The sequence below is a fragment of the Drosophila virilis genome, chromosome X (genome assembly GCF_030788295.1).
Source record: "Drosophila virilis strain 15010-1051.87 chromosome X, Dvir_AGI_RSII-ME, whole genome shotgun sequence".
Taxonomy (NCBI): Eukaryota; Metazoa; Arthropoda; class Insecta; order Diptera; family Drosophilidae; genus Drosophila; species Drosophila virilis.
This window is the reverse complement of record NC_091543.1, coordinates 1609698-1678407: the sequence shown is the minus strand read 5'-3', so window position 1 is coordinate 1678407 and position 68710 is coordinate 1609698. Positions and strand designations below refer to the sequence as shown.

The window sequence follows — 68710 nt, the reverse complement described above, 5'->3', positions numbered from 1 at the left end:
AGCAAGGCATTCACTTCATCTTGACAAATCAAAGTTCTTGCTTCATATATAAAATTTCCAAGTCGGCCGGCTCAAATCCCTATAGCTAATTCTATAGAAACTATTAAATAACCTATTTCTTTTCAAATGTCAGAGAAGATTAACATATATTATAGATTATATTATGTGATTATCATGACTACCAGGACTTAGGTCTCGTAGGAGTTCAGGAGATGGTCCCCCTGTAGGCTAAGGCTTCTTTTTGTTGTTGAAATCCTTGGCTGCACAGTGCATTCACATGGAACATATTCCAACTTCTGCAACCTGTCTTCACAGAATCTGCTCGAATCGACAACAGATAGATTACAATTTATGGAGCTGCCCGAGGAGATACCCTATTAAGTTGCGTATGCTATTCTTTTCGAGATTGAGAAGGTGCCTGGAGCGTCTGTTATCGGGGCTGAGGAACCTAATGGCTTGGCTTTGCAGTGTCGATCCTGCGCCTGTTCCTATTTTCGCCAGCTCCGATCTGTGTCCTTTCGAGAGGCAGCAAACAAGATCCTCAACATCACCCCTTTCAGCTTCATCTGAGTTACAATTAAATCAATAGAACATGATTACAATTAAATGATGTTTATATTTATATAATAATGCATCGTTATTTATTTGACATGCGCTTGCGATTTCCGCACAACATTGAAACATTTTATAAAACAGAACGAACATATTCCACGAATCTCTCTTCTATTTCGTGTGGAATTCGCACTCGCACACGCACACACACACACGTACAGAACACACGCAGGTGTGCATGTGTGTGTAACTACACAAATTTATTACAATTTTAGAAACATTTCAAATACATCTGTGAATCTATATATATGCAGTAGGTATATCTATATAAATTGTTGAATAAACAATCAGAATGTATAAGGAGCAGGGGGCAGTTGGCGTTGAGTCGAGCTTTTCGCACAGCCTCTCGAGCAGTTGGCTGGCTGCGCCTTAATACAATCCATATCCGCCATGTTCATATTTTGACGGAACAGGAATAGTATCTGTCGTCTTCGGCGGGGGCGAGCGCGGGCGCAGGCGCCGGCTCGGGCTCGGGCGGTGGCGGTGCCTCGCCCGTTGTTGCCGGCGGCTCATAGCGCGCCAGTTTGGCCTCCTGATCTGCCAGCAGCTCAAGCAAATCCTCCTGATCCTTTTGGGTGGCCAGCAGCTTCTCGTTGGCCGCATCGGCGCGCTGTTTCTCTGCTGCCAATTGCTGACGCAGCGTCTCCAGCTCCTTGGTGAGCCGTATGTTCACCGTAAAGTACATGTTCGCCTCATAGCGTGCCGCATTCAGCTTCACATCATTGTCCAGCTGGGCGAGCTCTGAAGGTGGTGACTGTGCCGCCAGCTGTGCCTTGAGCAGTGTATTCTGATCCGCCAGCTGTGATTTCAGCGACTGCTCCTGGCTGAGCTGCTCCTTCAATTCGCTATTCTGCTGCTCCAGATCCTTGCTAGACTGCTGCAGCGTCTGTATCTGCGCATCCATGCCGCGTATAATGCCCTTATATTGAGCGACCAGGGCCGCCGCCTCCGAACTGAGCGTCAGCTCGGTCAGCTCAATGCCATCCACATCGAAACCGCTCACTTGCTTCGCTAGCAACGCCTCCAGACCCTTGTACAGTTTGCAGTACTCGTAGTCCAGCAACAGTTCGCTGGCGCCCTTGGCGCGTATCTGGACCTGCTTGCAGGCGCGACTGTAGGCCTCGTGGCGCGACACTTCGCTCAGCTTGTTGCAGAATGTCTCCTGGCCGATGCGCTTGATGATCAGCTGACTGATGTCCTCGCGCCGCTGATTGGGCAGGGAATTGTCATTGAACTGTATGCAGAGGCCCATGAGAAAGGCGCACATGCCCTGCACCAGATACTCGCGCTCATCATGCTCATTGGCGCACAGCTGGGCCGTCAGATAGGCCATGGTGCCCTGCGTCTCCAGCAGAGCCTTAACAGCGCTGGGACAATGGGCCAGCCAAACGCTGAGCAGCATTAGCAGGCCCACCTTGCTCTGCAAACGACAGCGCTCCTGCTGAATGAGATTGGTGCATTGCTCTAGAAGTGTGATGGGACGCTGTCCGCCTGGCGTGCCTAGCAGGACACGCAATAGCTCCTCCTTTTGGGCAACATTGTCGACGAGCGCGTGCATCATGGCCACAGCCGAGAACCAATTGGCCAGCGTATCCGTCGATAAGAGACCCGTGAGGAGCAGCAGGCCCATGGTCAGCACACTAAAATCCGTGGGACTGAAAGGCAGCAGCGTCTGCACCAACGCACGCTGACCGTCCACGTTGCGATAGAGGAAACACTGGAAACAGTAGAGCACCGCACAGCGCAGCGACTGTATTCGCTTTTCATTGATCATGGACATCAGGAGCACCACAATTGCGGGACGTGGCGGCTGGCTGGGCGCCGTCAAACGGCCCAGCTCGTCCTGATTGTCGCGATCGCCACGCACCACCTCAGCAACAGCATTGATGGTCTCCGTTAAAATGTCCGCGGGCACACCGCTGCCCATTAGGATGTCGCAGAGCGCCTTCAGCAGCTGCGACTTTTGCATGACACGCTGACAGGCGCTGACCACCTGCTGCTGATTGCTGGGCGTGACCAGAGCACGCACCACCTGCAGCATGCAATGAAAATTGGACACCTTTTGTGGTGTCCAGCCGCATTCCTCTAGGTCGCTGCTATTGGTGCTGCTCAAGATGAACATGGGGGCCAGACGTTGTATGTAGGAGCCCTCCTTGAAGAACTGCTGATTGCTTGAGTTATTCTTAAGGAGATTCAGCAGCAGAATAAGACAATCCTCGACAACAATGCCGCCATCCGAGCAGCCCTCCTCGCGCACAATATCGAACAGACGATCGAAGGCGTTCTCGAATGCGACAATCTTTTGTATATTGGAATTGCCCTTGGTCAGCTCAATGAGTAGCAGCAGTACATCGTTTCTGATCACCTCGCGAGTGTCTGTGAGCAGATCCATTAGCTTGGACACGCCCATCGGACTAACTAGCACCAGATCCTGCAGTTCGCGCGTCTTGTTCGCAATCAGAGATGTTATTAGTTGTATGGCCGCGCGTCGAACACGAAAATCATACTCATCCAGATAGCCCATGACCAGGGTGACATGCTCGGGACTCTTGATGAACATCTCGGTGAACTGTTCGCCCACGTTGACGGACACCGCCGGATTGTCGGCTTCCTCGTCGAACTCCTCGCTGGTCACAATGTTGCACAGCGTGTCGAGGGCGTAGCCAATTATCTCAGCGTCTTGGCCATCGTTTTGCAGCACCTGTATTAGAGGTGGCATGCCCTGGGCGCCCACTTCTATCCGATATTTGCGTGAGAGCGCTTTTAATGCCCGGCACGCATCCCGGCGATCCTCGAGCAGTGTTGAGGAATAAACTCGATCGACGAGCTTCTCAACGGTCTCGGCTGCGCTGGGCTGCTGGCCCGGCTCTGTGCCGCCCAGCACGGTCTTGATGCCACTCTTCAAGTACTCCATCCACTTTCTGCTTATCTAAACGACGTGTTCAATATGTTATAATATATTTAAGCTAACATATATCTGACACGTCAATTTCTATAAAAACAATTTACCACACCAGTGTGAGCACACTCAAAGTTGAGAAAATAGTGCCCGATAATTCGAGCCACCAATTAAATAACTATTGAAAGCCGCTGATTTAATAAACTGTTTAGTCTAGTTGCATTTGTGTTTTGGCTCACTTTCAGCTGGGAAAAGACTACAAATATATATAAAAATAAATTGGTACTTAGGAAACGCCATAAAGGATTTGGCATTTTTTGGTGCATTATACCGCATTGTTTATTTTATAAGTCCCATTACAACCAGTGTATACACATCAATTGACAGATAATGTTGAAAACGCCAATAATTTGAATATCAATGAAACAGACACCGAAATAGGCTCATTTTATTATTACTTCCAGATGGGATTTTATAAATCTAGTCTTGCCAGCATTTTTGTATATATTTTTATATATTGTATATTGTGACTATCGATAGTTGGTCGTTATTATTATTTTTTTTTTTTTGGTAATTTTTAGTGCTAGAGCGCAGCATTATAGAAAATTCTGTGCATAGAGCAATACTGGTTGAATTTTTTTGTTGTAACTTTTGCTGTTTTTGTTTATTATGCATTTGTTTGCAGATGAGTTGTTAATTAAATGGATGCCACAAATGTCAATGCATAAATGAGCTTCAAAATGAACGCTGCACAATTGCAGTGGCTATGCCTGTGGCCGCTGCTCGCCCTCGTAACGCAGACGACCTTTGTTGTGCAGGCAATGTGCCCCAAAAAATGCAGCTGCAAGAACATCTCAGAAAATATACAATCTTTGCGCGTCCGCTGCGATGAGCAGCAAATTGTTAATTGGAAGGAACTGAACTTTGGCGACGATGTCCACAACATAGACAGCATGTAAGTGTGCACATTAAATTCATTGCAATAACAACACATCTGTATAATAACAAAAATCGGGGCACTTGCAGCACGGCCAGCAAAAATGCAATTGCACAAATTACCGAAGATGATTTCAAGAGCTTTACGAAACTTAAACGTTTGGATTTAAACTCAAATCTGCTCAGCGAACTGGACAAGGACACCTTTGGCAACAGTTTGCCAAACGTAGAGCGCTTGCGGCTGGCAAATAACTCAATAAGTCACATATACGAAGGCGCCTTCGAACAGATGCCCAAGCTGAAGCAGCTGTAAGTTTTTGCACCCCGATGGCTTAATAGGCAGAAGGAAGCAGCCATAGAGTATATTAATTCTTGATCAGAACGACGAGCTGTCGATCTATCCGACTGTCCGACTGTCTGCTTGTCTGAAACCTGAGAAGCTAGAGACAATTGTATATACATATATATTCATTAACATTATCGATTCATTTCAAACAGCCAGAAATTATAAAAACTAGATTACACCATGGTAATGAGCACATCTAGAGCCTTGCGCCTTGATATACAAGCACTTTTCTATGCCATAGCTATGTCCTGCAATTGTCGCTAAGATCAGACATTAAGCAAGGAAGGTTTACCCTGTACCCTTAAATGCCCTGTTAAAGCGAGATTATTAGTAAAGGGCAGCTTTGGGGGCATTAGCTAGCCAAGCACTTACTTGCAACTTGATTTTGTTTACTAAATTTGCATTAATTTTCACAGTGATTTGTCCAACAATCCCTTGGCCTGTGACTGTGGACTCATTTGGCTGATTGCCTGGTCGAATGCGCGCGATATACGCTTACAGCCGCCGCCCAAATGTGATTCACCCATCAATTTTCGTGGCATGCCGCTCAAGAAACTCAAAGTCGGCATTGACTTTCGCTGCGAATCACTGTTGCAGCCGCTGCTGGAGCTGGTGCCCAAACAGAATCAGGTGCGCAACTTGAACCTTGATGACTTTAGCATATGCATCTATACATTAAACATTTGCAGATTGCCTTTGAGGGCGACGAGCTGCAGCTGAAGTGCTATGCGCCGCGTGTGGCCATTGGGGCACCGCGCGAATCTGAGGATTTGCCGACGCGCGCCTATGTCTTCTGGGGCTGGTCGGATAAGATACGGCAGCACAACTCGACGGATGATATCATCTATCGTGATCCGACCAAAATATTTAACGATGTGCATCTGGATTCGCGTCACTCAACCGATTCGGGCATACTCAATTCGATTTTGCGCATCGGTAGCCTAACACAGAATCATACGGGCATGTGGGACTGCACGCTGCGCAGCCAACAGGCGAATCTCTCCCAGTCCATAGTGCTGCACGTTGTGGCCAAGGGCACGCTCTACTGCGATGCCGTTGTGACGCACACAAACAAAGGCAGCTACCACTGGCCGCGCACCATGCGCGGCGAGACCGTGCTGCAGGCTTGCGTCGAGGAGCCGAGCGATGTTAGCCAGCAGCGTCGCGCCTCCCACGAATGCGGCCACAACGGCCAGTGGCAGCAGCTGAACACGGCGAGCTGTGTCTATGTCAGCGAAACGACGCGCATATTCGAGCAGTTCGCCAAGGTGAATCTGACGCTGACCAAGGGCCAGAATGCGCTGGAGATAGCGCGACGCTTGCACAATTTTACGCACATACAGACGCAGCTGCACAAGATACGCGATCCGATGGATTTGGAGTATATAGCGCGCACGCTGCTCAAGTATCTGGAGCAGCTGGAGGCGCATCAACAGGAGATTAGCTATCTGCTAATGGACATTGTCTCGCAGCTGTTAACGCTGCCCGTCAAGCTGTTCGAGGCCGCACAGCTGCAGCAATCAACTGGCCACAAGCTGTTGCACATTGTCGAAACTGCCGCCTTGCGTCTGGCCAGCTCCAGCGGCAGCGGCAGCGAGAGCGAGCTGAGCGAGGGGCGACATCAATCGTTGTCGCAGCGTAACATCTTTGTGGAGTTCTTCGACATCAGCCCGGAACAGTTTGTGAGCATGTCGTGCGTCTGGCTGGCTGGCAGCCAGCGTGGCCTGCAATGCAACAGCGCCAACGATACAATACCAATGTACGAGCATGGCGATATCGATGCGGCCATACAGCTGCCACAGCAGGTGCTCAACGAGCAGCTAACGGCCGGCGGCAGCAACCAGAGCACGAGCAGCGTTCGGCTGATGATCACGCTGCATCGCTATGCCAAGCTATTGCCGCAGCTGCAGAGCGAGCACAATGAGACGCTCTCCTCGGTCATTATAGGCGCACGTCTCTACAGCAGCAGCAGCAGCAGCAGCAGCACGGACGAGCCGCTGGCCAGTCAAGCGCTGGCGTCCGGCGATGAACTCAATATGATGGAGCAGGAGGATGTCTATCAGCAACGCATCACGATCATGCTGCGCGCACATCCGTATCACGATGAGCGCAGCGCACCGCTGCCCGCCTGGTGGGACGAACAGCAGCAGGCCTGGAATCCACATGTCTGCCAGCAGCATTATCAGCATCGCAATCTGATCATGTTTAGCTGCAGTCGCAGTGCTGGCTACTTTGGGCTATTGCAGCGCGCCGCCTATTTGAATGATTATCGCAGCGAGTGGGCGGGTGCACGTTTCCGCCACGCCCCGCTGCCAATATATGTGGGCTGTGCGGTGCTATTTGCCTGCGCCTGGTTCAACATTGTCACCTTTGTCGTATTCGGCTGTGCCATACGCATCAATCGTGTGCAGCGGCATGCGCTGGTCAATACCTGGCTGGCGCTCGCCACGCTCTGCTTGACCTTTGTGCTGGGCATCTATCAGACGACAAATTTGCTGCACTGCCGCCTCATTGGACTGCTGTTGCACTATCTCAGCCTCTGTGTGCTGCTCTGGCTGTGCGTTAGCCTGAGCAGCATGTACAAGCGTCTCAGCAAATCGACAATGGCCACATCTTTGCCGATGCCGACCTCGGCGGCGGCAGCGGCAGCCGGATCGATGCCACAGGAGCCGCATCAGCGTAAACCGATTTTGGGCATCTATCTGGTCGGCTGGGGCATTGCGCTGCTCATCTGTGGCATTAGCAGCGCCGTCAACATGTCCGAATATGCCGCCTATAGCTACTGTTTTCTGCACAATTCGACTACGCTGAATGCGCTGCTTGTGCCCGCCGGCATTCTGCTTATCTTTAGCGGCATCCTGGCGTTGTGCATCTACTATCAACTCAGCCAGCAGACGGTGAATGTGCTCCAACAGCAGCAGCAGCAGCAGCAGCAACAGCAACAGCATCAACAGCATCTCGGCCAGCGTCAATATTCGGATAACAATACACAGGCGACGGAGCACATCGATTTGGACTGGCTGGACGCGAATGGCTGTGCCACCACCATCAAGCAGGAGGCGCACACAAATGCCAGCAGCTCGGCGCTGCAGCTGCAGCTACAGGAACAGTACAGCACGCTGAGCAATCCGTTGAGCAGCATTGTTGATGATTTCGAGCGCTCCAATATGTCCCATTTGCGCGGACATTTCATCTTCCTTGTGCTCTATGTGGGCGCCTGGCTATCGGCTGCCCTCTATGTGCACAGCGAGCAGCAGCTGTATGTGCTCGGTTTTGTGGCCAGCTGTGTGGCCTTGGGCCTGTTCCTGCTGCTCTTCTACAATTTGACCAGAAACGATGCACGTCAGGCGTGGACACAGCATCATCGCCTGGCACGTTCCAGCCGTCTGGTGGCCTATAATAATGCGCGCATGGGCTCGGCCTCGCGCTCGGCAACCGCTGCGGGCGGCACTGGCAATGCCAAGGCCGGTGGCAGCGGCGCTGCTTTGATTAGCAACTCAATTGTAGCTTATAAAGCCGGACCCGGCAGCCTCTATGAGCCAAACAATTCGGCTGGATCACGCTCCAATAGCCAGTGCTCCAATAAACAGCGCAGCAGCAGCGCCCGTAGCATGCGCAGCCAGACCCGAAGCAATGGACAACTGGACTGCACGACACAGCAGCTGCTGTTGGGCGCTGGCGCTGCCTCCGGCACATCCACGCACGGCGGCATCACCATCATCAATAACAATCATGGCCAGCAGCAGCAGCAGCAGCAGCAGCAGCAGCATCAACAACAGCAGTCGTTAAGCGCCGCCACATCCGTGTCGCAGCAGGCGGTTGGGCAGCACAGTCTGAACGCAATGCTGCATATGGGCAACGGGCAGGAGAGCATACCCAGCGCCGAGCTCTTCTACAATCCCAATCAGATCAATGTGGCGCGCAAGTTCTTTAAGAAACAGAAACGTCTGGCCAAGCGCAACAATTTTGAGCTGCAGCGCCAGGCGCTGCCCAGCCAGCACAGTCTGCATAGCGATGCCAGTTCCGAGCAGCTCTATGCGCGGCATCACAATGCGATGACACTGCTCGCCGGCGGCAGCAAGGTGAACAACACAAATCTGCACTACAAGTCATCCATGGGGCAACAGTTGTCGCCGCTCAACAAGGATCAGCCGACGGCATCTGCGGCGGCGGCGGCCATGGAATCGTTGCAGTATAAACGCTTTGTGCCGACTTCGAAAATATTGCAGGCGAACATCTATACGAATATACCGGAGACCCAGACGCCGCAGCATGAGGTGATTAAGCTGCGCAACGGTACGCGAACGCCCTCGTTGCTCGATGAGACGCTGCACGAGCATGACGATGAGCTGCTGACCACCACGCATGAGGATGACGATGCCAGTTCCCTAGATGAGCATGCGCCCCTCTATGCCAATACCATGCCGGGCACACCGCAAAGTGAACTAAATGCGCATGTTTTTCGGGGCGAACGTGGCGCTCCGATTAGCTCTACGCCCGTCAAGCCGCCCAGCCTGGAGGCCATGAATAGTCTGGGCCTGCCGGAAACGGTGCTGGGCAATGAATCCCTACCCGCTGCCGCTGCCGAGGAGCCTTTGCTGCAGCGACACGAGATTTATGTGTCCAATTCGCTGCAGGTGACCAACAGCATACGGCTGGAGGATGACTTTCCCAGCGTGCTCATACGCTTCAGCCAGCAGCAGCAGTCCAAATCGCTGAACAACATTAGCGACATGCTAGCTGCGGGCGCGGCCACGGGCGCAGGCACGGGCGGCACAGCGGCCAAGGATGGTACTGGTTGCGCCGCTGCGTCGGCACTGGAGAACGGCAATGCGCTGGGCTCGCTGGCCGGCAGCAGTGCCAATTCGATGGTCACACAGCTGATGTACTCGTGCTCCAGCAGCAATCTGCCACAGCTGGGCCAGGTCACTCACAGCGCACGCAATCTGCCCAATGTGGACTTCAATTTGCCCGGCAGCAGCAGCACACGCCTGCTATCCGCCAGTCCGACCAACGAGAGCGATCTCAACTATCAGAATTCAGAGATCAGCATACGTAGCCATGGTCTCTATGCACCGCAGGCGGATAATGACTTAAATCTGACACTGACCGATGATTTCCGCTGCTATCAGTCGTCCAATGCCAGCGATGCCGATGTCGATGTGCTCAATGAGTTTGACGATGAGTTTGTCGCCTATAGTGGCAGCAGTTGCTCCGCCAACAACGCCAATGGCGCAGCCAACGAGGATGCACACTATTCGCATCAACATCAAGTCGTGGGCGGTGAAGCCACAGCCGAGGGCGCACCGCACCTGGATGAGCAGGGGGATGTTGATGATGATGATGATGATGAGGAGGCCATGAATAACTCCATCGATGAGCTGTACGAGGCCATCAAGTGTCGCAGTCCGCTCAAGAACTGCAAGCCGCTGTTGCTGCCGGAGCTGGCGCACAGCTCAACAGCAGCTGGCACAGATCGTGCACGGAAGACGGAGCCACAGCCAAATCCCAGTCACGATCATCTAAACGAAACCGTCGAGGATGATAGCAGCCAGAGCAGCGTCATATCCTATATCGATCCTAGAGCAAACGCCAACGAGCACAGCGCTCGCAACAATCCTAGTTAGCTTATAGAATATATAATGCATATATAAAACAAAAAAAAAAAAAAAGAAAAGAACATCTAGACTTAGGCATAGTTATAGAGACATACGATAAACCCTCCGTGCTTGGCTGGATGCTTGCAGGTGCCAATGCCAAAGTAATCCTGTCCTCAACTAGAACCTAAGCATTTTTATATAGACCTATTTACTGTATATTGTAATTGTACTTTTTTATGCTTGACAGGTGTATGTCAGATATATGCCTATATATATATATATATAGTTGTCTAGCCTAAGTCATTTCGCATTTACTCTACCCAATTCACTCGACTCCTATATCATCTATTTATTATGTCTATATAGATATCCTGTAAGAAATGCTATACAAAAAGAGATTATGACATTTCGCAAAAGCAAAAAAAAAAAAAGAAGCAAACAACATCGAAACAAAATAACTCAACTTAAAGCTGAACTCATCTTAAATATTAAACATGTTTTTAAAATGTTAAATTCTAGCAACTAATCTTATGTGTATTATGTATTTTGTATATTTACCAATATTAAGTGCGAATAATGAAATGTTTAAAAAGCAAAAAAAAAACGAGTCTTTTTTTCAATTCGAATCAAATCTTAGTGGGGGGAAAGTACTCTAATGGGTATTTGAAGTACAATGAGTAGTTTGCAAGCTATCCATAGTACTCATACTCATAAAAGAAAATGAGTCAAAAATAATACAAATATTTATACACGAAAATGCGATGAGAAGTACATGGCTTAGATTTAATGGCCATGTGCAGAGTAAGTTCATGGGTATTCAAAATATTTCCTAATATCTAGGAAATACTTTGAATACCCATGAACTTCTCATAGAATCTCAATATTACTCTAATATAACAGGTATTCGCTGTTTTGTAAAGAATTTACAAAAAGTTAATTTTTATATTTATGCTGAGTACAGTGAACACATTTAACAACTACTACTTGTACAGTAGATACTTTTGTAGATCATTCGTTGGCTGGACAATCGCACAACTGAGAGTCCAATAATAAAAATTATTAAATATATTAATATTATTTGTATATGCCATTATTAAATAACTAATGTTAATGAACAATCGAGTGGCTGGAAATGTGTGGGTGTTTTTTTTAAGATTCACAAAGCACACGTTTAAAGTTTAGACGAATGTGTACGAAGAGTTGTGTGTTAAACGTGTTTGTGTATAAATATTTTAACATTATCACTTAAAAGTTTAACAAATAACGTTTTACAAAATTGCAATATATATATATATATATGCATGCCTAATACAAATATTTATGAATTATTACTTGACATTTGATATTGCTGCGCGATCAACAATGAATTCGAGCGCCTGTGCGTGTTTAGATACAAAATAACATTAATTTTTGTTTTCAATAAACATGGATGTGTTACGATTGATTCAACAATTTCGATTCAGATTCGATTCAAATGCTGCGTATAGATTTCCAGCGTCGCAGCAGCAAACACGCTGAGCTCAATCCACTGGAATATTGGCTAAATTCGCTAATGTTAACATTACGTGTTGGAATGTCGATTTTCTCTTTTAAAGTCTGAAAAAGGGAAAAGAATCAATGAGGCCATGCTGGACTCTGTGAATCTGTTGGATAAATACCTTGTATGCTTCTGGAATTTCAGCGGGTGATCTGTGGACAATTGTGCCATTGATATATAACATATTTGCCGCACACTCCTCGGGCAGCGTTAGCTTCTGATACGTAAAGCTCGCCTCACGCTCCATACGCTTCACAATCTCCTGGCAGGTGGCACTCGTGCTCACGCACAGCACATCCGGTCCGGCCATGGTTACATAGTACTTCAGGCGCTTGCAGCCGTTCACCTGTCGAAGGTAATCAGTTTAAATATAAGACTTGTAATTCAATATACTATATATGTAGTTGCTCAACGCACTCTGATGGGTGTAACTGGATATTCGGGATATGCCATGGCCACGGCGCGTGCGCCCTCCTCGTTCGTAAAGCTTGAAATGCCAATGAAAAACTCGCGCCCTGCAACGGCGCAAATTAAGTAGATAACAGCGATAACATCAATAAAGTGAACGTGCTTGGACTTACCCGTGAAGAGCACATCGCCGCCATCCAATTGAGCATGGGGATCATCGATTTCAATAACAGGTATATCGAGTTCCTTTTTTAATATGATCGCCATGCTTTCGGCTTCGCGGCGACGCTTTGGATTATCCGAGCGTCCAATAAGCGCTACTCCATTGCAAATCACGGCGCTGCTCTCAACAAAAACGCCTTCGGGCAAAGAATCATCCGGCGGCAGCTCAATGACGTCCAGTCCGATTTCCCGCAATAGGGCGCAATACTGTTCATGCTGTTGTTTCGCCAATTGCACATCAAAGCTGCCAGTCTCCAGCAGGGCGTTCGAGATTCTGCAGGGTGAGCGGAAGTGTGTGAGACAGAGAATTTGGAATTCAACGAATTAACCACAATCAAGTGCGAATTATGATGAGTAAACGAATGAATGAATTAATTCACGCCTCGACGCGGGGTCAATGCGTGGGTGGGTGTGTGTCAAGTCATAATGCTGCTGCCCCCAACCCCTAAACCTGGCCCTGGCCCTGGCCCCACCCAAACAACCACTGAGCCATTGCCTAGGCAACATGACCTAATTTCTATTTGCTGCCTGTGCCCAACCCCAGCTGAGCTGAGAGCTTCAACTCTGGCCAGGCGGCTTTACTCACCTGGCAACGATTGCGTGCGTATATTTGGGAGACATTTTGCACTGGCAAATCCAGCGGTGCACGGTTTATTTATCTGGTAACCACCGGGAGACACAACGGAATTCCAATGCTGCGTTTGTGTACTCGCCGTGGAGCGCCATTCACGTGTGCACGCGCACACGCTGCCATTCACACTGACTGTTAAGCTGTAATTTTACGTACAATTAACATAGCTCTGCAAGCGGTCTATTAATGTTAAGTGTACTTGCAGTTTTGATGGCATGCACAATGCTATTTAAAGTTGTCAGCCAATTGATTGCCAATATGTTTGAGTTATAAGCACCAGCAGCTGCATTCACTCATTCACAAATTTACGCTAACATTGACTATAATATAGGCACGTCTAACAGAGCTGCTCCACAGCAAAACAGAATTACTCCACACGTAAGCAGCTTGAACAGAGCGCCAAAATGAATTTTGAATAGCAGCTGGTGACAGTTATTATTTAAAAATTCATAACGTCTGTCAAATTTGTAAATCTCTATGTGGTAAATTGGTTAAATTTCAAAAAATTAAAACAATATACAACTGAAAACGAATATTTTTTAAGTAAAAGTAAACAATAGAAACCAACTAGACTTTGAGTTATTACTTTTATAGGCGCTTCGGACAAGCAACATCATGTATCAGAATCAGGTGGTGCTGACGCGCGAGCGTCGTCGCTTTGGCCGCCAGTGCGTGTTCGAGGATCGCAACGAGCTGATGGTCAGCGTACATCCAAGTAGTCGCCTGCGACTCAAGTACATAATGGGCAATCCGCAGACACGTTCCGTCCAGCTGAGCGCTGTGATGGCATTCAGCGAAATGGAAACGGAGAATGCAACATACGATGAGCACGGCATGTATCACTATGAGGGCGGCTGGCCCAAGGAGGTGAACATGAACGATGAGGAGCAAACGGTGCGCCATCGAAAGAAAGTCGAACGCGACGATGCCTGGGGTGATGAGGTCAAGGAACTGATACGCACCACAATGAACACGGCGCGCCAGAACAATGCCATCAATATCTACAATCATTTCTTTGACGATCTGCCCAGCGATATGGGCCGCACCATATGCATGCCCTTCAAGTCGCGCACCATCAACATCATCCACGACATGTGGCAGCCGCAGCGTCATATGTCCGTCATCAACTGGATGCCCAACAACAACAAACAGATCATGACCCAGTACAGTAATCTGTTCCTGCTGCGCAACGAGAAGCGTCGCATGATGACCAGCGATGACACGAATGGCAGCACCAATGCCTTTTACGTTTGGGATGTTAAGAATCCGATAAAGCCTTTGTATTTCTATGACAGCATTGAGATTGTCTCGTGCGCCAAAATCTGTCCCAAGGAGGAGAACAATATGGCCGCCGGCACATATACGGGCAAGGTGTGCACCTGGGAGACATTCGAGAGCGGCATGCCGACCAGCATGTGCCCCATGGAGGCGGCACATCGCGAGATGACCTCATCGCTGACCTGGGTGTATTCCAAATCGAATACGGAATTCTATACCTCATCGCTGGATGGCTCCATTAAGTTCTGGGATACGCGTGATCTCAAAATGCCGGCCAATGAGATCTTTCTTGAACCGTATCCGCGCATGCGTCAAAATCGCCAGGATGCCCACGGCTGTACGGTGCTGGAGTTTGAGTATACGATACCGGTGCGTTTCATAGCCGGCAGCGATATGGGCCGGGTATTTGTGGGCAATCGCAAGGGCCTGAATCCCGTCGAGATGCTCATCGGCAATTATAGCATCTGTGCCGGGCCAATACGCACCATCCATCGCAATCCGTTTTTTGTGAAGAACTTTGTGATTGTCGGCGATTGGCGGGCGCGCATCTGGTGCGAGGAGGTCAAGAATCGGCCCAGCACAATGTATGTGAAGAAGCGTTCGCAATTGATGTGCGGCGCCTGGAGCACTGGTCGCGCCTCCATGTTTGTCACGGGCGACATTGATGGGGTCGTTGACTTTTGGGATTTCCTATTGAATCAACGCAAGCCCATCTATAGCATCAATTTCCGTTCGACCGTGACCGCCGTGGTCTTTCAGCCGGGCGGACAGCATCTGGCCATCTCGCTGGCGAATGGCGATACGCACATCATGAATTTGGACGAGGCCATGAAGAAGACCACCAGCAAGGAGAAGGCCCTGATGGCAGCCGTAAGCTAAGCTCCAACTGATAATTCGCATCCCAGCCAGCTCTAATCATCCTCATCCTTGACAGATGTTTGAGCGCGAGATAACGCGCAGCAAGCTGCTAGAGGCGCGCGTGGATGAGATCAAGCTGCGTCGACGCACCCTAATCCTGGAGGAGGAGGAGCGCAAATCGAAGATGGAAGTTGAGGAAGTAGAAGTTGTGCCCGACTTGGAACTGGATCCCGACAATCCCGATCAGTTCATCAAAATGATCGAATCCGATGAACAGTTCCGCCTGGCCCTGGCCACCTTCCACGAGACCCTCGAGGCTGTTGACCGCAAACGTGCCGCCGAAAAGAAGGTCATGGAGCGCACCGACTTTGAGCAATTCTATCTGGACAATCTGGCCGAACAGGCCAAGCTCGAGGAGGCGCGCAAAAAGCGCGCCGGCTCCATCACCTCGAAGGAGGCTCGGGAACTGCGCGCGGCCAAGGCTAAGGCCAAGGCCGCCAAGGCAGCCAAGGCAGCCAAGGGCAAGAAGTAGATCGAGAGTATTCTCATATCACAAAAGTAAATCCATTTCAAATATATATCAAGAACTGATTAACATCGTGTCTAGCGTTTTATCTAGTAGCTCGTACACACAAAGGGTTAAGGCGGATTCTATGAGCACCCAAGGGTTAAGCTTATCTCTCTGATTCCCATAGGGGATATTGCTGATCTAAATTTTTTTTTAAATTAATTCCAACTTTTCAAAGCGAAGCTGGAGTGTTATGAAGTAAAGAAATTGCATGCAACATTTTTTTCTCACACATTTTCCACAATTGTGAGTGGATTTGAGACCGCAATAGCTCTCTGAACTTAATAGATTAGCAACATTTTAATAGCCTGCTTAATCGTATATATATAATAAAGTGAATGGAGAATAAAACTGCATACTTAACTGATCTTAATTGCGCTCGGTTTTAATAGGTCTTGTACGCAATAGCTCTATAAACTTGAATTTGTGAATATTTAATGCATGAGTCATGATGCTCGTAACTCTGAGTGACAATCAAGTCTATAATTATTTGTAATATAAACTGGTTCTATGGGTATGCAAAGCCAAGGGTTAAAGCAGAACCCTGATCTTAATAGAACAATGAACTTCGTGAACCCAAAACACAATTCAAAGCTAAAGAATCATCACAAAAGCCGCCAAATATAAACACAATGTGATCATGCCACAAATTAAAATCGAATCTAAATAGAACAACAACTGATCTTATCTGTCGCCGATCCCAAGTGATTAGCAATAGGTTTTAATCGATCTAGTCAAGAGAGAACTGATCTCAGTTACTGTCTACAGGCTATCATAGTACTAAAGGATCTCAGCTGATCATATACGTAGGAAATGATTGATCGCAACTGATCTGAAAGTGATACGAAATGTTTCTACCAGGAATCCCTGATCCTACCAGTTAATGATCTTAACTTCTGATTATATAAGCTATTGATCTCAGTTACTGATCTGAACTACATCTGATCATGGCACTAAAGGATCTTAGCGTAGACAATCTTGACTGATCGCAACTGATCTGAAAGTGACACGAAATGTTTCTACCAGGAATCACTGATCCTACCAATAAAATAAACTTACGTTAACAATTTCTAGAAGTAGCCGATCCTATACAAAACTGATCTTGGGTAACTCGATTAGACTTGATCACATTCGTAAAGGATCTTAGCTAAAATGAACTGATTTAAATGGAATATATCAGTTAATAATTATAATAACGAATTCTTAACATAATTAGGAATTGATCAGAGCACAAAATGTTCCAGCTGATCTCTAACTAATATAATCATAAGATATATGATTTAATGAAAACGGAACTCAATTGGATTCCAAGCTTAATCAAAGTATCTTTAGTTAAGTTTAACATCGTATAGTTATTTGTTTATTAAGTAACAACCTTTAAGCTTGCTTAATTCACATCGTGTACAAATAAGTAGGTTAGCATAGAAGTACTCTCAAGATCCACAGAGAAAGTAGAAAAAAAAAAAAAAAAACAAATTTGCGAAAATAAAACGTTAAAGCTGTTGAGACCTAAAATAATCATTGGAAGCTCCGGGGTTTTGTTTTCCTTTTCTTATTTTTTGTTTTTGGTTTACGGCTTAGATCTTGTCGGTATCAACGCCCGTATCGAGAAAATCGTTGATCAGTCGCAATGCCTTTTTGGGTATAAGACGAGCCAGCTTCTCGACGGTCACATAGTGGCGCGGTATGGACGCCTCCTCCAGGCCCTGACGCTGAGCCTCAATGATGGAGGCAGCCGCCGCCTGGGGCGCAATCAGCTTGAACAAATTCGGAAAGCGATAGCGCGGATTCTTGCACAGACCCGTATCGATCATATACGGATATATGGTGGTCAGCTTGATCTAAAGTATTGAATGCATAGAAATTGCCATTAGACGGATGCTGGTCATACTCATGCTGCTGCTTACATTGTTCTGTGGATTCTTTTGGCGCAGCTCCTCGGCCAGGGCAGCCATATAGCCGCGCACGGCAAATTTGGTGCCGCAGTAGGGCACCAGATTGGGCAGGCCAAAGAGTCCGGCGCAGGATGAGAGGGCCACAAAGCTGCCCTCGTTGCGCTCAATCATGTCGGGCAGAAAGGCCTGGATGATCTGCAAGCGACAACAAACCTATTGACATGGCCATGAACATGGACACAGTGAAAGGTGGACCTACCCAGAAGTGAGCGAGCACATTGATGTCGTACATGAGGCGCGTCTCCTGTTCGGTGTGCTCCAGCAGCGGATGGCAGGGCATAATGCCAGCATTGTTGACCACAACGCTTATAAAGCCATGCTCCTTGCGCATTCTGCCGGCCAGCTCAATAATATCCTCACGCTTGACCACATTACACACATAACCGTAAGCGGTGCCGCCCGCCTGCTTGATATCCTTGACCGTCTGCGCGTTCGTTTGCTCGTTGACATCCCAGCAGATGACCTTGGCACCAATGGCGGCATACTGTAGCGCCATCTCCTTGCCCATGCCATGGCCGGCGCCCGTGATCAGCACAAACTGGCCGCTGACATCGCTCTGCGGCCGGCTGGTGAACACCTTGATGATCTCCTCGGCAATCGATAGCCAGAATTTGATCAGCAAGACAACAATGTCCACGATCAGCAGCACAATGTTGTAGACATCATTGTTCTGGCCAACGGCGCCATTTCCGTTGCCATTGCGGCTGTTGTTGTTGTTGCTGCAAGTTAACAAATACTCAGACAAATACTCAGTAGCTCGCATTATCGGTTGAGGGCTTGGTTTTGGGCAGTGCGTGACAGTATCCAATTAGAATGTGCTCTGACCCCGCGTGTCGAGCATATGCGACTAGCAAATACCCTAGTAGCGCCAACTAGAGGGCAAGTATATGCTACAAATAGATAAACTGCTTTGTGTCTTAGGCCACAAATTGCATTCGATTACAATCGTTTTCACTGAAACGCGTGAAATTATTGGATAATTTAAGGTTAACCTGATCACGTTACAATAATAGGTGTCATTTAACCGAATACACTTTGAAATGCATTTCAACTTGTTTTCGAAACGAATGTCAATGGCAACAAATCTGCTTGCCGTTCGTTATAGTCAGGTTTTACAGTGCCTTAAAGTGGTTCTCAAGTGTCGAAAGTTGTTGTAAGTGTTTCGTCTTGTTAAGCCAGGTTGCAAATTGAACTCTCCTTTTGATTTTGTCACATCAAATTGAAGACTTTTAATAACACACACACATTTAAACGATCCCTAAACATGAGAGAGCAATTCCCGTAACAGTGGAAGAGAGCAAGCCAAGCAGTTTCCTGTGGTGTAAGCGAATAAGAAGACATCGTATGTATATCTTACTCGCTTGCTCGCGATTTTGGACCAGATGCCATCGATATTTTTGTGCCCACTTTTCTACTATGCGATGTCCAGTCTCTATGTTGTTTGGCTTGTGATTAAAGGCAGCCCTCTATAAGGTTGTTGGGGCGCGACTCTAACTCGAACGGGCGACACTCTATTTATGATCATTCACAGCGCCAAAAACACATTCGCATGCTTTTATCTTTATCTGCGACCAGTGCTGACCTCTATTATTATTTTTTGGCTTTTTCTATGGTGAAGGGGGGGGGGGGGCAGCTGGTCAGCAATTTGTTATTGTTGTTGTAGCTGGTATAATTAGCTCTGCTCTCCGGCAGCTGCAGCTGTGCGCACGATCTTACGATAATGTACAATACACAAACGGCACAAACAGCGAGAAAAAAAACATGCTCAATAGAACTCAAAAGAACAGACCCCGAACCTGAGCCTGGCCCTGGCCCTGGCTCTGACGCTGCTAACAAAACCTTACCCTAAGCTCGGCCCGGCATTGACTTTGACTCCAAGCACACCCACCTAGTCCAAGAAAATGCTGACATACTTCGAATCGAAGAAGAAACAACAACAACAATAAAATGCCCTCTCTCCAAGCAGCTTGTTGTCACGATACGTTCAAAGCATTTCCGTCATCAATAGCCATAAACATGTCCAATGACATAAGACGATATATATCTATATATATCTATATATGTACATATGTGTTCATATAGCCATGTCTGTGCATGTTCTATATGAGCTGAGCTCTCGATGTAACTCGGTACAGCTGCTACCTGAGCCCGAATCGGGCGGATCGAATGCATTTAACATATAGCTGCCATAGCATGAAGCATGCGAAAGATCTCCCTCAAATCCAAATTATTTTTATGGATATTATATATATATAAATGATATATGGTCTATTTGGATTCTATGACATATAGCTAGTCCAGGAAGGAAAGGCAGAAACTTGAGTTCCTGTAGAAAATAATCGTCCACTTTCTGAACGCGTCTCAAATACTTAGTTGGCTTTTGGAAGCATTACGCAAAGTTGAGTTAAGATCAGAGATATATATATACGCCATATAATAAATAACCCCAATGTATGTGTTCACATATCTCTGATCTTAACTGAACTTTGGGATTTTTTTCGAAATTAAATTATATACCCTAAGTTTGGGATTATGTAGTATTTTTTTTTTCCAAATATCCAACTTGAATTATTTCTCTCTAAACATTCAGTCCATAAACATTTCATTTTCATTGCATTGTATTTTACAGCTGAATGGCATTTAGGCAATATATCAGATATATAAACAAGTGAAGGGCTCGGGGCGGCAGTGCTCGACTAGGGCATACCCCGAACCCGCTTTTAGATATACAATTAAAGATACTTGTGCTGTATATACTCTTGAAGAAGGCTCAAGGCACAACAGCTCTTAAGACCCAAGACAGGATTTCGATAATGATTTTTATCTATTGCTTGGAAAACGGGGCGATTATTGGAAACAGAATCGGCACTAGAAGGAGATCAGTGACATATTTCTAGTCTCTAGCTTTTATAGATTCTATAACCGGAACGTTTCGGATATTGATGCTGATCAAGAATATATATACTTATTGCAGTCAGGGATGATTTCTTCTGCCTGCTTAACCAATTTCAATGGGCATAAAAACTATGAAACTATTCTATAGCTATCGGACATAGGAACAATCGGTAGATGTGGTTCTCAAAATATGACTGCCATACATTTCAACTATATTTTCATTTGACATATTTTCGTTGAGTTGAGTTAAGTATATAACAAAGTGTAATAATTTTCATTTCTAGGGTATTACAGGGCAACAATTACCGGCAATTGCAATTCCTGGAATCAATTTCATTGTTAATATATGGTTTACAAGGTAAACAAATCATCGACCAAGCAAAATCTGTGGCCGGAATAAAGCAAGCCTTTGGGTTGCAATATAGCACAAAAAAAATGTGAACTATATAGAACTTTATATAGTTGTGTATATCTTAAGAAACCAGATGGAATAAATTTTGTGATTGTAATACGAAGTTTTAGCATAGATTTTCTAAATTTAGGCATAATAAAACCAAAGCATGATGTGATAGAATTCGGATTGATTATGTACTCAGAGATACTTTATATCTTATTAAAGAAATACTAGATTGATTGAGAATTTTTCAATTAAAGTCTTTTACTTGAAATCTTCTCTTTCTATAGAAATCAACTCAGAGATCCAATATTATATCATATTGAATATATACTAGATTAATACTAGAGATACTAGATTAATTCAAAATTTTTCAATTGAAGTCTTTTACTTGAAATTCTCTTTTTTTTATAGAAATAACCTGATATACCTAATAAACAATATCATATTGAATATATACTAGATTAATACTAGAAATACTAGATTAATTTCGAATCTTTCAATTGAAATACTTGATTGGAAAGTTCCTCATTTTTTATTGATGCCCCACTGTTTCTATTGATTGATTGATTCGATATATGAAATAGTTTGAACTTTCTGGCCGGATTCGGTTGGTTTTTTATGAAAAGTGTGCGGAGTGCGTGTTGATTTGATGGACTCGCAAATTGCCAGTTAATCGAGCAATTGCACAACTGCTTAGCTAACTTTTGATGGGATTTATGGGAGCCGGATTAGAAGATATGGGACAGGTCTGCAATTGCAGTGTCATAAAAATTGCAAATGGAAAAATTAAAAAACAAAATGAAATAATTGTGCATTATACACGAGATGCGAACCGGTTCGATTAGCCGGTAGGGGGGTGATTTTTTTCATTTTTTTTCCAGCATTTACTTCTATTTTTTTTATGGGTACTTAAGACTGTGTCCCGTTTGGTTTTCCATTTTCAGTTGCCAAAGATAACACAAACTGAAGTTCGATTGCGGGGGTCAGAGTTCCATTAGGTTTCTGAATGCGCACAGACCTTATCTAGGCCCCACTTCTAACAGTACGCAAGTGGCAATGCGCACAACTAAACGATACCCCACAAATCGATGCGGGCTGCCTTCAAAAAGATGCCCGCCACCTGGCAAAGCCTACAATGCAGCGACTGTACTGCTTTATTTTCCTTTCGACTAGGCAAACTATGTTCGTGTATATGATCGGCGCTTAAAGTCCGATCTGTAAATTATTATTAGTAATTTTATTAATTATGGCATGTGTGAGGTTTGCTCTCTATTTTGGAAGAAGTTAACTGTATCGAATATAGAGAGAACCTTCAAGGAAGCAAGACATGTCCCAAGATCGATTGCTATCGATATGGCAGCAGCTATCGAAAACAAATCGAGAGAAGAGCAGAGTAACATGTCCCGATCAAGAATATATATACTTGGGCTCTGTTGCACACATTTCCACACAACCAATATACCCTTCCTGCATATTTTCCTAGTTACAGGGTATAGAGAACACACAACAAAAAAAACCAAAAAAAAAAAAAAACAAAAAACACGCACATTACGTGTCATACGAGGAATATTATAAAAAAAAAAATATATATATTATTCTATATGTACACAATGTTCAAAGTCGATAAGATTATTATTTTTCAGCTGCATCGGGTGTTGCTAGCGGCCGCCTAAATTCCTCCACAGTTTATAGATTTTTTATAACATGTTTTTTTTTATTCCTATTTTCTAGTTATTTTTTTTTTTTGCACTGAACTTCGCACGAGAATCATTTTTTTTTTTTTTTTGGTTTTCTTTACACTAACCTTTGATTGGGTCTTGACATTTTGTTGACTTCTTTCGTGTATTCAAGGATCTCGTAGTGCCCCTTGGTCTATGGTATTTTCAATTTTGTTATTTTTTTCGGGCGGGGGGCAGCTGCGTTTCGGGAACCCAAACCGTTAGCGCCTGTTAACGAATTCGAACTGAATTCCCACAGAAGTAAACAGTACGCAATGCGACATGCCGGCAGGTCGTATGAGTGATTATATATATATATATTTGAAATATTCACACAAGCACTCATAAGACACTCACTCGGACACACACACACACACATACAGGCACCCACAATAGAGAGCTAGTTCTATAAACACATGTGTTCCCCACATGGATTGATCTATATAGAACTCAAGAGAGATTCGAGCGCTGAGTGAAACGCTGCCCAGATCTCCGAATGGAACTGAGTGTGCGTGTGAGTGTGTGTGAGTGTGTGTTAATCAACGTCCGATGATTACATGCATGTAGCAATATTTATAAACAATGAAGGCCTATATATTTTGGACTTGACTCGTGTTATTAGCTACAGGCACACATGCCCATGCACACATATGTATGGGGGCACATTCATATTTGAGCCCTTTATCTAACTGGCTGGGCAGTTATATCAGTTGGAGATACAGTTACAGTTACAGATAATTATTTCGAAGTACAGAGACAAAAGTAGTTGGAGATACAAACAAGCTATATAGATAAAGATACATGCGGCTGCACATAAATAGATACAGATAAATTAAACAAATGTATATAAAGATTCGGATATAAATTAAGATACATTTAAGCTGTAGATACAATAGCAGAAGATAGATTCAGATTTGAAAAAGGATTCAATTTCATTTCTAGATACAATACTCAAAGGTGAAGATACAGTTGCATACATAAAGATACAAATGTTTAGATAGTTACTTCAGATCTAAAATAAGATACATAATTAGCTACAGATGCATGCTAAAAGACAAAATTATATACAGATATATTAAAAGATACATTTGAAGCTACAGATACGATACAAAAAGATAAAGATAAGGTACGCATACGAATTTATTGATTTAAATATATACATATGATGCTAAAGATACAATACAAAAGATACAGATACATTTGTACGGATTTATATAAGGATATAAATGTAGATACATATACAGATATGTTACGAAAGATTCATATTATGTTATGGATAAAGATATATGAACATAAGTGAATAAAGATACAAATTGGGATCTGGATTCTGATATATATTAAGATTCATACATACAGATTGCAACAGTCGATCCCCATCAATAGAATGAGATATGCAATGGGGCGTTACGTACTCGTCACGGCAAATCAATATGAAATACACACGTTCAGTATAATGAGGCGAACACCATGTGATAAGAGTTGCGCTTCGCTGACTTAATCCAACTAGAACTATCGCATAGCGAGGAGCGGGTCTATTTATTTTATAGGTGGCACGGGCAAGGCCGGGGTACAACCGCAAGTATGATATATAGACATAGGTAAAAAGTAGCCACCCCCATAACTCAGCCAAAACTCATCCGATTTTCACGAGGCTTAGTTTTTTGTTCATGGTTTGGCCCCTAGATAAATTTAGCATTTAAGTTTGGGGACCCTTTTTTTGGTCCAAATTCAAGTCAAATCTTACTCTGGACTTCGATCAATCCTCATCTAGACATGGTCTAAAACTTCCCACCCCCATAACTCAGCCAAAACTCAACCGATTTTCACGAGGTTTAGTTTTTTGTTCATGGTTTGGCCTCTAAATCAATTTGGCATTTAAGTTTGGGGACCCTTTTTTTGGTCCAAATTCAAGTCAAATCTTACTCAGGACTTCGATCAATCCTCATCTAGACATGGTCTAAAACTTCCCACCCCCATAACTCAGCCAAAACTCAACCGATTTTCACGAGGTTTAGTTTTTTGTTCATGGTTTGGCCCCTAGATTAATTTGGCATTTAAGTTTGGGGACCCTTTTTTTGGTCCAAATTCAAGTCAAATCTTACCCCAGACTTAGATCAATCCTCATCTAGACATGGTCTAAAACTTCCCACCCCCATAACTCAGCCAAAACTCAACCGATTTTCACGAGGTTTAGTTTTTTGTTCATGGTTTGGCCTCTAAATCAATTTGGCATTTAAGTTTGGGGACCCTTTTTTTGGTCCAAATTCAAGTCAAATCTTACTCAGGACTTCGATCAATCCTCATCTAGACATGGTCTAAAACTTCCCACCCCCATAACTCAGCCAAAACTCAACCGATTTTCACGAGGTTTAGTGTTTTGTTCATGGTTTGGCCCCTAAATCAATTTGGCATTTAAGTTTGGGGACCCTTTTTTTGGTCCAAATTCAAGTCAAATCTTACCCCAGACTTAGATCAATCCTCATCTAGACATGGTCTAAAACTTCCCACCCCCATAACTCAGCCAAAACTCAACCGATTTTCACGAGGTTTAGTTTTTTGTTCATGGTTTGGCCCCTAGATTATTTTGGCATTTAAGTTTGGGGACCCTTTTTTTGGTCCAAATTCAAGTCAAATCTTACCCCAGACTTAGATCAATCCTCATCTAGACATGGTCTAAAACTTCCCACCCCCATAACTCAGCCAAAACTCAACCGATTTTCACGAGGTTTAGTTTTTTGTTCATGGTTTGGCCCCTAAATCAATTTGGCATTTAAGTTTGGGGACCCTTTTTTTGGTCCAAATTCAAGTCAAATCTTACTCTGGACTTCGATCAATCCTCATCTAGACATGGTCTAAAACTTCCCACCCCCATAACTCAGCCAAAACTCAACCGATTTTCACGAGGTTTAGTTTTTTGTTCATGGTTTGGCCTCTAAATCAATTTGGCATTTAAGTTTGGGGACCCTTTTTTTGGTCCAAATTCAAGTCAAATCTTACTCAGGACTTCGATCAATCCTCATCTAGACATGGTCTAAAACTTCCCACCCCCATAACTCAGCCAAAACTCAACCGATTTTCACGAGGTTTAGTTTTTTGTTCATGGTTTGGCCCCTAAATCAATTTGGCATTTAAGTTTGGGGACCCTTTTTTTGGTCCAAATTCAAGTCAAATCTTACCCCAGACTTAGATCAATCCTCATCTAGACATGGTCTAAAACTTCCCACCCCCATAACTCAGCCAAAACTGAACCGATTTTCACGAGGTTTAGTGTTTTGTTCATGGTTTGGCCCCTAAATCATAATGGCATTTAAGTTTGGGGACCCTTTTTTTGGTCCAAATTCAAGTCAAATCTTACCCCAGACTTAGATCAATCCTAATCTAGACATGGTCTAAAACTTCCCACCCCCATAACTCAGCCAAAACTCAACCGATTTTCACGAGGTTTAGTGTTTTGTTCATGGTTTGGCCCCTAAATCATAATGGCATTTAAGTTTGGGGACCCTTTTTTTGGTCCAAATTCAAGTCAAATCTTACCCCAGACTTAGATCAATCCTAATCTAGACATGGTCTAAAACTTCCCACCCCCATAACTCAGCCAAAACTCAACCGATTTTCACGAGGTTTAGATTTTTGTTCATGGTTTGGCCCCTAGATTAATTTGGCATTTAAGTTTGGGGACCCTTTTTTTGGTCCAAATTCAAGTCAAATCTTACCCCAGACTTAGATCAATCCTCATCTAGACATGGTCTAAAACTTCCCACCCCCATAACTCAGCCAAAACTCAACCGATTTTCACGAGGTTTAGTTTTTTGTTCATGGCTTGGCCCCTAAATCAATTTGGCATTTAAGTTTGGGGACCCTTTTTTTGGTCCAAATTCAAGTCAAATCTTACCCCAGACTTAGATCAATCCTCATCTAGACATGGTCTAAAACTTCCCACCCCCATAACTCAGCCAAAACTCAACCGATTTTCACGAGGTTTAGTTTTTTGTTCATGGTTTGGCCCCTAAATCAATTTGGCATTTAAGTTTGGGGACCCTTTTTTTGGTCCAAATTCAAGTCAAATCTTACCCCAGACTTAGATCAATCCTCATCTAGACATGGTCTGAAACTTCCCACCCCCATAACTCAGCCAAAACTGAACCGATTTTCACGAGGTTTAGTGTTTTGTTCATGGTTTGGCCCCTAAATCATAATGGCATTTAAGTTTGGGGACCCTTTTTTTGGTCCAAATTCAAGTCAAATCTTACCCCAGACTTAGATCAATCCTAATCTAGACATGGTCTAAAACTTCCCACCCCCATAACTCAGCCAAAACTCAACCGATTTTCACGAGGTTTAGATTTTTGTTCATGGTTTGGCCCCTAGATTAATTTGGCATTTAAGTTTGGGGACCCTTTTTTTGGTCCAAATTCAAGTCAAATCTTACCCCAGACTTAGATCAATCCTCATCTAGACATGGTCTAAAACTTCCCACCCCCATAACTCAGCCAAAACTCAACCGATTTTCACGAGGTTTAGTTTTTTGTTCATGGCTTGGCCCCTAAATCAATTTGGCATTTAAGTTTGGGGACCCTTTTTTTGGTCCAAATTCAAGTCAAATCTTACCCCAGACTTAGATCAATCCTCATCTAGACATGGTCTAAAACTTCCCACCCCCATAACTCAGCCAAAACTCAACCGATTTTCACGAGGTTTAGTTTTTTGTTCATGGTTTGGCCCCTTGATTAATTTGGCATTTAAGCTTGGGGACCCTTTTTTTGGTCCAAATTCAAGTCAAATCTTACTCTTGACTTAGATCCATCCTCATCTAGACATGGTCTAAAACTTCCCACCCCCATAATTCGGCCAAAACTCATCCGATTTTCACGAGGTTTAGTTTTTTGTTCATCGTTTGGCTCCTAAATCAATTTGGCATTTAAGTTTGGGGACCCTTTTTTGGTCCTAATTCAAGTCAAATCTTACCTTAGACTTAGATCAATCCTCATCTAGACATGGTCTAAAACTTCCCACCCCCATAACTCAGCCAAAACTCAACCGATTTTCACGAGGTTTAGTTTTTTCTTCATGATTTGGCCCCTAGATCAATTTGGCATTTAAGTTTGGGGACCTCTTTTTTGGTCCAAATTCATGTCAAATTTTACACCAGACTTAGATCCATCCTCATCTAGACATGGTCTAAAACTTCCCACCCCCATAATTCGGCCAAAACTCATCCGATTTTCACGAGGTTTAGTTTTTTGTTCATCGTTTGGCCCCTAAATCAATTTGGCATTTAAGTTTGGGGACCCTTTTTTGGTCCAAATTCAAGTCAAATCTTACCCCAGACTTAGATCAATCCTCATCTAGACATGGTCTAAAACTTCCCACCCCCATAACTCAGCCAAAACTCAACCGATTTTCACGAGGTTTAGTTTTTTGTTCATGGTTTGGCCCCTTGATTAATTTGGCATTTAAGTTTGGGGACCCTTTTTTTGGACCAAATTCAAGTCAAATCTTACCCCAGACTGAGATCAATCCTCATCTAGACATGGTCTAAAACTTCCCACCCCCATAACTCAGCCAAAACTCAACCGATTTTCACGAGGTTTAGTTTTTTGTTCATGGTTTGGCCCCTTGATTAATTTGGCATTTAAGTTTGGGGACCCTTTTTTTGGTCCAAATTCAAGTCAATTCTTACTCAGGACTTCGATCAATCCTCATCTAGACATGGTCTAAAACTTCCCACCCCCATAACTCAGCCAAAACTCAACCGATTTTCACGAGGCTTAGTTTTTTGTTCATGGTTTGGCCCCTAGATCAATTTGGCAATTAAGTTTGGGGACCCTTTTTTTGGACCAAATTCAAGTCAAATCTTACTCTGGACTTCGATCAATCCTCATCTAGACATGGTCTAAAACTTCCCACCCCCATAACTCAGCCAAAACTCAACCGATTTTCACGAGGCTTAGTTTTTTGTTCATGGTTTGGCCCCTAAATCAATTTGGCAATTAAGTTTGGGGACCCTTTTTTTGGTCCAAATTCAAGTCAAATCTTACCCCAGACTTAGATCAATCCTCATCTAGACATGGTCTAAAACTTCCCACCCCCATAACTCAGCCAAAACTCAACCGATTTTCACGAGGTTTAGTTTTTTGTTCATGGTTTGGCCCCTAAATCAATTTGGCATTTAAGTTTGGGGACCCTTTTTTTGGTCCAAATTCAAGTCAAATCTTACCCCAGACTTAGATCAATCCTCATCTAGACATGGTCTAAAACTTCCCACCCCCATAACTCAGCCAAAACTCAACCGATTTTCACGAGGTTTAGTTTTTTGTTCATGGTTTGGCCTCTAAATCAATTTGGCATTTAAGTTTGGGGACCCTTTTTTTGGTCCAAATTCAAGTCAAATCTTACTCAGGACTTCGATCAATCCTCATCTAGACATGGTCTAAAACTTCCCACCCCCATAACTCAGCCAAAACTCAACCGATTTTCACGAGGTTTAGTGTTTTGTTCATGGTTTGGCCCCTAAATCAATTTGGCATTTAAGTTTGGGGACCCTTTTTTTGGTCCAAATTCAAGTCAAATCTTACCCCAGACTTAGATCAATCCTCATCTAGACATGGTCTAAAACTTCCCACCCCCATAACTCAGCCAAAACTCAACCGATTTTCACGAGGTTTAGTTTTTTGTTCATGGTTTGGCCCCTAGATTATTTTGGCATTTAAGTTTGGGGACCCTTTTTTTGGTCCAAATTCAAGTCAAATCTTACCCCAGACTTAGATCAATCCTCATCTAGACATGGTCTAAAACTTCCCACCCCCATAACTCAGCCAAAACTCAACCGATTTTCACGAGGTTTAGTTTTTTGTTCATGGTTTGGCCCCTAAATCAATTTGGCATTTAAGTTTGGGGACCCTTTTTTTGGTCCAAATTCAAGTCAAATCTTACTCTGGACTTCGATCAATCCTCATCTAGACATGGTCTAAAACTTCCCACCCCCATAACTCAGCCAAAACTCAACCGATTTTCACGAGGTTTAGTTTTTTGTTCATGGTTTGGCCTCTAAATCAATTTGGCATTTAAGTTTGGGGACCCTTTTTTTGGTCCAAATTCAAGTCAAATCTTACTCAGGACTTCGATCAATCCTCATCTAGACATGGTCTAAAACTTCCCACCCCCATAACTCAGCCAAAACTGAACCGATTTTCACGAGGTTTAGTTTTTTGTTCATGGTTTGGCCCCTAAATCAATTTGGCATTTAAGTTTGGGGACCCTTTTTTTGGTCCAAATTCAAGTCAAATCTTACCCCAGACTTAGATCAATCCTCATCTAGACATGGTCTGAAACTTCCCACCCCCATAACTCAGCCAAAACTGAACCGATTTTCACGAGGTTTAGTGTTTTGTTCATGGTTTGGCCCCTAAATCATAATGGCATTTAAGTTTGGGGACCCTTTTTTTGGTCCAAATTCAAGTCAAATCTTACCCCAGACTTAGATCAATCCTAATCTAGACATGGTCTAAAACTTCCCACCCCCATAACTCAGCCAAAACTCAACCGATTTTCACGAGGTTTAGATTTTTGTTCATGGTTTGGCCCCTAGATTAATTTGGCATTTAAGTTTGGGGACCCTTTTTTTGGTCCAAATTCAAGTCAAATCTTACCCCAGACTTAGATCAATCCTCATCTAGACATGGTCTAAAACTTCCCACCCCCATAACTCAGCCAAAACTCAACCGATTTTCACGAGGTTTAGTTTTTTGTTCATGGCTTGGCCCCTAAATCAATTTGGCATTTAAGTTTGGGGACCCTTTTTTTGGTCCAAATTCAAGTCAAATCTTACCCCAGACTTAGATCAATCCTCATCTAGACATGGTCTAAAACTTCCCACCCCCATAACTCAGCCAAAACTCAACCGATTTTCACGAGGTTTAGTTTTTTGTTCATGGTTTGGCCCCTTGATTAATTTGGCATTTAAGCTTGGGGACCCTTTTTTTGGTCCAAATTCAAGTCAAATCTTACTCTTGACTTAGATCCATCCTCATCTAGACATGGTCTAAAACTTCCCACCCCCATAATTCGGCCAAAACTCATCCGATTTTCACGAGGTTTAGTTTTTTGTTCATCGTTTGGCTCCTAAATCAATTTGGCATTTAAGTTTTGGGACCCTTTTTTGGTCCTAATTCAAGTCAAATCTTACCTTAGACTTAGATCAATCCTCATCTAGACATGGTCTAAAACTTCCCACCCCCATAACTCAGCCAAAACTCAACCGATTTTCACGAGGTTTAGTTTTTTCTTCATGATTTGGCCCCTAGATCAATTTGGCATTTAAGTTTGGGGACCTCTTTTTTGGTCCAAATTCATGTCAAATTTTACACCAGACTTAGATCCATCCTCATCTAGACATGGTCTAAAACTTCCCACCCCCATAATTCGGCCAAAACTCATCCGATTTTCACGAGGTTTAGTTTTTTGTTCATCGTTTGGCCCCTAAATCAATTTGGCATTTAAGTTTGGGGACCCTTTTTTGGTCCAAATTCAAGTCAAATCTTACCCCAGACTTAGATCAATCCTCATCTAGACATGGTCTAAAACTTCCCACCCCCATAACTCAGCCAAAACTCAACCGATTTTCACGAGGTTTAGTTTTTTGTTCATGGTTTGGCCCCTTGATTAATTTGGCATTTAAGTTTGGGGACCCTTTTTTTGGACCAAATTCAAGTCAAATCTTACCCCAGACTGAGATCAATCCTCATCTAGACATGGTCTAAAACTTCCCACCCCCATAACTCAGCCAAAACTCAACCGATTTTCACGAGGTTTAGTTTTTTGTTCATGGTTTGGCCCCTTGATTAATTTGGCATTTAAGTTTGGGGACCCTTTTTTTGGTCCAAATTCAAGTCAATTCTTACTCAGGACTTCGATCAATCCTCATCTAGACATGGTCTAAAACTTCCCACCCCCATAACTCAGCCAAAACTCAACCGATTTTCACGAGGCTTAGTTTTTTGTTCATGGTTTGGCCCCTAGATCAATTTGGCAATTAAGTTTGGGGACCCTTTTTTTGGACCAAATTCAAGTCAAATCTTACTCTGGACTTCGATCAATCCTCATCTAGACATGGTCTAAAACTTCCCACCCCCATAACTCAGCCAAAACTCAACCGATTTTCACGAGGCTTAGTTTTTTGTTCATGGTTTGGCCCCTAAATCAATTTGGCAATTAAGTTTGGGGACCCTTTTTTTGGTCCAAATTTAAGTCAAATCTTACCCCAGACTTAGATCAATCCTCATCTAGACATGGTCTAAAACTTCCCACCCCCATAACTCAGCCAAAACTCAACCGATTTTCACGAGGTTTAGTTTTTTGTTCATGGTTTGGCCCCTAAATCAATTTGGCATTTAAGTTGGGGGACCCTTTTTTTGGTCCAAATTCAAGTCAAATCTTACCCCAGACTTAGATCAATCCTCATCTAGACATGGTCTAAAACTTCCCACCCCCATAACTCAGCCTAAACTCAACCGATTTTCACGAGGTTTAGTTTTTCGTTCATGGTTTGGCCCCTAGATTAATTTGGCATTTAAGTTTGGGGACCTTTTTTTTTGTCCAAATTCAAGTCAAATCTTACCCCAGACTTAGATCAATCCTCATCTAGACATGGTCTAAAACTTCCCACCCCCATAACTCAGCCAAAACTCAACCGATTTCAACGAGGTTTAGTTTTTTGTTCATAGTTTGGCCCCTAAATCAATTTGGCATTTAAGTTTGGGGACCCTTTTTTTGGTCCAAATTTAAGTCAAATCTTACCCCAGACTTAGATCAATCCTCATTTAGACATGGTCTAAAACTTCCCACCCCCATAACTCAGCCAAAACTCAACCGATTTTCACGAGGTTTAGTTTTTTGTTCATGGTTTGGCCCCCAGATTAATTTGGCATTTAAGTTTGGGGACCCTTTTTTTGGTCCAAATTCAAGTCAAATCTTACCCCAGACTAAGATCAATCCTTATCTAGACATGGTCTAAAACTTCCCACCCCCCATAACTCAGCCAAAACTCAACCGATTTCAACGAGGTTTAGTTTTTTGTTCATGGTTTGGCCCCTAAATTAATTTGGCATTTAAGTTTGGGGACCCTTTTTTTGGACCAAATTCAAGTCAAATCTTACTCTGGACTTCGATCAATCCTCATCTAGACATGGTCTAAAACTTCCCACCCCCATAACTCAGCCAAAACTCAACCGATTTTCACGAGGCTTAGTTTTTTGTTCATGGTTTGGCCCCTAAATCAATTTGGCAATTAAGTTTGGGGACCCTTTTTTTGGTCCAAATTCAAGTCAAATCTTACCCCAGACTTAGATCAATCATCATCTAGACATGGTCTAAAACTTCCCACCCCCATAACTCAGCCAAAACTCAACCGATTTTCACGAGGTTTAGTTTTTTGTTCATGGTTTGGCCCCTAAATCAATTTGGCATTTAAGTTGGGGGACCCTTTTTTTGGTCCAAATTCAAGTCAAATCTTACCCCAGACTTAGATCAATCCTCATCTAGACATGGTCTAAGACTTCCCACCCCCATAACTCAGCCTAAACTCAACCGATTTTCACGAGGTTTAGTTTTTTGTTCATGGTTTGGCCCCTAGATTAATTTGGCATTTAAGTTTGGGGACCTTTTTTTTTGTCCAAATTCAAGTCAAATCTTACCCCAGACTTAGATCAATCCTCATCTAGACATGGTCTAAAACTTCCCACCCCCATAACTCAGCCAAAACTCAACCGATTTCAACGAGGTTTAGTTTTTTGTTCATAGTTTGGCCCCTAAATCAATTTGGCATTTAAGTTTGGGGACCCTTTTTTTGGTCCAAATTTAAGTCAAATCTTACCCCAGACTTAGATCAATCCTCATTTAGACATGGTCTAAAACTTCCCACCCCCATAACTCAGCCAAAACTGAACCGATTTTCACGAGGTTTAGTTTTTTGTTCATGGTTTGGCCCCCAGATTAATTTGGCATTTAAGTTTGGGGACCCTTTTTTTGGTCCAAATTCAAGTCAAATCTTACCCCAGACTAAGATCAATCCTTATCTAGACATGGTCTAAAACTTCCCACCCCCCATAACTCAGCCAAAACTCAACCGATTTCAACGAGGTTTAGTTTTTTGTTCATGGTTTGGCCCCTAAATTAATTTGGCATTTAAGTTTGGGGACCCTTTTTTTGGTCCAAATTTAAGTCAAATCTTACCCCAGACTTAGATCAATCCTCATCTAGACATGGTCTAAAACTTCCCACCCCCCATAACTCAGCCAAAACTCAACCGATTTTCACGAGGTTTAGTGTTTTGTTCATGGTTTGGCCCCTAAATCAATTTGGCATTTAAGTTTGGGGACCCTTTTTTTGGTCCAAATTCAAGTCAAAATTACCCCAGACTTAGATCAATTCTCATCTAGACATGGTCTAAAACTTCCCACCCCCATAACTCAGCCAAAACTCAACCGATTTTCACGAGGTTTAGTTTTTTGTTCATGGTTTGGCGCCTAAGGCATTTTGGCATTTAAGTTTAAGGTCCCTTTTTTTGGTCCAAATTCAAGTCAAATCTTACTCAGGACTTCGATGAATCCTCATCTAGACATGGTCTAAAACTTCCCACCCCCATAACTCAGCCAAAACTCAACCGATTTTCACGAGGCTTAGTTTTTTGTTCATGGTTTGGCCCCTAAATCAATTTGGCATTTAAGTTTGGGGACCCTTTTTTGGTCCTAATTCAAGTCAAATCTTACCTTAGACTTAGATCAATCCTCATCTAGACATGGTCTAAAACTTCCCACCCCCATAACTCAGCCAAAACTCAACCGATTTTCACGAGGTTTAGTTTTTTCTTCATGATTTGGCCCCTAGATCAATTTGGCATTTAAGTTTGGGGACCTCTTTTTTGGTCCAAATTCATGTCAAATTTTACACCAGACTTAGATCCATCCTCATCTAGACATGGTCTAAAACTTCCCACCCCCATAATTCGGCCAAAACTCATCCGATTTTCACGAGGTTTAGTTTTTTGTTCATCGTTTGGCCCCTAAATCAATTTGGCATTTAAGTTTGGGGACCCTTTTTTGGTCCAAATTCAAGTCAAATCTTACCCCAGACTTAGATCAATCCTCATCTAGACATGGTCTAAAACTTCCCACCCCCATAACTCAGCCAAAACTCATCCGATTTTCACGAGGTTTAGTTTTTTGTTCATCGTTTGGCCCCTAAATCAATTTGGCATTTAAGTTTGGGGACCCTTTTTTTGGACCAAATTCAAGTCAAATCTTACCCCAGACTGAGATCAATCCTCATCTAGACATGGTCTAAAACTTCCCACCCCCATAACTCAGCCAAAACTCAACCGATTTTCACGAGGTTTAGTTTTTTGTTCATGGTTTGGCCCCTTGATTAATTTGGCATTTAAGTTTGGGGACCCTTTTTTTGGTCCAAATTCAAGTCAATTCTTACTCAGGACTTCGATCAATCCTCATCTAGACATGGTCTAAAACTTCCCACCCCCATAACTCAGCCAAAACTCAACCGATTTTCACGAGGTTTAGTTTTTTGTTCATGGTTTGGCCCCTAAATCAATTTGGCATTTAAGTTGGGGGACCCTTTTTTTGGTCCAAATTCAAGTCAAATCTTACCCCAGACTTAGATCAATCCTCATCTAGACATGGTCTAAGACTTCCCACCCCCATAACTCAGCCTAAACTCAACCGATTTTCACGAGGTTTAGTTTTTTGTTTATGGTTTGGCCCCTAGATTAATTTGGCATTTAAGTTTGGGGACCTTTTTTTTTGTCCAAATTCAAGTCAAATCTTACCCCAGACTTAGATCAATCCTCATCTAGACATGGTCTAAAACTTCCCACCCCCATAACTCAGCCAAAACTCAACCGATTTCAACGAGGTTTAGTTTTTTGTTCATAGTTTGGCCCCTAAATCAATTTGGCATTTAAGTTTGGGGACCCTTTTTTTGGTCCAAATTCAAGTCAAATTTTACCGTGGACTTGGATCAATCCTCATCTAGAAAAAGTTTTTTTTAAAACGGAGAAGTATATTTGGATAAATTTATATTTTGCTAATTTATAAAGAATAAATTGAACTTCATATTCTGTGCTTTTATTTAGAAACGTTCGAAGAGATTAAAACGATTTTATTAAATGTTTCTCTCTTTTATTATGAAGCTTAGCCGACACGTGGACTTGGTAATGAGAGTTTAAGCTTAGCTTAGAGCGTGTTTGATTGAATTTATTTATGTTTTTTTTTTGTTGTCATTTTCCTAATAATCATAACTGGAAATGGAAATGTAACTGAAGCTGGGAGTTGCAGCTCAATGCACACACGCACACAAGCTTAAACGGCCTTGCGAATTGTGTGTGTGCGTGTGTATGTGTGAATGTATGTCATATTTCGTATACGTAATTGAATAAGCATTTGAATTTGATTAGATATTATTGTCTATACTGCGCTCAGATTCTCAATTGCAATCCAAGTGCAACCGAAACGCGGCAACTCGCCTCTGACAACCGGTTAAACGGTTGACGTTTAAACTGGCTGCCAGTTGCGTCTGACCCGTATCCGTCGCCGTCGCCGTCGCCGTCACCCAGTCCGTCTCCGTGGTTACAGCTAATCGAATAATTGCGCTCAAGCTTTGCGAAAGCCTCTCGCTAAACACTCGACCAATTGATCAATTGAACACTTGACTTTGCATTGTTTTGACGTGCCGCCTTAAATTAATTTCTAGAAACTAGTTCTCTTTTCGCCCACCCATATAGACTACACTGCCAGACGTCGTTTTGTTCCGATTCCGTTCGCCCTTTTCTTAGGTAATCAAATTGGTTCCAGGCTCGATTCATAAGAGCCAAATTAGAATTCCGCGCTCGAACTGGTTCAATTTGGTTCCAGGCTCGATTCATAAGAACCAAATTAGAATTCCGCGCTCGAACTGGTTCAATTTGGTTCCAGGTTCGATTCATAAAAAGAACGAAATTCAAATTCCGAGCTCGAAATGGTTCAATATGAATCCAGGTTCCGTTCATAAGCAGAACCAAATGCGAATGCCGCATTCAAACTGGTTCTTTTCATTCCCACTTGGAATATTCTAACAGACTCTTTCAAGATTTAATGCCCTTAGAAGCTGATATATGAAAACACAAAAATTCGAATTCAAGAGATTTCATCCAAAAGTGACAAACTTTTCTAGAATATTTCTCGCAGTGTACGGAGCGGACTTCATGGTTGACTTGACTATCGAATACAAAGCAGAGGCCCGTTTGTAACTAGATACACTGCAACACAGCTACAAAGATATACACAGCAGCGAGAGATACATGTTCATGTTTCGTAGAGCGTGCAACATTTCCGTGTGATGCATGTGTCAATTGCATGGCGCGTGCGGCGCAAAGTGTTGCGTGCTCGGGTTCGTATTCGTTTCCAAGTCCAAGTCGGATTGGTGTCCGGTTTTGGGGGTCATGAGAACGCAGCACAGCACTTGACGACCTCAGCTAACTGGCTAACGGTCAGTTTTCCAAGTTGATCGACTCGCAATGCGCCGCAATATCGAGACAGTCAAGGCCCAATCGGCCAATTGTGGGCATACAGTGCGAGTCACTTGCTTAGAAGCACGCACGCAAATTGCTTAGGCATATTTTCATTCAATTTTTAAATATTTATGGGCATAAAACTGTTTGTGCCAACTGACTGTTAGCTGAATTGTTAGCTTAATTGATGCTATTGCAGGAATTCCACCTGCACGCGTGGAAAATTGGTGAAATACGGTTGTATGAAACACTATTTGCTGCCCATATGTTCATACCATACCGAACTCATTTGCCAAGATATTTTTTAAATATTGATGAAAGATACGTTTTGGTAACTTATATGAAAACTACCATATTGAAGCAAATCCACGACCTTGGGTGGAATTAGGGGGTCAATGTAGAAGGGCGCACTGGCGGAAAATGCGTGCAAAAGACAATAGCTTTGCTCGAGTTAATATTTCTTAAGATTTTCAGTTCTCAAATCTAACAATTTTCCAGATCAAAGTAGGCCTTGCTGTGCCTGAATATGTGACGCAGACTGTTAAATTTTGTACACAATATTTTTTTTCGTGATTAGCTTCATTGCAATCGACATTTATGAGCCTCTATCGTTCTGGACTTTGTTTGTTTAATTTTCAGCATGACTCATCAATTCTGTGCAGACCAACTTAACTTGTTTAAAGATCAACCTTTGCCGCTCGATAGGCTAAATAATCTATTTGTTATTTCATAATTAGTTCAATTGACTTGACAACACATTCTTGCCCATGAATTCCAACTGAAGGCTAAGCATTTGTATTAAGACTTTTAATCAGACTAAATATGGGAAAACATTGGAATATCGTTTGATTTGTATGCCTAAAAATCAGTCTGATTATATGGGGTCTACTGGCAGGTATTTCCCGTATAGTGAAAATCTAAAAGCCGCAAAAAATAAACTCTCGCTCGTTAAACCTTTGATCCGCATTTTTCACCCAAGAGCGGAAAACTTGGCGAAAAAGATAAAAAATTAATTCGTACAAGGATCCACAGTTGCGGGTGGAATTACCGAAATAGGTGAAATACGCATTCATTAAGTTGTTATCTAGATCTTTGAAATTAGGTTTGAACCAAACCAGAGTTAACTTTTACTTCGCCCCGTCAGTCAGTCACTTAGTCAGTCGGGGAAAACAGTTTTATGTATAGAGTTAAATATATATTTGTAAATACGAACTCACCTGCAAATTCTCCGGTCCGTTTTTTTTTCATCGACATCTATCAGTAGTCTGGAGAAGAACTTGAAGAACTTAAACACATTACTGAAAGAAGAGAAGAGCAGAAATAATATTTATTAGCTTTAATTGGCAGCTCGCTTTCCAAATGAGAATCGCATAGGAGAGCAATATTTGTGAATACGTTTTATGTTAATGTTAATACACATATTTCAACACATATGTACATACATACATGTATGCAAATACATGCAAAAAAACATGCATACATATTATTTTTCAAAAAAGACATAGTTTTGATAATCATACATACCAGAGCCGCCGCCTCCTGCGTTGCCCAAACTGCAGTCTCCTCTAATAGTAAAGCCGGTGCCGACTCCTCTATAGTTGAAATAGCCGCCTCTTGCTTTGCTCAATCTGCAGACTCCTCTATAGTTGAAGCCGCCACCTCCTGCTTGGCCCAGGCTGCCGCCAACTCCTGTATAGTTGAAGTCGCCGTCTCCTTCTATGCCCAAGCCGCCGATTCCTGCTTGGTCCACACTGCCGCCGCCTCCTGCTTGGTCCATGCATCCGCCGACTCCAGCTTTGCTTCATCTGCCAACTCCTGCATAGTTGAATCGCCTTCTCCTCCTATGCCCAAGCCGCTGCCTCCTGCTTTGCTCAATCTGCAAACTCCTCTATAGATGAAGCAGCCTCCTGCTTTGCCACAGCCGCCGCCTCCTGCTTTGCTTAGTCCACCGACTCCTCTATAGTGGAAGCCGCCTCCTTCTGTGACCAAGCCGCCGACTCCTGTGTTGCTTTAGCCGCCTCTGATAGTAATGCCGGCGCCGACTCCTCTATAGTTGAAATCGCCGCCTCCTGCTTGGCCCAAGCTGCCGTCGCCTCCTGATGGGCCCAAGCTGCCGCCGCCTCCAGTTGAGCCCAAGCCGCCGCCTCCTGCTGAGTCCAAGTCGTCGCCGCCTCCTGATGGGCCCAAGCTGCCGCCGCCTCCTGCTGAGCCCAAGTCGTCACCGCCTCCTGCTTGGCCCAAGCTGCCGCCGCCTCCAGTGGAGCCCAAGCCGCCGCCTCCTGCTGAGCCCAAGCTGCCGCCTCCTGCTGGGCCCAAGCTGCCGCCGCCTCCTGCTGGGCCCAAGCTGCCGCCGCCTCCTGCTGAGCCCAAGCTGCCGCCGCCTCCTGATGGGCCCAAGCCGCCGCCTCCTGCTGGGCCCAAGCTGCCTCCTCCTGCTGGGCCCAAGCTGCCGCCTCCTCCTGCTGGGCCCAAGCTGCCGCCGCCTCCTGATGGGCCCAAGCTGCCGCCGCCTCCTGCTGAGCCCAAGCCGCCGCCTCCTGATGGGCCCAAGCTGCCGCCGCCTCCTGCTGAGCCCAAGCCGCCGCCTCCTTCTATGCCCAAGCAGTGAAGCCTATGAGGCTTACATGAATTTATGAGAATCGAGTAGAGGGGCACTAGTAAAGAATTCGTTTTTTTTTCAATTTGCAGTGCAGCTAAGGTAAACTTGGTCTTACACATATATAAAATATATGCATACTTACACTTACATATGTAAGTGGATATATACATACATATATATATATATATATATATATATATATATACATGCACACACACATATAGACATGCAAATATACATTCTTATATTCACATATACGTTTATACAAACATACATTAGTGCATACCAACATACACACATAGACTCATACTTACATACTTACATACACACACATACCTATATACGTACATACATACAAAAATACATTAATGAAAAAAAACAAAACCATACATATATACATACATTTATGTAAACATATATCTTATACATGCACACATTCATACATACATAAGCACGTACAGACATACATGCATGCATACATACACACATACATACACATGGATACATACATGCATATATACACAAATTCATACACACACACCTAGACAAATACACACACACACACATATTCACATACATACATACATACATACATACATACATACATACATACATACACACATACACACGTGCATACATATATACATACACACACACACACACACGCATACACACATACACACACACATACACACATACATACATACATACACACATACATACACACACATACATACACACACATACACACATGCATACATACATACATACACACATACATACGTACACACATACACACACACATACACACACACATACACACATACATACATATATACATACACACACACACACACACGCATACACACATACACACACACATACACACATACATACATACATACACACATACATACACACACATACATACACACACATACACACATGCATACATACATACATACACACATACATATTTACACACATACACACACACATACACACACACATACACACATACATACATATATACATACACACACACACACACATAGACATACACCTACATCTACATACCTATTTCTTTAACTAAATGAAATAAAGTTGGAATATTAAGAATGTCTTAAGGCAATAAATAGTTTTTTTTTTTAACATATTGCTTTATTTAATTATCCATTAACAAGTTATTCTTTAAGGAATTCTTCTTGACCTGAAGCGTTGAGAAGAAGGAGACGACGGCGCTGTCGGTTGGCAGGCACTGTCCGAAGGCCTCGATGAGCAACGGTTCCGCGGTGACGGTGCCCATGAAGTCATCCAGTGAGACCTGCGACCAGCGAAGCTTTATTTAATTGACTCACTTAAGACGCCGTGTTAGCACAGACCTTGCCGTCCTTGTCTAGGTCGAACTTTTTCAGTACGATTTCGACAAGATCCTTGACGCCCTCGTCGGGATCCTCGTCCTGGGGCTGCTTGATGAGGCAGTTGCGCAGTAGCGTGAACATCTCGTCCTTGGTAATAAAGCCATCCGTGTTGAGATCGTAAACACGAAAACAAAAGGCCGCACGCTCCGCCGGAGTGCCGCGCAGGAAGGTCGACAAGCCAATCAGCCAGCCCTCCAGGCGCAGGGGCAGGCCCTCATGGGCCTTGTCCCAGCTGCAGAAGATGCGCTCCATGAGTATCTCCTCGGTGACAATATCGAAGGTACTGTGCAACAGCTCACGGAACACGATCCGATCGATGCCCTGCAAGAAATGCATCTAAAATGAACTCGAACTAGAAGCTAACCTAGCTGGCGCACCTCGACAGCGGAATGGGGCTTGGCTATGGCCGCGCTCGAGGAGCTCGAGGCGAGCGTCTTGGCCGCATATTGGCAATTCGACACCAGCTTACGATAGATCCGGCACAGGGCATCCAGCTCGTCCCTGTGAACAAATATATACGGCATATACATTAGGCCTAGAAGCTCGGTGGTTCGGTCAAGCTGACCTCCTGTCTAGACATAAGATTCTTTGACCGGATTTTCTCTATTCATTAGATCAGGTTTTGGTTCCACTTGAATTCCCCCCACGCTTGTACTCTAGGAATACGGATTACCAAGGAAGGAAGGAAGGAAGAAAGGAAGGAACTTCGATTGTCTGGATGTTACTGTATTTCTTCTTGGAGCTAAGGAAAGCTTAGTTTGTCAGACATCGCACTAGAGTTACTCGTGCTGGTTATTGGGATACTAACACTGAGTCCTTGGAAGGCTTCGTAAGAGCTGCTCCTGCAGTCGTAACTAGTCTAAGGACAAAGACGAAAGCTCTGATTGTAAGACCCTGCACTAGAGATTCGATTGCTGCGTCTTGGGCTACCCACACTGAGTCCTAGGCTAGACTAAATGGCAGCACTAACCAGAACAGGCTTGAAGAGTGGAGGAGTGGAAGTAGAAGCAGTACTCACTTGGTAAAACGCGTCTTCTTGCGCAGATTGTCCAAGAGCTTGGGATTTATTTTGCCGCTCAGCTCGTCCATTTTCCGTTGGCGCTGTTGCCGTTTGTTCTGCAGAGCAGCCGCTGCCGCCTTCGACTGGTTGCTGGAGTTTCGTTTGCCGCTGGCGAGGAATACCGAAACCGTTTTCAGTATCGTTTTGTTCGCATGTAGCGTGGATCTGCAGGCGCCACCGCCTCCGCTTCCGCTACCAACGGCAGCCGTTGTTGGCGCCGCTGCAGCTGTTGGCAGCGCGTCATTTGTTACCCCAGCTCCGACACCAGCTCCACCTCCAGCTCCTGCTCCGTTCTTGGTTGTCGGTGTTGGGGAGCGACCCGCCTTGCCTGCCAAACAATTTGCCAGTATATGTCATTATAGAGCGAGGTGTGCGTGTGTGCAGGTGTCTGTGTGTGCTTTGTGCTTGATGTGTCAAAGTCAAATCAATCCTCGACAGGCGACGCCATCGACACGCAGAGCGACGCCCCAAAAAAACATGGCACACACTGCCACACCTCCAATACTAAAGCCCTACCTGCCTCCCTCCCTCCCTGTCCACCATCTCCATATCCAGCTTGATGCGCCTCCAATCTGACGGAGTTGGGCAGCGCCTAAGAAAAGGCCAATATGCATATAAATTGCCACCAAAATGGATAATAAACATCGTATATCGCTCGTAAATTGACTACAAGACACATGCACTGAGAGAAATTTAAGTGCAAATCACAAATATTGAAAAAAATTTCATTTACTGTAATAATACTAATGATAATGATAATGAAAATGGAATAAATAATAATATATATATATATATATATATATATAGAAACAAATATAAATGAAAATATTAGAAAAAAAAAGTGGAATTATTTCGCATTATAATTTCTTGGGTATAAATTTGAAAATTCAAACTCGAAAACACTTTAAAAACTATCTTGACTAAAAAATCCTAAAACTTAAAACACTGTAAATATTAAACCAAATCTTGACACATTACAGTTGAGAGCACTGAGAAAAATGAAGAAAAAAGGAAGACCCTAAGACCCTACATTCGATCCGTCATATATTTATCTCGAAACAGTATTTCTATCATCAATAGATTTGAATTTACGATCGATAATTCTTATTGAAGCAAGGATGAGATAGTTATTAGAGCTGCTTTACTGCTTTACGAATTGGAAGAAATCTTTAAGATTTGAAAGGGTACATTTCAGAACTAAGCAAATCTATGATTTCTGTACTGATCATAATTATAATACTACGAATAATAATTGTAATATTAATTATAATAAAAATAAACGTAATAATACTAATAATAATAATAATAATAATAATAATAATAATATTAATAATAAAAATAAGAATATTCATAATAATAATAATAATAATAATAAAAAAAATAATAATAATGAGAGTAATATTAACCACACATTTTATTTCAATCTGCGCCAGCTAACTCCCAATATTTTCCCAGTGTAAACATTCGAACCGCCCTCAATAACTTAACCCATTACAATTGCATTTGTTTGCTCACGTAATTCGGCAATTGTACGAGCTGATGTCTAGATGTCTAGCTTAACCCTAACATAGTGCCAAGAGAACCTATCAGAACCCACGTCCCCACCCAATATGCCGCCCACCATTGCAAGCGCTTGTTCTCTGTTTGTTTTTCATGTCTATTGGCGGGGTTGTGACGTTAGGTACTTTAATTTTATTAGTACTTTGTATATTTGCAGAACAAGTATACGCTATGCGGATGTCCGGATGTTTATGCGAATATGCGGATGTGTGTCTTGATTGTTCGAACGCCCATAAAAGTATGCAACAATATGGGGCCAAGACGGCAGCGCTTGCTGTGCACGTAATTCCCATATAATTTGTTGATTTACCGTTGCCCCAAACAACAACAAAACTTACGGATGAGGAATCTACACACAAACGAAAATACTCATGCATAGAAAAATACAGTCTCACACATACGGGTATACTCATACATATGAGAGCTCACACACTCTAGAGTAAGGCGCGTGTCGTGTTATTTTTCGTGACACGATTTCAAGAAAATGAGGTTTAAAAATAATAACGATTTTGACAATGACAATGACAATGACGATGACAATGACAATGACAATGACAACGACAACGACAACGACAACGTCAATGACAATGACAATGACAATGACAATGACAATGACAATGACAATGACAATGACAATGACAATGACAATGACAATGACAATGACAATGACAATGACAATGACAATGACAATGACAATGACAATGACAATGACAATGACAATGACAATGACAATGACAATGACAATGACAATGACAATGACAATGACAATGACAATGACAATGACAATGACAATGACAATGACAATGACAATGACAATGACAATGACAATGACAATGACAATGACAATGACAATGACAATGACAATGACAATGACAACGACAATGACAATGACAATGACAATGACAATGACAATGACAATGACAATGACAACGACAATGACAATTATAAGAAAAATTATAATGATAATGATATTGGTAATGATGACGATAACGGGGATGATAATGATAATGATAAAGGGAAAGTATTGGCAATATTTTTGACCGAGTGTGTTTTCCTATTGTTGTTCGTGCTCGTGCCGTGTTAAAAGCAAGCTGGCACGCGTCCATCTCCAACTTACGCACACACACGCACACACACACTCAGACTCAGACATTAACATGTAAACACTTTTTATCTATTAACTCCTTAGGGCAACCCTTTCGATTTGGCCTCGGTGTGTTCATAGTTTCCCGTAATTTTTTTGTTTTTTCATACCACACAACCGAAATTTGGTGCGCAATGAAACACAACAATTGCAGCTGCCTTAAGGATCAGAGGTGCACTCTGACGAAAACGAAAATATATTTAACAAAGTGTGAAAACAAGGAGAACTTTATAGATATGTATACCTCTTGGGGATACACATATATCTATTCTTGCCTTTTGAATTCCTTGTTCAGCTCGCATTCTGAGCATATTTTCGCAAGTTTTTCACAGTCACACACTTAATTGCGAGCAATTTTTTTCATTTATTTGATATAGTGCTCTAAAGTTTGTTACCCATAGTTGTTTGGTGTCCTGTTGCTGCTGTTCCTGCTGCTGCCGTTGCTTGCCAAAAACTTGAGAAATAAAGCAAATTTCTCGAGCAAAACAAAAGTCTTAACTTCTTGAGGCAATCAACAAACTCAAGTTTCCAAGGCGAAACGATGAAATGTGTTGACAAAACCGTCGGCAAATTGTCAGCCATTTGCCATAAGGTAGGTCGTCTTTATGGCCAGGCGAAGGAGGCGCCACCAGTTGAGGCACACTTTTATTGACAAAACATCCGCTCTTAACCCAAATCCCATTGAACTTAATAAATGGGTTAGTGCTTAACTAAATTCCTGTTATACTCGCATACAAATTACGATATTGATTTGCGTATCTAATGCATTATTGCAACTAATAAAGTCTAAGCTTAATGTACTAATGCAATTACCATAGAACACAATCTATTGGAATTTGATGAGGGGTTCAATTTTTCAATTATTTGCACTCCTAAAAAAGAATCCAGAGAAATTATTTGCTCTCAGTTGTCGTCTGTAATGCCATATTGCCTTTGCCCAATCATTATTGGATTCAAATTCGTATTAATCTTCAATTTATTTTTACATAATCATTTCATAAACACTTTGTTAAACTTAAGCATAAAATATTGTTAATGTTAGCACAATACATAATTAATAATAGTATGTTAAAAATTACGTTTTACGATTTACTTTTCACTTATATTTCATTTTGTTATCGTGATTTGATTTGTTTAAAAACTGTTGCAGGTTTGTCACCCACACTTTTTGATTTTACCCCTAGCCCCACCTCCCTCCAACAAGCATAATATATATATGTGTGTGTGTATATATATTTATATATATATATAGAAATAATCCAGCTGAACAATTAATTATGTGGTTCCGATGGAGATTAGGAATCTGAAAGCTTTTGTTCTTAGTTTTCTATCCATCCAATCAATTTTTTAAATAAGACTGCATTTTGAATTGGATTAGGAATAGGAGAGAAGCCCTAATCTCCCTTAAATCGACTCAAGTTTGATTCGTAAAAGAACTTTGTATAACACAAATTTAATAAAAAGTCGAACACATCAGAACTGAATGCTCTAAGGGATCTCTTGGAAACTATATCCAACATTCGGACCCTTAAGTTTTAATAAAGATCTAGGTAAGTTTGTAAACGATCTGTACTACAAATCGAATCGGGTCTTTAAAGAAGAATACCTGGTTTTTTGTAATTCACCTCTCTAAATTATTTCAATTATATTTTCTTTACTCAAATATTAATTATAGAATTTATAGAATTATTTCTCCATTATAAGCTATCCTAACTTGAGCCTAGGCAAACCTATGTCACGTCTACTGATTTTCCATAACATTTTTTCTGGTAATTCTTCGTAAATTCATTTACCTACAACTTGTTTTTTATGAATGCGACGTGATAACCCTTCAAGATGCTTTATTAACTTACTCAGATCTTTCCGGAATTTGATGCGGACATGAGCCAGATCTGGATATATATTTATATATATATATATATATATATATATGTATGCATGTATGTGTGTTTGTGTTTTAGAGTTGTGTATTCCCAAACTATAGTTTTTTGTTACTGCTTAAAGCTGTGTGGGGGGGGGGGGGGGGGGGTGTTAGCTCCAAACTGTGAGGTTAGGTTAGAAAATTTTTGAGGTTAGCTCGAAACTGTGAGGTTATGTTACGAAATTTGTCGAGGTTAGCTCAAAACTGTGAGGTTAGATCGCAACTTCGGCCGCTGTAGCTAAGAACAAAGACTCTCCACACTCCATATCTATATATATATATATATATGTGTGTTTGTATATATACAAAATTGTTATCGTTTTATTGAACGCGCTAAGTTAACTAGAATACACAACTCTACACGAACTGTACGATTCGTTTTTATAGTAATTTTTAATTTTCGCTTAAAATTTGTTTTGTTTTTGTTTTTTTTCTTTGTTTAACGCTTAAATAACTTTACTTTCTGTTCTGTTCCATCAAAAATAAAAATAAAAAAAAAAAAACAAGCACAAAAAAAGACAACTTCAAGAGTTTAAAGACAAGACACAGAAATTGAAAATAAAAATTAACAAATATTTGTTGACGTTGCATGTTTTTTTTGTTTTTTTTTTGAATAAATATATGTGTATATATATATATATTATTTTTGAAACGCACAAAAACACACAATCAATTGGCAACCTAGTTATAGTATATATGTAAATATATATATTAAAAAAAAAAAAAGAAAATTGATTACAGAAAAAAAAAACAACTTGTTTAGCTTAATAATAACATTAGCTTAGGCATTTAACATGTAGTAATAAGAGCTGCGTCAAAGATGTATAATTAAAAATAAAAAGTTAACTAACTATTTGCCAATTCTGATGCGACTTATTTGCATGGCTGGCCCCAAGGCGGGGCTAGCTAGTCAAGTGGGTGGGTGGGAGGGGAGGGGGGGGGGGCGTGGCTAGGCAGCTAAACAGCTGACAAAACGGTTGTCAAACCAAATATGGAATATACTCTATAGGGTATATACAACTAACTTGATGTTCAAATGTCAGCGTGTGTGTGTGTGTGTGTGTGTGTGTGTGTCAGTGTGTGTGTGTGTGTGTTGTATTTTATATCTCTTTCTAGTTTATGTACTGCTTTTAGATTTCAATGCTCTAGGCTTTCGTTCAAAAATTATTATCATTTCTTGCTTTCGGTATGTTTTTTTTTTTCAATTTTTGTTTTTGTCGATTTTTGTTTGTTTATCAGCTACTATAATTGCTATATTACTAAGAATTTTTTCAAACTTTTAGCTTACGTTAATTAACATATATATATATATATATATATATATGTGTGTGTGTGTGTGTGTGTGTGTTAGATCATATTTCGTATTTATAAGTATGTGCGCGCACATCAACATATCGCTGCGATATGCGCTCCATCGAATCACGTTCTTTATATATGCATGTTGTTTATGTATATATATATATATATATCGATATATATATATATATATATACAACTATCTTAATATTGTTTGCTGTGGTTTTTCAATAATATATATGTCGAGGCGATCGGATTGTATTGTACGATCAAATCGTGGCATTAGGCTGTCGCTATTATTGCCGCTGCTGCTATTGTTTTTGTTAATTGTATAATATAGTTAAACCGATATTATAATTCCATATCTCTGGCCTCGTCCTCACTGTAATCGGACATGCTTGACTCGCTGTCGCTGCTGTCGCGCTCCTGCTGCGCCGCCCGCAGCGCATCCTCGGTCGCATATCGCTGCACATAGTCGGCGACCTTGCGATGATACTCCTCCGGCTCGTGCAGGTACAGGGCGGCCGCGTCTCGATTTAATGGATCCACGGGATTTGGATATGTTAGCAATTGCGGCAGAAACGATTCAAATATATTCGATAGATCGTACAGTGCTGTCCATGCCTGATTGATAACATCCAAACAAACGGTGCCAGATGATTCATCAATATTCGGATGATAGATCTTATTGACAAACCCGATGCTGGGCGATTTAAATGGATAATTATCGGGCAAATAGACGCGCACCTTCCAAACGCCGCCCTCATAGGGTGTGCCCGATGGACCAAAGAATTTCACATGGAACTCGTTTAAGCCGCCCAAAATGGTCACCTCGTGTTTTGATTCAATTAGCTTGATGACGTCATTGTCCATGCGTCGTTTACCAGCACTGGGCGATGACATTTTATGGCTCCTGTTGCTCCTGTTGCTCCTGTTCTTGTGTGGTTTATCTAATGTGACAAATAATGCCCTTTAATTGCCGTTCTGTTCACTAGGTTTAAGGCTAAGGCGGTGATTGTTGTTGTTGCTGCTATTGTTGTTGCTGTTGCTGTTGTTGTTGCTGTTGCTGTTGTGTATTGCTGCTCCCCATATAAAATCGACGCAGCAATCCAGGAGCTGCAGCTGCTGCTGTCTGCCTGCAAATAAATCAAATATCAATTGACTGTCATATTTATGCGTGCGTGTTATCCTTATCAATGCTATCAATGCTAGGCTGACCATGATTCCGCCTGCGCACATGCCCATATGTAGGTCAAATCACTTTTTCAGGCCAGTGTAACAGATTCATATGCTATCTCACTCGCACGCGCAACGAAACTATGTCAGCGGCGCAGCAGCAGCAGCGCAGCATCAGCAGCAGCAACAACAACAACAATGTGTGTGACGTCGTGCTGACGCTGACGCTGCGCAGCGCTGCTTTCACTCACACACGCTAGCGGGCGGGGCGGGGGCTGTGCTACAGCAATAAAAGAGCGTAGCGCATCAAGGACATGCATGCAGTTTAATATTAATGTCAATTCGTTGTTGTTGTTGCTGTTGCTGTTGTTGCATACTTTCCAGGGTCCAAGCGCATGTGGAAAGAGATATTGGAAATATTTGAATTCTATTTGCGTGCTCGCTCTCTCTCACCCGCTCGCGCTAACGCTCGCATAGAGCCATTGGCAACAATTGGAATTGTTTCGCTTTGATTATTTTTTTTTTTTTTTTGTCATCTGTCTCTATGCGCGCTTTTGTTGATGACGCGCCCCGTCCGTTACGATGGGCGGCTGTTGTTTCCAAACAAGCTCAGCTGTTTAATGTTATTGGCTGGCTGCCCCATGAGTGTGAGCGAGCAGGCGAATGAGCAAGCGAAAGAATATGAGAGAGAGAGAGAGTGGGAGGGAGAGAGTAAAGTGTTAGCAGCAACCCCCGTGACAAACCTACAGTGCGCTCAACCATTGTTAAACACAACATTTGTATTTTCCACTATATAGATATATATATAACATTTATTTATTATACGTGTGCTTTTCGAACATATATCTAATTGTTTTCTTAAGCTCGTTGACTCAACAAACTGCGTATGAGTAATATTTATAGAATAGCTTTCGCCATGACACAACTACATGCATATATACAAAATATACATATACAGTAAAAACTCCATTAGAATCTGACTAAGACATCCGATTTGTATATTTCCAATTCGTGTGTGAATTTTCATGTTTTTCTAAAATCATTATTTAAAGGCTTGAAAAATGTACAAAATTTAAATAATTATGATTGTTAGAATAGTTAATAGAGCGACATGCCTGTATATATTATCTTGTCTTTGTCTATTTGTATTTCCTAACATCCCTAATACGTATGTATGTGTGTATATGGCAAACGGACGGTCAACTGTTAACACTCACTGTACACTGGTCAACAATATTCTCTCTTTTTGGATGAGCTAATTCAATTTGCGCTCGCCTCACTCACTCTCTCTCTCCCTCTCTCCCCAACAGTAGCTGTCTCTCTCGCTCACTCTTAATGCTTGTGTACACATTGCTTACAGTGAAGCTTTTCAATTAGAAATATGTAGTTAAAGCGACTGACTTTGCGCTTTATTAAGCTTTTGCGAAGTTTCACTGTACGCATTTGTTTTTGATATGCGCACACACACACACACACACAGTTAACTGTTGTTATTTGTGGTTGTTGTTGTTGTTGTTGCTGCCTCCCAGCTGTGTGCTCATCGCGCTTTGCATGCGTGTGCGTGTGCGGGAGAGAGGGAGAGAGCGCGCCTGTGCCTGTTGGTGTAAAGCCCACGCTCTCTGGAAGATCAACAACAAAAACAAAGCACTGTTGACTAAACAAATGACACTCAGCTGCAATTTCGTTCAAGACAACAACATTAGCAGCAGCCATACATATGTATGTATGTGAGTGTGTGTGTGTGTGTGTGTGTGTGTGTGTGCATTGTTGCTGTTATTATTATTTCTGTTGTTGCTGTGGCCCAGCGTGACTGCTTAATAAAGTTGACACACACACATACGCACTGTGTGTGTGTGTGTGTGTGTGTGTGTGTTTCTGATTATGTATTTATACATTTTAAATTAAATCACGCAAAAGAAACGCCAAGTAGAAGGAAACAAAGCGAAAGAAAGCAAATGCGAAAATGAAATGAAAATTAAATTGTTGTGTGCATGCTTTCACTCAATATTCTATGTCTGTTGTCTACCCGCCTGTTCACACACACGCACACACGCACGCACACATATGTATATATAAACACACGCAGCTGACTGCATTTTATTTATGTGTTGCATTTTCAGATAATTACGAAACTTTTTGAAAACAATTTCAACAAAAACACGCACACACATTTACAGAGATAACACTCTGTTGTTGTTGTTGTTGTATATATTTTTTTTGCGTTTGCTTTGTCTTTGGTTTTGTCTCATTTTTTTTTTTTTTTTGGTTATTGCTTTACTTTTGTTTGCTGCCGTTGTTGTTGTTGTTGTTGTTGTTTTTATTGCTTCTGCTTTTGGGGTCGCGTTTGTTATTGTATCTGTTTTAGGTGCTGTTTTGCAGTTTTGGCCGTTGATTTGATTTTGCTCGCCTTGTTTGTTTTTTTTTTTTTTTTTTTAATTTTTTTGTTGTCTACTTCAACTAGTTACTGAAAATTAACTGGCAACAGAGTTTGGAAGCCCCCAGCGAGCAGCGCACGAACATCTGAAAGCAGCATAAGAAGCAGCGCAAGCAGCAGCAGCAGCAGCGACAGCGACAGCGACAACGCCAAACGCTGCGAGGGAGAGAACGCGCGCAGCACACAGAGAACAAGAAGGAGAGAGAGAGAGAGAGAAGGCGCGAGAGAGAGCAGACGAAACAGAGCAGCTCATCTAATGCGAGCGACAGAGAGAGAGAGAGAGAGAGAGAGAGAGCGCGCACAACGCGCCAACCTGCTGTCAAGCAAACAGAGCAAGCGAGCGAGCGAGAGAGGGAGAGCATGCGAGAGGCCCCCACAAAGCACATGTACAAAGCAAATCACAATAACAAAGCGAGAGCCAAAGCCAAACGTTAACAACAACAATAAAAACAAGTCAAAACTATACAAACAATATTAGGCGAAAGAGAAGCAGCAGCAGCAGCAGAAGAAGCAACAATAACAACAGAAACAGCAGCAACCAGTCCCCACGATTCTGCCAACCAAAGAAAAGCTATAATCAAGGACAGCAGCTGTAAAGCACACACGACGCTAAATGCAGTACACACACACACAAACACACACACACACACACACGCACAGCGAGGCGCAAAGCAAATGAGACAAGCGAGCAACGCCGAAGCTTTCAATGCCCTTCATTTGGCAACGAACGCGTTTTGTTTAGTTCGCAATGACGCACAAGTTAGTGTGTACCCCTAGTCAGCGAATCCCCCCCCCCCCCCTCCCACTACCAACCATTCACCACACACACTCCCACACAGGCACACACACACACACACACACAGACAGCGCTTCCAAAGCGCACTTCCAGTCTAACTCAAGCACAGGTTCAAAGTTTGAAGCCTGGCAACCAACTGCAAGGAAATTGATTTAAGTCTGAACCTAACGGGGTCAAACGCGCGCGTGTGTGTGTGTGTGTGTGTGTGCACAGTGGTGTAAAGGCTATGCACAGCTAAATTCTTAGCACACAGCAGTTCGTGAATTCACAAAAGGTATTTGTTCTATACACCAACCCCTCAATCTCTCTCCCCCTACCATAGGGCAGAGCACGGTCATTGACTGCGCATTAAAGTCTACCCAAGTGCATAATGAGGCATGCGAAAACAGGGGGGGGGGGGGGGAGGGCGCGTCATATGGGCTAACGGTGGGTGGCCAATATGGGCTAAGGCCAAGAAACAGTTAAAACTGGTGAAAAAAAAATAAATACATATACATAAACAAAAAGTTTGTAAACGTTTTTAGCTGCAAGGCGTGCACACAGACACAGAAATATGTATGTACGTTCATGTATGTATGTACATATATGTGTGCGTGCGCATGTATTAGTGTATGTTACATTTCCGTTGCTGCTGATAAGATTCAAAACGCAAGAGTAAAGGCAAAAGCGAAAAGAAATCATAAAAACACAACGCAATAAGCGTGCAAAAGCAAAGTGCGTAGTAGAAGAGCAGACAAAAACAAGAAATACATATGTATATAGGTATGTGTGCACACATACACACACACACACACATATCTATGTAAATAAGCAACGAAGAAATGCCAATTTCACAAATTCTGTATAACAGTTATTTATAACAATTATGGCCGTAATCAAGCTGTGCAAAACAGTTTGCAGCAGCAAGTCGGAAGCAGAGTGGGCAGCAACAATTAAGATAATAGCAAGGATACATACACACAAACACACTCACAATACATACAAACACACACACACAAACGCTTACTAACGGCTTTTCAAAAATCCATTTTTAAGCGTCTAACGGTAGCATTCACGTATCGACTGATAGGCCTAGTTGCAATTGTTGGGTATAAAATCCAAAAAAATAAAGACAAAAAAACAACCAAATTACAACGGCTATTTTAGCATTTGCACTCTCGCCCAGCAACTGTGAGCGAAAGACAGGGATAGAGATATATAGATAGAGAGCGCGAGAGCGGAGAGCAACAGTCAAAAGGCAAAACAAAACTGCAAGGGCTGCCTACACATGTACAAATACCTATATATGTATATATAAATATAAATATATATATATATATACATATGCATGTATATGTACGCAGTGTGCATACGTAAGAGCAGTATTGGGCGTACAATGTACAATGACCAAATTTTCAGGACAGTGGCAACACCAGCAACAACAACATCAGCAGTTAGAACCGCTGTTAAAGAGTGCAGCGATCTCTGCAGCTGGCCACACTTAATGGCTGACGTTTTCCAACTGCTGTTGTTATTATTGTTTCAATCAGTGTGGCACCCCCACCAGCGCACACACGCACACACACACGGACAGACTTTGCATTTAATTGCGAGACCTTTGCTATTAAACTAATTCAAGTGTAATTTTGGTATTTCGCGAACAAATTTGTGCATTTCGATTGGCCATGGGTGATACCTTTTATTTTGATTTCTCCAATTTATTATCGTGGCTATTGTTGTTGTTGGTTGGTTGGCTGGTGTTCGAGTGGCTGGCGCCGCCTTTGATTTTTACGCTTCGATACTTCTCCACATTGTTGTATGCACCGACCGTCTGTGCATTTTTTCACGATTTTTTTCGTATTTGTGTTTGTTTATTACGACAGCGACAATTGTTTAACTAATATTGTTTAATGGCTCAACATTTATGAAATGCACTGCGTTGCTATCGCTCCATCCGTTTTCTGTCGTTTTCACCCGTTTCTGGTTGTCGTCTTCGACTTTCCAGCTGTTATGCTCTCAGCGAGCTGTAAATTTCAATCGATATGAGTCGTTATATTCGATAGGCATACAATTTAAAAATAAGCTGTCACAAATCGTTTTGAAATCGTCCCTGATAATTGCTCGCCTATCGAACGGTGCCGGCAAAACTGGTATGCAGCTAAGAAAATCAAATCGAACAGCTTAACGAATAAGCTGTGGACTGCGCTTTTATATACACTCAATATAGGCAGACATTATGTCTTTTATTAAGACAAACATTGTGTTCTGTACACTTCATCGTATTTCATCAGTATGCTGCCGAACAAATTGATATGCAATTTTGCTTGCCACACTGTGAACAACATACTAGAGTGCAATGTTAAATGAGAGCTGCGCTGTTAAGTGCACAGCAATTTAGCTGTGTGGCAACACTACCATTGCACTGGCAACGCTGCCGAGATGTGCAAGTCGTATATACACAAAGAAAATTGATAAAAAAAAATTCAAATATAAATCATGAAATTCTTAGCAAACAACTGCTAATGCACTCAAATCACTTATCACCGCTAGCACCGAGCACAAAACCGCACACCATTCAGACCGCAGGGGTCGCGCCCGCACACACACCCACACCAAACGCCAACAAAATGGTAAGTCTTAAGGCTGAAGAAAAAAAAAAAGAAGTGGAGCGAAAAAAAAAAAAAAAAACGGGACGGTTGTCGCTTTTACACCCAATACTCCATTGTCCCTGAATACTAATGCAATATGCGTCATCGTGCAGCATGCCGCCTCGATGACGTCGGTGGAGGTGCTGCTGAACGAGTTCTACCAGCCGACGACGAGCAATGCCCGAAAACGTGAGATCGAAACCAATTTGTTGGCATTCAAATCGCAGCCGGAGGCCTGGCAGCTGTGCCTGCGCGTCGCAACCGCTAGCAATAGCTTTACAGAGAATCAATTCCTATGGTTCTTTAGCACCTCAACGCTGGAGCATACGATAACGCGCCGCTGGACACAGCTGACGGCGGCGGATCGTACGCTGTTGCGCGAAACGCTCTGGCATAGCTATGCCCAGCTGGTGGTGCTCACCGGCGCCCGACGGCATCGGGATACATTGGCGCAGCTAATTGCGCTGCTGGGCAAACGTGAATTTCCCGAACAGGATCCCAATTATATGCAGCACTGCATGGAGCTGACCAAGACACGTTTCTGTCTGGGCATCAATCTGTTGCGCGTCACATCCGAAGAGGTGGTCAGCAATCGCGGCGACCTGACCACCGAATGGAAGCAATACTTTCACTCATGGTAAGGCTGCGTCTATAAATATTAAACATTCTATTTGTGATTCATGTAACTCAAAACTAATTGTGAGTCCGTCTACCCTTTCTCCTTGTGCTCCGCCTGCCCCTGTCTCTCTCTGTGTGTGTGTGTGTGTGTGTGTGTGTGTGCAGCGTTTCCATGTGTATACCCGATGTTCTGGAGCTGCTCACCAAATATCTACTAATCGCTGTCTGTCATATCAATGGCAAAGACATACACACGACCATACCCAGCACCTTCATGGATTTCAGTCTAACCACAGCGCTGCCAAATGACAATCAATTAAGGTATGTCTTAACTGAAAGCAAGTAAATATCCATTAGGGGCAATCCTTAAACTAATTATCGATGTACAAGTTATCGATTAGCAACAGGTGTTCCATATTTAACTAGCCCTAGGCAAGGAAAGTAGTCCAATAAGCTGCAAAATGAGTTTAGTATAAAGTTATCGATAACTTTCTGTCGATTTTGTAATATGTGGCATTATCAAAAAAGTTATCGATAACCGTCAGCTGTAGCCTTCAATCAACTTTTATTTAGAAAATTGAGTTTAAATATGAAGCAAGTAAAAACTTAGACTACATTTAATTATGGGTATTCTCTCTTCTTAAACCAATTAAAATATAATCAAGTTATCGATAGCCAACAGCTGTTTCGTAATGTTCGTCATATGTGTATAAGAAATATAAAGGAAAATTGTTGGGAATTAACCCAGAATCAACTGCAGTTGCATTCAATTTTCGCTACAGCTGTGTAGCTACGTTTTTGAGCTGCACATTTTATTAATTTGACTTTTATAAGCCCACAAAAAAGCTATCGATTACACAGCAGTTGTGCCATATTTCATTATAAATGATATGGAAGAAGTTTTCAATTAACGAGACTAAACTTTATTATAAATTGATCAGTGTTAGAATACGTAAAGTTATCGATAACTGAGATGTAGAAGAATCGATATCGATAAATTGCAGCTGTAATGTTTTGTTTTTATTGGAAATTATTTAATAATTGAGTTGAAATAGGTGTAAGGTCCGACTTTATGGAATAAGTTTCTCAATAATTCAAATTTCAAATCTTTAAACATTGTACGTCCACCAAAAGTTATCGATAACTGAAGGCTGTGTTATCGGTAAAGAGAAATGTGCTAGAAAACGGTTTAAAATAGTTTCAAAATGATTTATACAATTTATTCTGCAGACAAAGCAAAGAGCATTAAAATTTCGTCGTAGCAGAAAAGCATAATCGAAGCATAATTAGTTTGAGGAATACCCCTATTATTGCAATTTTTACAATTTATTAGGTTGATGTTTGGTCTTTTACAGTTCCTCTGTACTGGAGCTGCTCAGCTGTGTACAGCATTTGGTCAGCTGGATATGCACCGAACTGATCTCGGAATACTTCCTAATGAGCATACTTGATTTATCGCAATGGCGTCAAAACAATGAGCCCATCTCCCTGGCCGCCCTCTCGGTGCTAAACGAGCTGCTCTATCTGCAAAAGGTGTTGCCCTTTGCCGGTACATTGATGAACGGCGTCAGCGGCCTGCTGGAACAGCATAATCGTAGCAAACAACAGAGCGAAATGTATAGCGATAAGTTTCGTGAACTGTTGCGTTTGTATACCACCAAATATGCGGCGAAATTGTTTCAGGAGCCCGAAGTGCTTGAGCCATTTCTTAATCAACTTTATCGCTGCACCACCAAATGTAAGTGCGCCAAACAGACTCCAATTCAGTTGAAAGTTTATTCATATATTTTGATCTATTTTTTTTTTTGTGCAGTACACGGCGCTCTAGACTTTACCGAAAAGCTGGACATTTGGACGCCCATCATCAAGGTGATTGCAGAGCAGCCAACGCAGATGACGGCCTTTCATGGTGATATGATGATGAAGCTGGTGGATGAGATAATGCGACGTACACAATTTGAGATTAACAAGCCCGAGCTGGAGCTGCTGGACAATGAGCTCATGGAGGACGATGTGCGTAAAAAAAAAAACTCTATATTTAACTTTATTCCAGCTAATGTTGAGTGTCGGCAGTCTTTCGATTAGAAATGTCTCTGGTAAATATTGAATTTGTTTAAGGCACATTTGACTCAGGCTTGAGATAGCTTTGAACTAAGGCAGAAATAGGGTAAAAAGCCCTTTTTTAGATCTTATAGACCATGCTTCACATTTCTCTACCATTTCCCCTTTTTCAAAGTGTTCAAAAATGCGGCTATAAATCGATTCGATTCAAAACCGATTGCTAGCATCGATACATATCGATATCTAGCAATCGATTGCCTTTCTTTTCCTTGGTTCAGTATATCTTCTTGCCTTGTCAATCGCTTCTGTTTCCCATATTCTAAGGGTGCAGGTTCAAAATATTGGTTCGATTTAAAAAGGACTTATGGCTCCGTAATATATCGATATCGTAATCGATAACATTTTTTATATACTCATACTTCATAACCGATTTCCAGCCTTGATATACATTTATCTATATCTTGTCACCAATAGCTTTTCTTTTACCTAGACTCATCTCGTCGTTTAATGTGTACAGGGCATTGAAATCGATACATATCGATATCTAGTAATCGATAGCTTTTAAATTGTCCGCTGTGCTCGGGTATCTCCTCTTTCCAAGCATTTTCAAAGAGCATTGCAAATGGAAATTAGGAATTCGTTAACAAACGGGTTCGTTTTGAAGCCAGTTTGCAGTTTCGATATTTATCGATATCGAGTAATCGATTGTTTAACATTGTTTCTATTTGTAGCAAACACCGACAACGGAATGGCAACAGTTTCTGGACCAGTGCTTCGAATGCCTGGCCCTGCTGGCAAGCACACGCGGTGCACACATCGTGTTTGCCCAAGTCTTTGCCCATTGGTCCCGTCCGCAGACTTATCTGTTGTCGCTGGAACTGGCCCTGGATCATGGCAGCGGACGTTGTTATGAGATGGCACGTAAACTGAAAACGGCAAATGTTGGCGAAATATTGCGTGATTTTGCGACCGTGTGTCAGGCCGTGGTGCGTCTGGCTCCACTCATGGATCCAACGCAAGCGGCAGCCGATGTTAGGGGCGAAATGGAGAGCCAGCTGCAGGTGCTATCGGATCGTTTGCTGCAAACGCTGCATCTGCTCGCCAGCAATCGCGTCGGCGGAAGCGAAGCGGAAAAGGCGAGCTTCCAGACCGATATGGACAATCTGTACGTTCAGCTTTTTCCACTTAAAATGCCCATTGATATTTATATTTATTTATTTGGCACAGTTACGCTCAAGTTCTAATGGCCATACGCAGCATATTTCCGCTGTCGCGTTGTCTCAATAGCGAACAGCTGCTGCATCGACTCTTTGCCGTATTGGGCAGCATATTTGCGGGCAATCCATCGCCATCGGCGGGTTCACCGATTGTACAGCAGGCGGCGAGCGAGGTGCTGCTTTTTATAGCGACTGTGATACGACCCAAATGTCTGCTGGATATACCCGAAATACAGAGCCTAATGCAGGCGGGACCACGGCTGGGCGCCCAACTACCGCGTCAGGTGTGCGTCAATGTGCACATCAGTCTGGTCAGCTATATGGTGTTGCCCTGGAAGAATGTGCCCGAACTGCAGCAGGATTATCAGCGTCGTCAATGGATGTTGCGGGAGTATATCGATGCATTGTCACGCAATTTCCTTGAGCTCGAACTGCCCGCCGCGGGCGAGAGCAAAGTGGCGGCCACAACGCTCAGCCTGTTGGGCACCTTTACGTCGCTCATCGAGCACTTCAAGGCGACGGGCGCTCATGCCAAGGATATGCTGGCGCACACCTTTAAGGTGAGCGCACTCTGACAAACAGCTGCAGGCATTTTATGGCATACGATGTTTAAGCTTAGATAAAGTTCAGTTCGTAGCGCTAAGTCAGGTCCTGTTGCCTTATGCAAACTTGTCGCCAAGTTATGAGAACATTTGATAGATAGCCAACTAATTCAAATAAGGATGTGCCCTGTTCTTCAAATGTATTAGACAAATGTTAACAGTTAAATCAGATTAGATTCTAGTTAAGCAGCAAGGCCAAGCGAAGAAGGAATCATATGTGTGTATAAAAGGAGACTTGATTGCTTTTTAAAGCCAGCTTGTTTAAGGATATCTCTTAATCGTGCCCTTTACTTGCCTCTAAATAACTCGCTGTCTCACTCTCATCAATTCTCTCCCTCTATCTCTCTCTCTCTCTCTCTACCTTTCTCAGCCCATTTTGAACAAGGCGCTGGTTATCTTCAATAGCTTTGGATTGAGCAGCATTGCCATGGCCATTACCGTCGCCGACTTCAGTCTGAGCATGCTGCGCACCCTGCCCATACATTTGGGTGCACAATTCATCAGGGAGATGATCACATTGTTCATCGATGTCAGCAGCAGGTGCGTCTCAATATTCATGCTAGCTGTCCCACTTTAATTGATGCATGTATTTGTTTTTCTTTCTTTTTTTTTTCAGGGAACAATTGACGCTCAGCCGGCTGGCTGTTATGGAGAAGGTGTTGCAAATGTTTCAGCTAATTGTGGAGCAGCCGGGCAACGGGTCACTGGTGCTGATGCCCAGCATTTTGACGTTTAGCACACAACAGATATTGCCGCTGCTGCAGCAACAGAATGCGGCAACGGATAGCAGCGAGATAACCAGCCTGCTATTTGCGCTCTTCGACAGGTGAGCGAAGTCAACGCACACAGCTTCTGACTTAATTGCTAAAACTTCTGCCACATCACGACAGCGTGCTCACCTGCAAGTGGCAATTCTTCTACAAGAATCAGCTGAGCAATGGCCATGGCAATGGTCATGCCAATGGACAGCAGCAGTCAACGGCGTCATCGCCGCCGCACAATTTCAATTGCAGCGACAATCTGCATCCGGAACACTTTATGGCCATTATGAATGCGTATGGCCAGATGCTGGTCAGCGGCACAGATCCCAGTAATGTGCGCAGCGTTTTGGTCTCCATGCAGAATGTGAACGAACGGAGTCGCCTCTATCAGCGGGCCCTGTTCAAGGAGCAGCTGTTGGCCTCCTTTCAGCGGGCGCTGCTCAATCTGCTGTCGAGCGGCGAGGGTGCGCTCCACTGTGATCTGATTGCACAGGCACTGTATGCCATGGGTCAGGTGGATCGTCGCCAGCTGCACGAGAGCTTCGTGAATGCGGCATTGCCAGTTCCGCAAACAGCGCTCGAGGAAATATGCCAGACAACTGTACGTCACAATTTGATTATATAAACATTTTAAATATTCGAATTAACAATTTTATGCTCTGGCAGGACATTCCAACGTTTACGCAGAAACTGACGCAGCTCATGCAGGACGCGCACTGCGCGCATCTCAATGAGACGACGTAAGCGAATGCGCCAAATGGAAAAAAAAAAAAAAGAAAAAGAGAAACACATCAAGGAACACCCGCACACCGAAACAATCCCTCATCGTGTCTTCGTCCCTGTTATATCATGTTGTTTTGTATATATGTACTTGTGCGAGTCTAGATATATATCTATATTTATATATATATGTATATATATATATAAATGCATATATAGATATTTGCGATAACTGTGCTGTCGGGCCAGCCAGTGTCCCCTTTCCCTGCTGGTGTGTTCCTGTATAACTATATTTATGCAACTTCTGTGGTTTTTATGTCCTCGTCATAAGTCTGTTGAGGTCTATTGAGAAATTCACAAACAATTTATAAAAGACAATGTTAGCTTGTAATGCGATTCCGTTATATAAAGAAAGAGAAAAAGATCAAGAAAATCAGAAAGAAAATAAACAAAAAAAAGAAACAGAAAACAAATTTAAGCAAAATAAACTATTATAATGCCCATATACTATACTTAAACGTATTAATATTAAATTATTATATAACAAAAAAAAATGACATAATCAAATGCTTCTGTGTCCAAAATTTGCAAGAAAAAAAGTCATATATGTATGCTAGCCTACACACACACACACACATATATATATATATATATATATATATATATATATATATATATATATATATATATATATATATTTATATATATATATATACATATATAATTAGCATTAATCGAAATTCGTATTCAAATGACGACGCGTTCACAATATTTAAAATGCATTCATTTACCTAATTTATTTTTACGCATGTAAAGTCCATACGACATCTGGAAACAACATGTCCACATTTAACTAAACTTTAAGACCGATCGCTGCGTCAAATTCGAAATTCTAATTTATTGCGAAAATGAAACTACGTGACATCATTTTATATTTTCAAAATGCATTTTTGTGAAATAAATTTATTAAATGTTATGCACGAGGTATTTTAATTTGTAGAATATAAATGGAAATTGCTCATGAATATAATGTCGGGTGCAGGCTCTACTAATCTCGTACAGATACAGATACACAGATATATAGACGGACAGATACACAGATACAGATACAGATACACAGATACAGATACAGATACAGATACAGATAGATACATAGATACAAATACATAGATACCGATACAGATACATAGATACACAGATACAGATACACATATACAGATACACATATACAGATACAGATACATAGATAAAGATACAGATACAAATACATAGATACACAGATGCAGATACACAGATACAGATACACAGATACAGATACGCAGATACACAGTTATAGATACACAGATACAGATACAGGTACACGGATACAGATACACATATACAGATACAGATACAGATACATAGATACACAGATACAGATACATAGATACAGATACACAGATACAGATACACAGATATAGATACACAGATACAGATACAGGAACACGGATACAGATACACGTTGACCTTTGGAATGTTGTGAATAGTAATAAGAACACGTGGCTTCGATTTAGTCTAGCTAATATACCGTAATAATAGGCACTTCCGATAAGATATAGGTTATCGGCCAATTGGCATCCAATTGGAAGGCGGCGAATGTGCATGTCTCATAAGAAACCAGTTGAGTTCGAGCTGCAGGCGGTATACAAAGCATATTTCTAGGCTTAAGGGCTAAGTGCCGGGATGTAGAAGAAGAAGAGATGGGCAACGGTTGGCACTTAATGCCAGGTGAGGCTCTGCCAGCTGTGGCAACACACGCTCGCAACACGCGAGCAAAAAGCGAAATTAATCCAATGCCAGGCAATCCGAATGTAAATAAATCAAATAGAAGAGCACTCAAAAAAAAACAATATATATATATATATATATATATATATATATATATTTGACAAACAGCAAGAGGACAGCAGAGGGGCACGTGAATAGGGAGGCAAGTCCTTAAAAGCGACAGCTTCCTTTTCATTGTTCCACTTACATTTCGGTTTTTGCAATCGCGTTCAGGTGTTGATAACAAAAGGAAATACATACACAGAGGAAGAAAACAAAAAATATGCTGAAATTGAATTTAAATGAAAAGCGAAAGCAAAATACGACAAGCACAACAGGAACAATAGCAAAAATTATAATAATAAACAAGAAGGAAGAGAGACAACAACAACAAAATATCACCCACTTCCGTTGCAGGTAGTTTTTGCACAGGTAGTCCCTGCTTTGCATACGCAGCGCGAGCGAGAGAGACAGAGAGAGAGAGAGAGAGCGAGGATCACACGAGCATCCTGCGGAAGTGTGTGAAACTAGAGATGACACCTGGCGAGACCAACACGAGCATGTGCCGTGTTTCCATGTCACGTGTCACGCCAAAAAGAAACGATTATTTCACTGTAAATGTTATTCAAATAGAAATATAATATGTATATTATAGATTAAGATATATATAAATATCTATTATCCATAGTAAGCGGGTTGGTTTTTAGCTAGTACTCGAGATATCGTGCTCGTGCCACGCCAAAGGGCACGACCTATTTAACGGCAAAAGCTTATACAACGGTGCATTCTAATGGACCTCTGGGTACAACTCCCGGTCTGTGTAACCTAACCTAACCTCGCCCTGCCAATATCCATAAGCTAATGTGCATAAGCATGATTGGAACATCAATTCGATTTATGCCTATCGATATGTATAGCGATTATCTCTTTGGATACAGTAAAGTACTGCGAAATGCCGCATACTGTTATCAGACATCGATATGCGAAATAAAATATCGATATACATATTTATCGATATTTATTTTGTCAACAAGATAAGTCTGGCCTTGCGGCAAAGGACTATTTACATTGAGTACCAAAAAGCTAATCATCGATATAAAGTTATCGTTACGCGTTCGATATACGATATCGATATACGTACATATCGATATCTATTTAGGCATCAAGTTGAGTCTCGCCTTGCGTCAAAGGACTATTTCACTAAAATATACTCAATATACTGTGAGTAAGCATCGATATACGGTTATCGTTTTAGTTAGGCATCGACTTGATACGGTCACATCTTTGTCTAGATATCGTGTCACGCGGCGAAAGCACGACTTGCGCTCGTTTCAATAGATACTATAAGGTCACGTACTGCAAAATGCTGCACACTGCTCTCAGGCATCGATATACGATATCGATATACGTACCTATCGATATTTAGTTAGGCATCAAGTTGAGTCTCGCCTTGCGGCAAAGGACTATTTCACTAAAAAATACTCAATACACTGCGAGTAAGCATATATCGATATATAGTTATCGTTTTAGTTTGGCATCGACTTGATACGGTCACATCTTTGTCTGGATATCGTGTCACGCGCCGAAAGCACGACTTGCGCTCGTTTCTAGCGGGCACAGAAAACTTTCAGCCCCAACATGCGATCGCTGCGATTACGTATCCAAAAGCAATAAAAACAACAAGAACAACGGGAGCCACAGCCAATGGCAAGTGAAGACAACACAGTGAAGCGCTGCCAAAGCCAAAGCAGAGGATTGGGCAGGGGAACAAGGGAAAATGGGGGCTGGCGAATTTGGTTTGCAAATGGAACGGCGCAATACGCTTAACACTTGATTGGGGGTCAGCCGGGTGCATAGCACGCATTGGCGCATAGTCCAGCCGCCGCTGGACGACTATAATTGACCAAACGGGCCGACAGACCACACACAGTTGAGCATTGGCAGCGCAACGAGCAGCAGATTGGATCAAGCACAAGAGCCGAACGACGCCAGGATCAATATAATATAAACAATAGAGTTGCAAGAGGAGCAGATTAGAAGAGCGCAAGGATGTCTGTGGAAACGGTGCAGGAGACGCTGCAACAGGCAACGGGCAGCACGGGCAGCTTCATGCTCAGCCCCCTGCTAACTGGCCTGGTTGGCACCATGCTGATCATGGCCCTGTACGAGTACTGGCATCGCAATACCCGGGAATATCGTATGGTGGCCAATATACCATCGCCGCCATCGTTGCCAATAATTGGCATGGCCCATTTGGCGGCAGGTTTGAGCAATGCCGAGATTCTGGCTGTCGGTCTGGGCTATCTGAACAAATATGGCGAGACAATGAAGGCCTGGCTGGGCAATGTGCTGATTGTGTTCCTTACGAATCCCAGCGACATTGAGCTCATATTGAGCGGACACCAGCATCTGACCAAGGCCGAGGAATATCGCTACTTTAAGCCCTGGTTCGGTGATGGGCTGCTGATCAGCAATGGCCACCATTGGCGCCATCATCGCAAAATGATTGCGCCCACATTCCATCAGAGCATCTTGAAGAGCTTTGTGCCAACGTTCGTGGATCACTCGAAGGCCGTGTCGGCGCGCATGGCCAAGGAGGCAGGCAAATCATTCGATGTGCACGATTATATGTCACAGACAACCGTCGATATACTGTTGTCGACGGCAATGGGCGTCAAGAAGCTGCCGGAGGGCAATAAGAGTTTCGAGTATGCCCAGGCTGTGGTGGACATGTGCGATATTATACACAAGCGTCAGGTGAAGCTATTGTATCGTTTGGATAGCATCTATAAGTTTACCAAGCTGCGCGAGAAGGGTGATCGCATGATGAACATCATATTGGGCATGACACGCAAGGTGGTCAAGGATCGCAAGGATAATTTCCAAAACGAAACGCATGCCATTATCGAGGAGGTCGAGGAGACGCCCGTCAAGCAGTCACGCGTCACGTCCGCAACCAAAAAGGAGGGTCTGCGCGACGATTTGGATGACATCGATGAGAACGATGTTGGCGCCAAGCGTCGTTTGGCACTGCTCGACGCCATGGTCGAGATGGCCAAGAATCCCGATATCGAATGGAACGAAAAGGACATCATGGATGAGGTGAACACAATCATGTTTGAGGGTCATGACACCACCTCGGCTGGCTCCAGTTTTGCGCTCTGCATGCTGGGCATACACAAGCACATCCAGGAGCGTGTCTTTGCCGAACAGAAGTCAATCTTTGGCGATAATATGCAGCGCGATTGCACCTTTGCCGACACCATGGAAATGAAATATCTGGAGCGCGTCATACTCGAAACATTGCGCATGTATCCGCCAGTGCCATTGATTGCCCGCCGTTTGGATCACGATGTCAAGCTGGTCAGTGGACCGTATACGGTGCCCAAGGGCACCACCGTTGTTCTTCTCCAATATTGTGTCCATCGTCGTCCCGACATCTATCCCAATCCGACCGAATTCGATCCCGATAATTTCCTGCCGGAACGTGCCGCCAACAGGCACTACTACAGCTTCATACCGTTCAGTGCGGGACCGCGCAGCTGTGTTGGACGCAAATATGCCATGCTCAAGCTGAAGGTTCTTCTATCCACAATTGTGCGCAACTTTATTGTTCACTCGACCGACACGGAGGCGGACTTTAAGCTGCAGGCGGACATTATACTCAAGCTGGAGAATGGCTTCAATATTTCGCTTGAGCCGCGCAAATATCAAACGGTCGCGTAGATAGATACCCTGTAAAACCAGCTCCGTGACCCGCTATATATCCTGTATCTATATATATATATATATATATATATATATATGTATGCATGTCCCGTAATGGAGAACCATTTATAACCCCGCCCCCACCCAACCACCCACTTCCCCACTCCACCACAGTCAGCCAGAGAGTCAAACTTTGTGTGTGAGCTAAGCGCATTTTGATAAAAAAGACAAAAAAAAAAAGCACAAAAAATCGTAAAAAAAAAATAACACGTAGAAAAACATTTCTTAGAGGAAATCACAAATATTTGTTCGTTTCTTTTTGGTATAAGCGGTTGGTGTCCTTATATCTTACATAATATACACATTTATATACATATATATTTTTTTTTTATTATTATTATTATTATTATTTTTTTTTGAAATATTTATTAAGTCACATGGTTTATATGAAACCCAAAAATTATGAAAAATATATAAAGCAACGCAAAAGTAGCCAAAAGAGCTGCAAAAACATATAGAATTCAAGTTGTTTTGCCTGGCACTGGGAAATTACAGGGTATACACATAGATTTTATAGTATAGTAAATGAAATACTGTTCAAGGCTAAAGTTAGCGTACATAACCCTAAAATCTTTGGCAAACATAACCTCAAAAACCATTCCGATTGATCAATGCCGCATTTTGATAAGATCACAACCGAATAACTGTAAACGACACAGTTTTATTTTTAGCAGTTGTGCACGCGACAGGTCAGTCATGCTGCAGGGTTGTCAAGCGTAACGATAAAAGGGTTTGAGGTTAGGTTCGCCTCTGCGACAGCGGCAATTGCAATAAAAAGCAAAACGAATGTACAAACTTCCGGCTTGCACACTAAATGGGCGCATCGCGTTACCTCGTCGAACAGGTAAAGGCTATTAAAAAATAATAATCAAAAAAAAAAAAAAAATAAAACGAAATAAACAAACGGAACGCCGCAGCCTGCGCCGATTGCTATTTGCCTAGCGCGCAAAAAAGGACAATGACCAAACAGAAAACATTCAACTCACATGTGTGTGCCTGTGTGTGTGTGTGTGTGTGCGTGTTTGAGGACCTGCCCGTCCTTTTTGGCCGTGCGCAGCCCGTTCATTAATCTTGTTAGCATCGCGCTGGCTGGAAAAGGAAGAGCGGAAGAAACCGAAAGGATTTCCGTTTCGTAATACGATGCTGGCTGGAAAATTGGTTAAGAAAACTGGCTTAAGGCTTAAAAGTGAAAGCCGACACACACACACACACACACACAGCAGCAGCAGCAGCAGCTAATACTCGCATCGAAAAGTATCGAGTATCAGCTGCACTTGCCCAGGCTCAGCTTTCTGATAAAATGCACTCATTATTACAACAATGGCATTTGCATTTGTCACAAACGCAGCAATCGTCGCCGATTAATCGCATTACTTAAGCGTTGGCCCCAAAAAAAAAAAAGGAGAAAACAACTAAATATGAGGTGTCAACTTAACTTAGTGAAAGGGTAGCGCAGCTTTAGCATAATGCTAACAAATATCGCGCAAATAATGCTATGCAAGGACAGAAGTCAGTTTTATGGCAGCGCGCAATACAATATTTTGACATTGCGACGCATTAGCGTATTAAATATGTAACTAAAGATATGCAGGCGCTGGTATCGATGCCCTTGATTGGGCATGCGATGCAGATCGATCAATCATCGCAGCTTGTCAAGTATCGATGTTCTTGCATCGCTAATTAGTATTTTTTAATTGTGCGTGGGT

At 42.6% G+C, this 68710-nt stretch overlaps 11 protein-coding genes and 1 long non-coding RNA gene across 13 annotated transcripts; 5 read left to right on the top strand and 7 right to left on the bottom strand.

Moving 5' to 3' along the window:
- Nucleotides 1-596: 596 nt before the first annotated feature.
- On the bottom strand, nt 597-3794 carry LOC6634497 (general vesicular transport factor p115). Its single transcript, XM_002058199.4, has 2 exons — nt 3622-3794; nt 597-3541 (listed from the first exon to the last, which is right to left on the bottom strand). The coding sequence occupies exon 2, from the start codon at nt 3524-3526 to the stop codon at nt 1007-1009; it is 2520 nt and encodes an 839-aa protein (XP_002058235.1). The 5' UTR covers nt 3527-3541; nt 3622-3794; the 3' UTR covers nt 597-1006.
- A 318-nt stretch (nt 3795-4112) lies between these two features.
- Remo (Remoulade) lies at nt 4113-10473 on the top strand. Its single transcript, XM_002058200.4, has 4 exons — nt 4113-4466; nt 4538-4756; nt 5210-5423; nt 5483-10473. Exons 1-4 carry the CDS (start codon nt 4240-4242, stop codon nt 10418-10420), a joined length of 5598 nt encoding a protein of 1865 aa, XP_002058236.2. The 5' UTR covers nt 4113-4239; the 3' UTR covers nt 10421-10473.
- A 244-nt stretch (nt 10474-10717) lies between these two features.
- LOC6634499 (N(G),N(G)-dimethylarginine dimethylaminohydrolase 1) lies at nt 10718-13314 on the bottom strand. Its single transcript, XM_002058201.4, has 5 exons — nt 13147-13314; nt 12512-12834; nt 12348-12445; nt 12052-12276; nt 10718-11989 (listed from the first exon to the last, which is right to left on the bottom strand). Exons 1-5 carry the CDS (start codon nt 13179-13181, stop codon nt 11864-11866), a joined length of 807 nt encoding a protein of 268 aa, XP_002058237.1. The 5' UTR covers nt 13182-13314; the 3' UTR covers nt 10718-11863.
- Nucleotides 13315-13681: 367 nt separating this feature from the next.
- LOC6634467 (dynein intermediate chain 3, ciliary) lies at nt 13682-15922 on the top strand. The gene is made up of 2 exons (XM_002058202.4): nt 13682-15339; nt 15404-15922. The coding sequence occupies exons 1-2, from the start codon at nt 13807-13809 to the stop codon at nt 15857-15859; spliced, it is 1989 nt and encodes a 662-aa protein (XP_002058238.1). The 5' UTR covers nt 13682-13806; the 3' UTR covers nt 15860-15922.
- Nucleotides 15923-17232: 1310 nt separating this feature from the next.
- Ldsdh1 (Lipid droplet subset dehydrogenase 1) lies at nt 17233-23109 on the bottom strand. Its single transcript, XM_002058203.4, has 4 exons — nt 22947-23109; nt 18050-18569; nt 17803-17985; nt 17233-17736 (listed from the first exon to the last, which is right to left on the bottom strand). The coding sequence occupies exons 1-4, from the start codon at nt 22964-22966 to the stop codon at nt 17473-17475; spliced, it is 987 nt and encodes a 328-aa protein (XP_002058239.1). The 5' UTR covers nt 22967-23109; the 3' UTR covers nt 17233-17472.
- A 13245-nt stretch (nt 23110-36354) lies between these two features.
- On the bottom strand, nt 36355-39194 carry LOC138911046 (heterogeneous nuclear ribonucleoproteins A1 homolog). Its single transcript, XM_070207949.1, has 2 exons — nt 38942-39194; nt 36355-36503 (listed from the first exon to the last, which is right to left on the bottom strand). Exons 1-2 carry the CDS (start codon nt 39192-39194, stop codon nt 36355-36357), a joined length of 402 nt encoding a protein of 133 aa, XP_070064050.1.
- On the bottom strand, nt 38641-40152 carry LOC116652271 (antifreeze protein Maxi-like). Its single transcript, XM_032440539.2, has 3 exons — nt 40132-40152; nt 38942-40008; nt 38641-38715 (listed from the first exon to the last, which is right to left on the bottom strand). The coding sequence occupies exons 1-2, from the start codon at nt 40150-40152 to the stop codon at nt 39358-39360; spliced, it is 672 nt and encodes a 223-aa protein (XP_032296430.1). The 3' UTR covers nt 38641-38715; nt 38942-39357.
- Nucleotides 40153-41179: 1027 nt separating this feature from the next.
- Nucleotides 41180-46022, bottom strand: LOC6634469 (uncharacterized). The gene is made up of 5 exons (XM_002058204.4): nt 45597-46022; nt 42456-42825; nt 41815-41938; nt 41399-41758; nt 41180-41340 (listed from the first exon to the last, which is right to left on the bottom strand). The coding sequence occupies exons 1-5, from the start codon at nt 45781-45783 to the stop codon at nt 41182-41184; spliced, it is 1200 nt and encodes a 399-aa protein (XP_002058240.3). The 5' UTR covers nt 45784-46022; the 3' UTR covers nt 41180-41181.
- A 137-nt stretch (nt 46023-46159) lies between these two features.
- On the bottom strand, nt 46160-54823 carry UbcE2H (ubiquitin conjugating enzyme E2H). Of its 2 annotated transcripts, none has more exons than XM_015169522.3 (2): nt 54500-54823; nt 46160-49554 (listed from the first exon to the last, which is right to left on the bottom strand). In XM_015169522.3, exon 2 carries the CDS (start codon nt 49319-49321, stop codon nt 48770-48772), a length of 552 nt encoding a protein of 183 aa, XP_015025008.1. In that variant the 5' UTR covers nt 49322-49554; nt 54500-54823; the 3' UTR covers nt 46160-48769. The 2 variants fall into 2 exon arrangements, with proteins under 2 accessions (XP_015025008.1, XP_002058242.1); XM_002058206.4 differs by lacking the exon at nt 54500-54823 and adding an exon at nt 51873-52046.
- A 391-nt stretch (nt 54824-55214) lies between these two features.
- On the top strand, nt 55215-62406 carry ebo (ellipsoid body open). Its single transcript, XM_002058207.4, has 11 exons — nt 55215-55433; nt 55565-56088; nt 56235-56390; nt 57425-57807; nt 57883-58082; nt 58862-59295; nt 59358-59907; nt 60320-60489; nt 60566-60775; nt 60840-61311; nt 61377-62406. Exons 1-11 carry the CDS (start codon nt 55326-55328, stop codon nt 61452-61454), a joined length of 3285 nt encoding a protein of 1094 aa, XP_002058243.2. The 5' UTR covers nt 55215-55325; the 3' UTR covers nt 61455-62406.
- Nucleotides 62407-63077: 671 nt separating this feature from the next.
- Nucleotides 63078-63892, top strand: LOC116652262 (uncharacterized). Its single transcript, XR_004305245.2, has 2 exons — nt 63078-63197; nt 63654-63892. It is a non-coding gene; the product is annotated as an uncharacterized lncRNA (long non-coding RNA).
- Nucleotides 63893-65165: 1273 nt separating this feature from the next.
- Cyp4g1 (Cytochrome P450 4g1) lies at nt 65166-67320 on the top strand. Its single transcript, XM_002058208.4, has one exon. It carries the CDS (start codon nt 65286-65288, stop codon nt 66960-66962), a length of 1677 nt encoding a protein of 558 aa, XP_002058244.1. The 5' UTR covers nt 65166-65285; the 3' UTR covers nt 66963-67320.
- Nucleotides 67321-68710: the final 1390 nt, after the last annotated feature.

Coding starts and splice junctions, on each gene's coding strand:
- LOC6634497 (XM_002058199.4), bottom strand. CDS start 3,526: ATGGAGTACTTGAAGAGTGGCATCAAGACCGTGCTGGGCGGCACAGAG.
- Remo (XM_002058200.4), top strand. CDS start 4,240: ATGAGCTTCAAAATGAACGCTGCACAATTGCAGTGGCTATGCCTGTGG. Junction 4,467..4,537: donor GTCCACAACATAGACAGCAT/GTAAGTGTGCAC, acceptor GGGCACTTGCAG/CACGGCCAGCAAAAATGCAA. Junction 4,757..5,209: donor ATGCCCAAGCTGAAGCAGCT/GTAAGTTTTTGC, acceptor TAATTTTCACAG/TGATTTGTCCAACAATCCCT.
- LOC6634499 (XM_002058201.4), bottom strand. CDS start 13,181: ATGTCTCCCAAATATACGCACGCAATCGTTGCCAG. Junction 12,835..13,146: donor ACGCACGCAATCGTTGCCAG/GTGAGTAAAGCC, acceptor CTCACCCTGCAG/AATCTCGAACGCCCTGCTGG. Junction 12,277..12,347: donor ATCCAGTTACACCCATCAGA/GTGCGTTGAGCA, acceptor TACCTTCGACAG/GTGAACGGCTGCAAGCGCCT.
- LOC6634467 (XM_002058202.4), top strand. CDS start 13,807: ATGTATCAGAATCAGGTGGTGCTGACGCGCGAGCGTCGTCGCTTTGGC. Junction 15,340..15,403: donor AGAAGGCCCTGATGGCAGCC/GTAAGCTAAGCT, acceptor CATCCTTGACAG/ATGTTTGAGCGCGAGATAAC.
- Ldsdh1 (XM_002058203.4), bottom strand. CDS start 22,966: ATGTCAAGACCCAATCAAAG. Junction 18,570..22,946: donor ATGTCAAGACCCAATCAAAG/GTTAGTGTAAAG, acceptor GTTAACTTGCAG/CAACAACAACAACAGCCGCA. Junction 17,737..17,802: donor AAAAGAATCCACAGAACAAT/GTAAGCAGCAGC, acceptor TCAATACTTTAG/ATCAAGCTGACCACCATATA.
- LOC138911046 (XM_070207949.1), bottom strand. CDS start 39,194: ATGGACCAAGCAGGAGGCGGCGGCAGTGTGGACCAAGCAGGAATCGGC. Junction 36,504..38,941: donor CGCAGGAGGCGGCGGCTCTG/GTATGTATGATT, acceptor TTATTCGATTAG/CTGTAACCACGGAGACGGAC.
- LOC116652271 (XM_032440539.2), bottom strand. CDS start 40,152: ATGCATATATTTTATATATGT. Junction 40,009..40,131: donor TGCATATATTTTATATATGT/GTAAGACCAAGT, acceptor GCTTGGGCATAG/AAGGAGGCGGCGGCTTGGGC.
- LOC6634469 (XM_002058204.4), bottom strand. CDS start 45,783: ATGGCTGACAATTTGCCGACGGTTTTGTCAACACATTTCATCGTTTCG. Junction 41,939..42,455: donor AAGAAGACGCGTTTTACCAA/GTGAGTACTGCT, acceptor ATTTGTTCACAG/GGACGAGCTGGATGCCCTGT. Junction 41,341..41,398: donor ACCTAGACAAGGACGGCAAG/GTCTGTGCTAAC, acceptor CGCTGGTCGCAG/GTCTCACTGGATGACTTCAT.
- UbcE2H (XM_015169522.3), bottom strand. CDS start 49,321: ATGTCATCGCCCAGTGCTGGTAAACGACGCATGGACAATGACGTCATC.
- ebo (XM_002058207.4), top strand. CDS start 55,326: ATGCACTCAAATCACTTATCACCGCTAGCACCGAGCACAAAACCGCAC. Junction 60,490..60,565: donor TTCATCGATGTCAGCAGCAG/GTGCGTCTCAAT, acceptor TTTTTTTTTCAG/GGAACAATTGACGCTCAGCC. Junction 61,312..61,376: donor AGGAAATATGCCAGACAACT/GTACGTCACAAT, acceptor ATGCTCTGGCAG/GACATTCCAACGTTTACGCA.
- Cyp4g1 (XM_002058208.4), top strand. CDS start 65,286: ATGTCTGTGGAAACGGTGCAGGAGACGCTGCAACAGGCAACGGGCAGC.